The following is a 71199-nucleotide window of genomic DNA, read 5'->3' on the forward strand; positions in this document are numbered from 1 at the left end:
GCTCTGGTTCCTGCGGAGCTAGTGCAAAGTTCGCGCCATATTGCCCACTTTGTAAAGACGTGGTTACTAGCTCTGGTACCTCCAAGAAGTATTATAAGGCATTGCAGATAGGTCAAAGTCAACTTTGGTATACTTTTGTCACTAGAACAGTGTAGAAGCCGCCAAAGACTTACCGAAGACAGTGTCAGGTTGCATCCCTGTTGTCGCCACATATTTTTTATGATTTGTTCTTCCTTATTCTCGCAGCTACTCCTCTAGAGCTGGCTCTGTTTTCTGAAGCTAGTGCAAAATTTGCACGGTATTTTCCGACTTTTGAGAGACGTAGTTGATAGCTCTGTCACCTCCAGGACAAGGCATTGTAGCTTGGACAATATCAACTCTGGTATCCTTATTCGCAACCAGAACAGTGTAGAAACTGTCTAAGACTTGCTGAAGACAGTATCAGGTCGTATCTATGGTGTCGCTACAGTTTTTTTAGCATCTGTTCCTCGTTGTTCTTGCAGCTGCTGCTCTTGCGCTGGCTCTGTTTTCTGAAGCTAGTGGAAAGTTTGCACCGCATATTCCGAGTTCGCAGAAACGTAGTTGCTAGCTTTGGTACCTCCGGGACGTATGACAAGGCATTGTAGATTGGACAATATCAACTCTGGTATCCCTCTTTGTCACCAGAGCAGTGTAGAAGCCGCCGAAGACTTTTAGCGAACAAAGTCAGGTTGTATCCACATTATCGTCATCCATTTCTTTTCAGGTTCGTTTTTCCAGGAGTTCGTGGTTGTTTTTTCAGCTACTCGTCTAGAACTCTGAAGATTGTGTAGATGGTGTAGATGCACATGCTGTATCGTGCTAGGTTGTGGCTGAAGTCTCTGAAACGGTCTTTGGTCTTCCCTCTTCGTAGACGCAGGCATGTATGATATGCTACTGCAGTTGTAGTAGGTATTACTTCAGAAAAACGGCAGTCGTGAATGCAGGATAGCTCGTGTGAGCCAGAGCCTGCAATTAGTCTCCGGAGATGACTTCCTCCGGAGTCCAGGAGCGCCGCGTGGAGGCTGCAGGTTGGACTTTCGCTCCCTGACTACCTTGTGGAAGATGAGGGGGTGATAAGATGAAGTGGTGGGAGGGTGACTACATGATACGACCACAAGGCAGACAATCGGCGAACGACTATCGCATGTAGATGCCGACGACTGCCCTGATTCGGACAGCCGCCGCGTCATCTACCTTAAACAGGAGGCGGCGTGTGTAGTCAACGGCTGCCATGCGATGCCTGATGAAGACGTCAGCCACCAAGCCACGAACTCTTCTTTCGACGGCTTCGTCGGAATGGTCAAGGAGCAGCAGGCAGCGTAGAATCCTCGCTACATCCATTGAGTCCAGGTGCCTGGAGTAGGTCCGAAGAAGCTTGGCGATGAGCTCCAGGCAGCCGTCGCGGATGCCTGGTAGGCGGCTGTTGACGTTCGTCGTTAGGAGGACGACTAGCTCTTGGAGGCAACCCTCCGATCGGGAAAATTGGCGTAGGTTCTTCCGGATTTCCGGAAACACGTCCGGCGCGCCTCTTTCTAAGTTCCATGCAATCGCCTCAAGAATGGCGAGAAGGACGCTCGGGTGGAGCTGGCGGCGACGAAAAATTCGCGAAAAGAATCCCATGTCTGAACAGTACCAGAGTTAGGAGAGAGTAAATTGTTTTTTTAGGGTAAACTGTGCCCATTACTTTCTCATCGTTTCTTGAGTGACTGTATTTCACTGATTTCAACTCCTGGAGTCTCTGCTTGTAGTATCAAATTTATATCAACAAACAGATAGAAAGATAAGTGTTAATGCAGACATAATAAATAAGACGAGAGATTAAAAACAATTGGTACCTCTGCAGTGTAATGGCTATTTTCTTTGAACTCAGAGGGAAGTAAATTATTCAGATAAACGACACGGCTAGCACGGCCATCAGGTGGAGAAAGAGTGAACGATGACAGCGTCCATCCACTGTTTCCACCGTAAAGGACAAGAAACAATGGCATCGTCGCTCCAAGAAAGTAGGTTTTGTTGCGGTAGCTTATATTGGGGGGTCTAGTCCACACACAGGGTATCACAGGGGTTGGCGACCGACAATGGCAAAGCGACGTGCTGCCGTCCATTGTAGCTTGTCACGCTGCTTACACCGTCTCCTTTCCCGCCGTGGTCGACACGCATCCCCCATTGGTCGATGGAGCTTGGAGCTCCGTTAATATGGGCGTACTGGCCATGTCACGTCGAGGCGGGGAAGTACCCGTATGCGTTCGATTTTGGTGCCGGTTGTCCTATCTGGGGTTCTCCCTGGCTTTTCGTCAGACACTTTCAGACATATGTCGGCACAGTTCCCTTAGAAGTCGGCCCAGGACACACATTGCCCAGGGGTGTTAGTCGTGACGTTGCCCACCTCTGTGAGGCCGACAACGGCGAGCCCCTTCAGCACCATCACCGCGACGAGCGTGGGCACGGCAAAGATTGAACACGTCTCAACTTCCTCTTGTCATGCCTCAGAATCCGCAACGGGGTCACAACGGCGAAGAAACGGCGTGATTTGCCGTGCCCGTCCGCGGCCGCCGTGCGCCGTCTGCGAATGCCTGATGTTAGTGGGGAGTGTTTGAAGCTCTAATGTGATCACTGCAGTCTGCCCGTAAGTATTTACGTCATCCGTTTCACCATATCAGCAGGAAGGCTTCAAATTCTTGGGGAGAACACGATGGTAATGTTTGTACTGATATTGCTTGATTAATTTATTGATGCGCAAGTCTGATTATTATTATTTTTTTGACGGCTTCTGACAGGCTCTGGGGTGGTGACGAAAACCGGCTTGCCGTTGTTGGCCTCATCTATGTGGTCAGCGTTACGACTGTAGCCAGGACGAGATGATATAATATCATAAGAGATGTAGAAATGATGGAGACCGAAAGTTGAGATGTGGAGCGGTCACGGCCAGAATTGGTGAGAAGTCCGAGCAAAGAAATTCAGTCAAGAGTCTTTGGGCGAGTGCAATCTCCTGGGGAAATCAGACGAGGACTCGAATTTTTGAGTGTCCTTCCGTAAAGCTGCCTCTGGGATGTGCAGGGTCACTCTGAAAGAGTAAGAAAGGAAGGCAATATCAAATATCAATAGACCAGCTACGGATGAGGAAGCAACTCGGCAAAAGAAACTCGTTACAAATTAATTTACTCCATACAAATATGCAAGTAAATTAGTAACGAAGTTACAGGTCATGAAAGGCAGGACGCAGCTCGCATTATTTGTAGACAGAAGGTCTGAACAAGAGGAACTTGAAACTTAACCCAATAAGTTGCTTTGGCAAAGTTGCCTAACAAAGGAACAAGTCCCCCAAGACTTACTGGAACTCAAAAGCAAGGGGTTAAGTTGAATGTAGCTTAATTACAGTACGGGCTGGCCCTTATACTACTCACGTCCATGGTACGTAAGATGGTGAATGATGACGAATGTTCAGAGTTCACGCAGGAGCCCTGTTGCTGCAAAGAAGGTGATGAGGGCTTGAAGAGCTCGCAGCTTGAAAGTAAAAAACCGGGTATGTTGGTGTTGATCTTACATGATGAACTAGTACTGGGAACGAGACAGAGAGAAGAGACGACAGGACAGGTGTTCAAACATTAGGCTAAGGGAGCATGCTGCTACCCAGAGGGGTACCCCGTCTGGTCACTTGTCTCTGCATTTTAGCACCTGTTCTCGAAGGTGCTCGGAGACGAGGATAAAAGGTCGTTCTTGTGATCAGCATGCCAGAGAAATGCTTCTATCACTTTGATAACGAAGTAAAAATATACTAAAAATGTGGGACAAGGCAAAGGATGATGAGTGCGTGGATGACGTCTTAGCCGTCTGAGTGTGATATTTAATTACAGTATTATGTTGCCAATAAATTATTTTGTTGGAAGTCTAGCACCTATCCCGTTGTCACTCCACTCTGTCCCGTTCCAAGTGGAAGTTCATCATGCAAGAGGTCATAGCTGATACTCTGGGATGGCCGGAGGCCCAAGCGGTTGAGGGAGGGCAAGTGAGGGTGTCTCAGTGGCTTCGTGCGACACAGCTAACATGGACTCCGTTAATATGGGCGTCCGGTAATGTAGACGGTTTTTTTATGGGGAACAAATCTCTGCAGTGTGTTTTGGTTCGCGTTGATACGGAAACTCACTTTTCGGACAATGGAGAGGTGCAATAAGGTTCTACACATATAGAGCGCTATATAATTTCTGTGTTTGTTATTATGGATGACATCCCTATAGCCAAGGAACTTCGCCCATATTTGAGCATACGTTTCTCTGCATGCATCGCAGAAAGCACTTTTTCGAAAAACAAAACGAAAGGAACGTGGCGTCCTACATGGGACGTTCCAACCCATTGGGACGACCGTTTAACTTGTCTCAAGAATTGACGATTTCTAAAATGCATCGAGTGCACGGGCGTTTCAAGATCACCAAGAATGCTGACATGACTCGAGATTTTTAAAATTCCGTTTTAGCGCCGAGAAGCAACTGTGGCTATGGGCGGCGTACAGACGTGGACAGATGGAGAGAGGACAGCAGGAAGAAGTGGAGCGACAGGGCGATTAGTGTGCGTCCAGGGCCGACATCAAGGGGAACTGTGCCGACGTTCGTCTGGAAAATCTACCGGAAAACCCAAGGACAACCCCCCAGACATCACAGCCGATGCGGGGAATCGAACGCACGTCACCTGTCCCCGGTCTCGGCGTGGAAAGCGGCCATCCTAACCACTATACCGCGGGAGTTAGTCCGATATTTTCCCCTGCTTCTTTGATTTGCAAGTAGTTACGCGTGCGAACAAACCGTATTTACTGCTTTACTTTCTCAATAAATTTCTTTTCTTCTTCTCTCGCACCCCGTAATATGGTTGACTCGCTTTATGGACAGTTTTTGTCTGGGATAAAAAGTGTCCATAATAAGTGTCCTCCGCGAAAGAAACCGCAACGTACGCTTTCGTCTCTTCATCTCCTTCTCAAGATGCCTGGCAGTGCGGCGAGGCCTCTGATTCGTCTCTCCATACGGTGTCTAGCGATGATTGGACAAATCTTTTGCGGAAACCAATGAGAGCGCGCTCCGCATTGGTGCTACCATGTATTCACAGCGGAAGATGCGATAAACGTCATAGCGTTCTGCTGTCCCATGATCGCAAGCGCTCAGTGTCGTGTCTTCACGCGTACACTGCCAACCGTGGGGAATATCCTGCGACACAGCCATAAGATATTCCGTAGCACACACACACACATACATTCGATGGTGATGAGGTGGGCGATTCACCGCCGCTGAGGCGGTACACTGCCCTATTTCGCGTTGGGGGAGGATGAAGGGATGATGACGGGGCTTTCAAAGACCCGTCGCCAGACCGGTGGAGCACAAGTACTCCGCCAGAAGACGAAGGCCCTGCGCCTGGTGTGTAGCGTCCGACCACGGACCAAGGATCTTCGCTAGGTTGAACGGCCGCTTGTCAATGCGTTGCATAGAGAGTTCCATTAGGGCACGCTCGTGGTGGTATTGCCCACAAGCCAGGATGACGTGGCTGAGGTCTCCGTGCACTCCACAAGTGGGGCTGAGGGAAGACGAGGTGGAGCCGAGACGGTGTTGAAAGGCAGGTGTAAAGGCAACGTTGAGCCTCATGCGGTGTAAGAGAGCAGTTAAGGGGCGCGGTAGTTGCGGAGGAAGGACGAGAGAAAGCGTGGGGTCTACATCAGAGAGAAGGGAGTGAGCTATGTCGTGTTTCAACTGAGCCTGCATCTTGGGACCGGTGAGAGTCGAGAGGAGATGACTTCGGTCGCCCGACGACATCATTATCGGGGAAAAAGCTGCGTGCTGACGGGCGTTCAATGCGGCTCTGTCTGCTTCTTCGTTGCCGCTGATACCGACATGTCCGGGGATCCACTGCAATACTACAGTGTGCCCTACAATGGTCGCCTTCTTATAAGCTTGCAGGATGTCAAAGACAACAGGACCGAGGAGTCCACGTATCCCCAAGTTGGCCACACACTGGAGCGCGGGTCTTGAGTCTGTAAAGACGACCCAGGACTGAGCTGGACTGGCTGATATTTTTTGCATAGCAAATAGAATGGCGTAAAGCTCGGCACACGTAGACGATGTTCTGTGAGAAAGACGGTGACCACAGGAGACTGACTGAGATGGAATGACAAATGCCGAGGACGATCCACCCCGAGTAGATGACCCGTCAGTGAAAACTGACGTTGACGCCGTGTAGTTGTTGTTCATCATGCCCAGGGTAAGCTGCTTGGCGACACACGGGGCTGTATCCCTTTTCGTTCCAAGCAGGCCAGGAACAGTTAGGCGGGTGACTGGGCTTGACAGAGACCATGGAGGGGCACTGGGAGCCACTGTTTTCACTACGAAACGCGGGACGCTAAGCTTCAGCTGAGTCATCACTGAGCGGACCTTGCAGTGCTTGCGCCTCAAGATCTTCGATACGAGCGGGTGCCGCCGATGATGGGATAAAAGGCGGAGGAAAAGTCGGCAGGTCTCACCGTAGCGAAGAACCTCCAGCGGGGTGTCCCTTGCTTCTGCAATAACTGCTCGGGTCTCTGCTGCTCGGGGGACGCCGAGGCATACGCGGAGGCTTCGCGCCAGGAGGCACTGCAGCTTATGATCTGAAGATGTCGGCAGGCCATTAAGCACCGGCAAACTATACGCGAGGGACTCTCGAGCCAAAGCCCTGTGGACGGCCAACAGAGAGCTCGTGTCACTGCCCCATCTCATGCCTGTCAAGCGACGGATCACTGCAATCCAACGCTGGATCTTGATCTCCAAGCTTGCAATATGACTCCGCCAAGAGAGCCTAGCATCAACAGTGAGACCGAGGAACCTATGGTGAGACACGTGCTTCAACGGTATGCCAGCAACGGAAAGCTGGAAGGGCCTCATGTTCCGCCTTGTAAAAGGAAGTACTACTGTCTTTTCCGTCGATATGTGTAAGCCCGCCAGTGACAGGTACTGCTGGATAGCATCGAGAGCGAGTTGGAGGCGTCGCCGGAGGGCAGGACGGGATTTACCGCTGGTCCAGATACAAATGTCATCAGCATAGATGGAGATAGCCACTTTCCTACCGACGCAACCTCGAAGGCCAGCCATAACAATGTTGAATAAGATGGGGCTCAGAACACTCCCCTGGGGCACCCCATGGGTCAACTCGACAAAGTCTGTATCCCCCTGGCTGGTGCGGACGAACAGTTCCCGTCCATGAAGGAAATCAGTGAGCCATGAGAGAGCTCTGAAAGGCAGGGCGGAATCAACAAGGCCATGAAGGACAGAAGCGTGGCTGACAGTATCGTACGCCCGCCTAACATCGAGAAAGGCAGCCAGCATAGTCTTCTTGCGCACCTTTGCGTCTTCCACAGAAGTGATTAAATCGAGTACCGAATCTATTGCTGCTCTGTGCCGTCGAAAGCCTGACATTTCTTCCGAGAAGACGCGGCGATGTTCGAGCCACAACTCCAGTCTAGCGAGTACCATGCGCTCCATCAACTTCCCAAGGCAGCTAGTCAGACTCACTGGTCGAAAGGAGGAGAGCTGCGATGGTGGTTTGCCTGGCTTCAATAGCGGAATAACACGTGCGCGCTTCCAACTGTCGGGTACTTTCCCTGACCTCCATGATCTATTGAATACCTCCAGCAGATACTTCACACATTTCTGATCAAGGTTGCGGAGAGCCCTATAGGTGACGTTATCCGGCCCAGGAGAGGACCGAACCCGAGACAGCAGCCGCGCGCTTCTGAACTCGGCCAGTGAGAATTCCATATCCATGTCCGGGTCAGTGACTATGGGCGCAGCTTGAATCCGTTCGACTAAGGTTGTCACATGGGAAGAAAACCATGTGGTACTTGCAGCCTTCGAAGGAGCGGCAATGGTGTTGCAGAAGGCCTGAGCCACTTCTGCTTCGGACTTTGAGGAGGACAGCGCAAGCGCACCTAAAGGATGTTGGTTCGTGGGAGGTTCGCTTAAAGTTCTTGCCACTCGCCAGATCTTCGCAGGGCTGTCAAAAGATGACAACGATCCGCAGAACTGCCTCCAGCGCTTACGATCAATCGCAGCCAGCTCCTTAGTGACTGCCTTGCACGCGCGCCGGGCTTCTTGGATGTCTTTGAGGAACCCAGTTCGACTAGCTGTGCGCTCGGCGCGTCGACGGTATGCCCGCAGCTGCTCAACCCTAGGGTTTGAGCCGAGATGTCCAGGAACGACTTTAACATACTTGCTTGATGAACGAAGGGCCTCCTCGATGCATCCTGCCATCTCGTCTGCTGAGAGGTCAGGTCGGGTGCTGGTGGAACACAAGGCGCGAAAGGCTGACCAATCCGTTATCGTTACAACTTTATGCCGTTCTTTCTGAAGAAATTTTTGAAAACCAATGAAAATGGGAAGATGGTCACTTCCCCGACCGTCCAGGCCAACCGCCCACGACAGGTACCTGGATATATCCTTTGAGCACAGAGAGAGGTCTAGAGAGTCTGACCGAAAACACCGGCCGAGGAACGTAGATGACCGATCATTGAGAAGATGCAGTCGCAGATCCTCTATAACGTCCGCCCAGATTTTGCCGCGGGTGTCAACCTTTCTGCTACCCCACAAGGGATGGTGTGCGTTGACATCACCAACAGCAACAAACGGGGCTGGGAGACAGGCAAATATGTCCCTAATACTGCGAGCTGTGGCAGTAGCCGACGGGGGGAATGTACAGGCTCACAACAGTCAATACGGTACGGCCCATACGTACTTTACACTCAATGTAGTCAAATGGGTCACGTCGAGAGCGAATTAGTGTCGAGGTCAGGTCATTTCTTACGCAGATGATGGTTCGAGACGGGGATGTGTTGTCCAATGTGTAAGTGATATATCCACAAAGTCGAAAATCTTGCGGGACATACGCTTCGCAAATAGCAAGTACTGGTCTCTGATGCCGAAGGACGAATGCTTTCAAGTCAGGTAGCTTATTCCGAAGGCCACGCGCGTTCCACTGCAATATGGCAGCAGATTTACACGCTTGCTGCATTGTGTGGCAAAAAGAGATTGTCCACTGCCAGAAGAGCCCTGACTTCAGGCAACTGGGAAGCACCAGGGAAAGCGGCGACGACAGCCTTCAGAGCGACAAAAACCAGCGGCAACAGTGCGCTGAGCATGTCATCCCGGTTCTTAACCATAGAGCTTGAACGTCTCAGCTCGCTCGACACTGCAGGCCGCCGCAGAGACCTTTGCGGTTGATGGCTGGCTGCACCCGCGTAGGAAACTTTTGGAGAAGCCGGCCGCAAATTATCCGTGTCCGCCTTCAAAGGGTGTGTTGAGTCGGTGGCAGACGCCTCTGTGCCGCGGCTGACCATTGGAGGGAATTGCCATGTAGGAAGTGTAACGCCTTGGCTGACGACAGGAGTGGACTTAGTCAAACTTCGTAGAGAATTCCTTAGTGAGCAATCAAGTTCCAAGGGATGCCGGAGTCATCGCCAGGATCACTTAGTCGGTGTGGGGTCACAGATATTCCGTCGTCCCACCCTCGATGTCACAGGCAGCTGAGCAGAGCTGTATCGTTCCAGCACTGCTCAGTGCACTATAACAGTAGTTGGCGTCCTGTTGCCCTGCACATGCTTACGAAGAAATTGAAAGGACTGAGGACCCTTAACGAGCTAGACTCTCGCCCTCTCTCTCTCACTAAATTGCTTGGTCCCTGGCCACATCCAGCCTGCAAACGCGCTACCCTAAAAGCTCTATTCACCTTTCTGGATACCACATAGGACTTCGATCCTTATTGTAAAGGGAATCATTATTTCATTCTCCACATCACCACCAGCAATGGGGTAGAGTATCGCCCCTGGCGATGAAACTCCCCATTCATGATCTTGTAATCAAGTTGTTGTTGTTGTTTATGCGTCAGGGCAACGTAAGGCCATGTCCAGTTGCTGCTTTCGTCCGCTCAAAAGGCCGGAACCGTTCGAAAACGCAATTATTTTGCTGGTATTTTCCCGCAGCGGCCATGGACTGATGGATGACAGGTTGGTACAACAGACGCCTGTAGTCCAGCGTGCCGTCTTTATGGCTCACAGACAAGGCAGATCCCTAACCTGCCGAATGGCGTTGCCTACGCAACCATTTTCGACCAACACGACCAGCCCAGCTGGGCGGAGCCATCTGCAGACCACGCACCGAAACAAGTGGTAACTCACCTAGTGTCAGTAGTATTTCGACGTTCATAAACAAGTATCAAACAATGAAATATAAATACATACGACGTCTGTGGCACTGTAGAGACATGCTTCTTATACTTACCTTTCAGTGATATGTCTAAGCGTCTAGAGAAGAAACCATAGAGGGGTGGAATGAGTACTGAGTGCTGACAAGACATACATGTACTTCATTTTTGTTTCCTGTACCCATTCCTTCCTTGGTGCGCGTCATTTTCGGCAATCCTTTACATTTTCTGTCTCGTTTCCTTTTTGCTTCTTTCTTTTTTTTTTCTTCAGAGGATTTCGCGCTTCAAAGTGGAAAGGTAGCGAGAGTTGCTTCTTTGAACGAAGCTGCTACTATTTTTAAAAATATTGCCGAATCCTTTGCTGGACAGTAGACAGGGTGTCCCAGAAAACGTGTCATTGAATTATAATAAAAAAAACTACACCACCTTGAGTCATGCGGTAAATGGCATTTGTTCTTACTGGGTTTTTGCCACCTCCTCGTGTGAATGTCGTGTAACGTAAATTTAATTTTGTAAATTTTTGCGAGCTTAAGTCGGAAATCTGCCTATAGTAAAGGTTACTTTTTTACCCCACCAATGTGAAGAGCGTGTCTAATTTAGTCAAATTAATGATAATTGACAGGGATATTCAGAAGCTACCCCATCGGAAAAAATAGCCGAACATCACGCTCTACGGAGGTCGCACAGAATAGCGCACGATGAATTTTTCAGCGCAATCTTTGTCAGTCCGACGAAAGGAGGTTGGAAACCCAGCCCTCCCCGACATCGCAGAAAGAGATAAAACAGGCACAGCTTATCACGTCCGACTTTCGCTGGGATAATGCTTTCCCTCTCCCAATTTTAGGAACTGTTACTTTTTCTACTATCACTCTGTGGGCTGGCTTTGGGACCTCCTTTCGTCGCACTGCGAGCGATTGCGCTCAAAAAGTCATCGCGCGCTATGGTCCGGTGCTTCGAAAAGCATGATATTCGGCTATTTTTTCCGATGGGATAGCTCGTGAGTATCACTGTGAATTATCATGCATTTGAGTGAATTCGGCACGCTCTCATATTGATGGGGTAAAAAAGTGACCTTTACTTGGCAAATTTCCGAGTTCAGTTCGCAAATATTTACATGATTAAACTTGGAGTACATGACATTCACATTAGGAGGTGGCAAAAACCTAATAAAAACAAATGCTGTTGACCGCACGATTCTAGGTGGCGTAGTTTTTTTATTATAATTCAATGACACGTTTTCTGGGACACCCTGTATATATATGTAACCATTGTACAGAGCTGTACCTTCTTTGGCTTGATTTCTGAAAATCCGGGGACTTACGCCTTTCTGGTGCAATTAACGTAGCTTCGCAATGTCATAAAAAGGCGCACGAACGGTCTCATGCGGGACGATGGGGACATGGGGGGGGGGGGGGTTGCCGCTTTTGGTTCTCCAGTGTTCTCCAGTGTTCCCGTAAAATAGTACATGCAATCCATCGGGTGTTTGCCACCATGATATTGTGCTCCACATTTGAAAGAATGCGTCGGAAAAACATTGTCAAGCAAGTCCAGGTTTTTTCAAGTTCAAGTTGGGAAAACCAAGGAGGTTTTGGTATGCCGCACATATTTGTAACACGGCTTATTATGGGACTCTTGTTTTATAGGCAGTCTCCGCACACACGCCTTAGACGTCGTCAAGAGAGCTGCCGGTTATCCTTATGCCTGATATACAGGGTGTTTCAAAAAACGTGTCATTCGGACTTTATAAAAAAACGGGGCGACAGAAAAATAAACGGCACTTGTGTGGCAACTAAATTTGCCATCTTTCAAAAATATTTTCGTTTGATTTTAATTAAAATAAATTGAATTTTTTAATTGGACTCCAAAATTTCCCAAGTCAACCTGACGTTTTTTTTTGTTTTTTGTTTTTCAGAATATGAGAGCCCGTAGTGAACTTAGTCAGATCCACCAAGAAATCCGCTCGATATTGCACATTGAACTACCCCCAAAAATTCCCGAAATTGAGGCTTCAAAGTTTCGGGTATTCAACGGCGCACCAAATCAGTCGCAAAGATGCGCAGAGAGCAGCATATGCTCCTGCCCCCATGAAAGATAGGAGGTCGAAAAAAAGAGGGCGGGAAAAAAGAGGCGGAATGATTTTTGTTTGCCGCTTATCAACGTATGGTGCAATGTCAACCGCCTTGTTATCGGCACGTCTTGTGCTGCACGCCGGTTCGGCGATAAATTGTACTAGCTTCGTGGGGGCAGGATCATGTCAGGCTCTCCGCGCGTCTTTGCGACTGATTCTGTGCGCCGATGAATACCCGAAACTCTGAAGCCTCAATTTCGGGACTTTTTTTGGCCAGTTCTATTTGCAATATCGAGCGAATTTCTTGGTGGATCTGACTAAGTTCGCTACGGGCTCTCTAATTCTGTTAAAAAAAAAAAAAAAACACACGTTAGGTTGACTTGGGAAATTTTGAAGTTCAATTAAAGAAATTCAATTTCTTTTAATTAAAATCAAATGAAAATATTTTTGAAAGATGGCAAATTCAGTTGCCACACAAATGCCGTTTACCCCGTATTTTTCCGTCGCCCCGTTTTTTTATAAAGTTCGAATGACACGTTTTTTGAAACACACTGTATGTTGGCTTACTAACAAAGCTTGCAGTTGACGGGGTTTTATAAGGAGGTCGTAGACAGCATCACCTTTCTGAAAGTCAGGTTTACTCTAGAGTACCCTTTTTCGGTTTCAAAGAATATGTTGGCAGCCCATTTGATACATACCTTGTTTACCGTGCCAATTTACAGGCAAATTCCGTCTGAGTGGCCTGGAGCGGGTGTCCTACACAGGGTTAAACGCATGCACATTAAGCCGAATATAAAAACATTCTTTTTCAAGCATCGTCCATCAACACTCCCTGTGAAAGCATGGTTGGAACAGAAGGGAATATATGGCTTTCGCTCCGGTATGTCCACCGTTACTCAACTACTTGACTTCCATTATGACTTGTCATCATCCTTTGATGCTGGTGTACACACATATGAATATTTTTCGATTTCACAAAAGCGTTCGATGTCGTTCCACATAATCTTTTATGGCTTAAACTCTTCGCGCTAAAAACTGCCCCAGAAGTTATAGTGCTATGGATAGAGGCCTACCTCTCCAATCGGAACCAGTGCGTCGTCATTAATGGTTCGAAATCGGCTTCGGCAAAAGTAACCTCTGTTGTTCCGCAGGGATCGGCCCTAGGTCCACTTCTTTTCATAATACCGTCGTGCCTCGTTAATATGGACACTTTCGCTACTCGTGGAAATTGTCCATAAAGTGAATCGTCCATAATAACGAATCGTCCTACACTTAACACCATTTATTACGAAAAAAAAAAAAAAACTCAGTAATCAGTGCTTGCTTGTGCGCATACCTCGTGGGGCTCAAAGTCGACAGCATTTAAGCAATTATGATTGCTTGAGATCCGTCCCCGTTATCTCGGAAAAACTGGAGGGCCGTTTGGAGACCTGCTCGAGCCATGGCTGCTGTGACAACTGGCTTTGCGCTGGCTGAATTGTCAGTGGAAATGCCAGAACGGTTTGACAGCTCCTCGTCCTACTCTGGTAGCTGGGCTGCCGCCGCAATTGCATCATCAGTCAACTCTTCTTCGACGTCCGCTTCATTGTCAATGGCGAGAAATCGCTCCGCTTCGGCATCGGGATCCGCAACACCGGCCTCACGAAGGGATTCCCGGAGCCTTGCTAACGGGATCGTCCAAGGGGTCCTCGTGCAACACGGCAGCGCTGGCATGCGGAAGGATGCCACATGATGCCAGCAGATCACAGTGGTTGTTGGAAACACAGGATCCCACGCCATTCAGAATGTTCTCACAATTGAGAATCCATAGTTTGGGGCTCGTTGTCCTCAGCGCCCTGGATATAGCCCCACACAAGCGCCGCACTTTAATGCCTCCTTGAATGATTCCAGCGTCTGGAGGTTGAACCTTGGCTGTCATGTTCGGCGGAAGACAGAACAGTCTGGCATTGGAAAAACTGTGGCACCCTGGGAGGGTGCCACATTAGTGGTTGCATTCGTTCATTCCCCTGACGCACGACGTGTCTGGGGAAGTACGATACACACTTTGTGCAATGTGGAAAATAAATCATTTCATTTCACACAGATGTTGATCCCTCCAGTCATTCACACAGTACCTCTTCACCAGAAATAAATCTCGTGCTCGGTTCCTCAGATCACGTTGATGAGTACCGAGTGAGGCATTTAACCACTTAATCTTACAAAATAGCTATTTAGCAGAGCGTGGTTTCGATCCACGGACCTCTGGGTTATGGGCCCAGCACGCTTCCACTGCGCCACTCTGCTTTTTTTTTCTTCTTTTCCACCTTTTATTAACAAAACACACAAGTGCACACAACTACAGGTACGTCACACGGTCGCAACGCCGTGGGCCATTACAAAACGTCTAAAGAGGAAACTGAAGACCTTTTGAACTTGTACATACGATTTTACAAGTACGTAAGGGCATCAGACAATGTTTCTAACCAATCTGGCAGCTCTAAACATCGCATAAGGCACAGCTTAAGTTGATATATTCTATCTTAAAGTATTTCATAGGAGGCATTAACGGTTCTTCGTTCCTGTCAGCCATACGAAGTTTCCACAGACAGTACAAGGCTATAAGCATGACAATATCGTACCTGACTGTTTCCCTCGGGTGTAATGGGAGAAACCGTATGGTGTGTGGGTTAAGCCGAAGTCGAGTTTTGAAAACTTTATACTGGAGATCGTCCCAGAAGAACTGGGCTTCTGTGCAGTCTAAGAAAAGGTGATCATGCGTTTCAGGAACTTTGCAGAACCTGCAGTCTGCCGACCAGGGCACGTATATGCCCTTCTGCGCGAGCCATGCCTTGACAGTTAGTGTTGACGTATGAAGTTTGTAAAAGAATGTCTTCATGTTTTGTTTGATTGGCATCCTTTGGACTCGAACCAAAACATCCCTGCCTGGCCAAGTGGGTGGAATATCTCGATAGACAGGCACAGGGAACAATGTATCGATCAAGTGGGCCGCCAGCGTTTTCTTGTTGACAGACAAGAGGTATTCAAGGGCAAACCTGGCTTTCAAAAACAGCATGCACTCAACGACCTCCTTGAAAAAGCCTGTTAGCCACATCGTTCCCTCTGTGAACGTGACGTGTAAATCCGGGATGTAATTATATGTAAGGATGCGTTTTACTCCCTCGAGAACTGGATGCAGCTCCTCACGAATGAACCAGAGTCTCATGACCAGTTGTTTGACAAAGAGGTGCTGTAGGCCGAGGCCTCCATCACGAAGTTTTCGAAAAAGATAGTCGCGACGCATCCTCTCAAATGTAGAGCACCAGATTGTGGTGGCAAAAATCCTGTGACAGGCGTGCACTACTTTGCGCGGGCATTGCAAGACTTCCAAAAGGTAAACCAGTTTAGCAGCTAGAAACACGTTGCATACTGTCGCTCGCTGAAAAATTGAAAGGTCTTTCTTCCTCCAGATGAAAGCGTGTTTCCTTATGTTGTCGAGCCTCTGGGACCACATTCTACTCGGGTTCCTGGTTTCTTGCAACGGGACACCAAGATAACGAGGGTTTTGTTCCTGCCACGGAATTCCGCAAAAAGCTCCAGGTGTTGTCGCCCAGTGGCCGCACCAAACGCCTAAGGACTTATCTTTGTTCACACGCGCTCCAGACGCTTGGCCAAACAAATCAACTTGTTCCATGACATTCACTACGCTAGGTTTGTCCTTGACAAGGAATGCAAGATCATCAGCATATGCGGCCACCGTGATCACAGTACCGGCCAGTTCGAACCCGTGGATATCATTCAGACGGATGACTCGCCGACACAGCGGCTCCAGGTACAACTCAAAGAGCAGTGGTGACAGGGGACAGCCCTGTCGAACCGAGGATCGCAGCATTATCGGTGCGGCAAGAGTGTTGTTCATGATGAGGCTCGTGGCAACTTGCTCGTAACAAAGCTTGATGCGGCCGACAAAGCGAGCTCCCACGTTGACGTATTCCAGCAACGCAAACAAATATGTGTGACATACGCGGTCAAAAGCCTTAGAAAGGTCCAGCTGCAACATGGCCACATGGTCCCCCTCGTACCGACACCAATCCAGAATGGTACGCACCACATGGATATTCGTCAGTATAGTCCTACCCCTTATTCCGCACGTTTGGTGATCACCTATCAATTGAGGTAACACAAGTTGTAGTGGAGCAGCCATAACTTTGGCGTATATTTTGTAATCGACATTGCATAGGGTAACTGGCCTGTAATCTGTAACCTTTGCCGTCGAACCTTCTGCAACTTTTTTAGGAACCAGCACGGTGTGCGATCGCCGGAAACTGCCGGAAAAAATCCCGTTTTCTTCAGCCTCGGCGTATACATCCAGCAAAATAGGCACGAGATAAGCAAAAAACTTCTTGTAGAACTCGGCACATAGACCGTCCGGTCCAGGGGAACGATTTAAGTTCAGTGATGCAATTGCGTCGCTGATTTCTTGTTCTGTGAGCGGCGACGCTAACACTTCTTTATCCGGTTCCCCGAGCTTAGGCATTTCAGAGAGGAAAGCCTGGATACAACCCTGATTGGCAGTGATAGCTGCCGTCCCAAACAAACTTGTGTATGATATTGCACAAAATGGATCTTTATGTCCTCGAGGTCAGTCACCACTTTCCCCTCACTTTCCAAGCACGTGATGAGCCGACCACCCGTGTGCCTACGCTCCTCTGCGATGCTGCTTTTCGTGGGAACTTCACCAGCAAGGAATCGTTTGGTTCTGGACCTAACTCTTGCGCCTTCGTACCTGTTATGGTCGAGGAGTTCTAGACGAAGCTTAATGTCGCTTATCTCCTCTAAATTCGATCCAGGGTTTCCTGCTTCCAACTGCAGTAGAGCTTGGTACGCCTCTTTCAACTTGTTCTCTTCACTTCTGCGCCACTCTGCTTGCTCGTGATTGCTAATGTTGCATTCGTTCACTCCTCTGACGCACGACGTGTCTGGGGAAGTATGATACACACTTTGTGCAATGTGGAAAATAAATCATTTCATTTCACACAGATGCTGATCTCTCCAGTCATTCACACAGTACCTCTTCACCCGAAATAAATCTCGTGCTCGGTTACTCAGATCATGTTGATGAGTACCGAGTGAGGCATTTAACCACTTAATCTTGCAAAATAGCTATTGAGCAGAGCGTGGTTTCGATCCACGGACCTCTGGGTTATGGGCGCAGCACGCTTCCACTGCGCCACTCTGCTTTTTTTTTCTTTTCCACCTTTTATTAACAAAACACACAAGTGCACACAACTACAGGTACGTCACACGGTCGCAACGCCTTGGGCGTGGTTTCGATCCACGGACCTCTGGGTTATGGGCCCAGCACGCCTCCACTGCGCCAAAAATAAATCACTCAAATCATCAAATCATCATCAAATAAATCATTTCATTTCACACAGATGCTGATCTCTCCAGCTAGCTCCTATACTCAAGGCAGTCTTTGATGACATCGCTACCCGAAAGCTGCTGCCACCATCCATGCGTCAATATTACACGGTGCTCATCCCAAAGAAAACACGTAAAGACGCAGAGCCGACAGTGAACGACTATAGGCCAATAAGTCTCCTTTGCACCGATTATAAGATTCTGGCCAAAACCCTGACCTCTCGGTTGGAGGTGTGCATGAGATCGGTTATTGGAGGACATCAAGCATACGGGATCAAAGGAAGAACTATAGGAAGAAATCTACATGCCATGAGGACAGTTTGCGAGGCCGCAGAAGTCCTTCCAACTCAAGTTGGGGTACTCCAGGTAGATCTCCGACAGGCTTTTGATCGAGTGAGCCATCAGTTCCTGTGGGTGGTACTGAACAAGTTGCGCATAGGAGCTTACTTAACCGCATGGATAAAGGTATGCTACAAAGACATCTCCACGAGACTGGTGGTCAATGGCCAGCTAACTCAGCCAATACACATCTATTCATCAGTCAGGCAGGGTTGTCCCCTGTCTCCGCTGCTGTTTTCTGCGTACCTGGAGCCTCTTTGTCAAAGCTTAATCAAGAATGAAGCCATCACAGGACTTCAACTTGAGGCTCAGTCTATCAAATTGCTAGCCTACGCCGATGATGTTGCAGTCATCACAACAACAAAAGAGGGTGTTCGCAAGACGCTAGAGACCATAGAGAAATACTGCAGGCACTCGGGTGCGAAGCTTAACTTCGACAAGTCAATAGGCAGTTGGCTGGGGCCGTGGGACGAAGCGCCAGCCGAGTTCCTGGGCATACAATGGAGCAGGACGGTGGACAAGTACCTCGGTGTCCCCTTTGAGCTGCACAAGCCAACGGATCAGGTGTGGACCTACAAGCTCAACAGACTTCGGGAAGTGCTGTCTCCATGGCATGGGCGCCATCTTTCCCTCTTCAACAAGTCGTACGTGTGCAACGCGTGTCTATACCCTGCAGTACTATACGCAGCACAGTGCACGCGGTACAATAACCGAATGCTCAGCAGGTTCCATAGACTGTGCGCAACCTTCATATGGAGCTCCCCCATGGAAAGGATGCGAAGGACGAACTTATTCTGGAATCTGAAAAGAGGAGGGTTAGGGCTTGTGAACATGGAAATCAAGTTGAGAGTCCAACGATTCCTCTACTTCCGGGATCAGAACGATCCGCTCCTGAGAACTTCCCTTCAAGTACTCAGTGTAGACTACTTGGACAAGTGGACAGTCAGAGTGGGAGGCCATACGAAAGTGAAGAAAGCAAACAGTTTCTACAAGGAAGTCGCAGCTGCCATAACATTCTTTGAGGCCCGATTCTCCTGGGAGTACCTGTGCGCCGTAAAGAAGAAAAAACTCTATTGGGACACGGTGGAGATGTTGCTTCCGGTCCCCTTGTACAGGCAACAGCTCCTATCAACGGACGCTGAGAACGTCTTCAGGCGGGTAAGGAGACTACCTGTGCCAACCGGCTCAAAAGACCTTTTCGTCAGATTTCACTGCGAAGTGCTACAAGTGAAAATGTGGTTGCATCAGAAGGGATTCTTCGTGCCATGGAGCTTGAACTGCGACCTGTGCAGAGCGGAGGAGAGTCTTTTTCATGTGTTCCTGTCCTGCAAAAGGGCCAGGGACTTCTGGGAGGACTTTCAGCTGTACACCAACCTCGATATAAACATAGACTGGATGTCGGTCAAGTTCCTGGTCTTCGAGGGCAGAGAAGAAAACGACACCCCGGCTGCGCTAGTGGTGGCAGGATTAGATGCTCTGTGGCGATACCGGAGGGCTATTGCCGAGTGCGTTCCGAAGGTAAAGACACCTTGGGTTCAATTTCTGGGACAATCCCAAAATTCGCGGTCAACCCCCCCCCCCCCCGCCAGCGCACTCCGTCACTATACTCAGCCGCTATGCGGGAAGCTGCCTTACAGGATGTTAATTCAATGGGAGACAGCGTTTATACCAATTAACAGCAAAACAGAATAAAATTTTTAAGGTGTCATCGCCTAATAGAGAAGAACACCATGTAAAGAACCCCTGGAGACATGAAAGGCACCAGCAGGATATAAGCCTAGTGCACCCTGGCCAAATGCATTTTAATGCATTGCGCCTATGGGGATTCCGTCGATTTTTGCACATCGCCCATGTTTAGACTACGATTTTTCGTCAAAAGCAGTCAAATTCTGCAAATGTCATCGCCTATTTTCGTTCAGTACGTCGTCCAGGCCACATACCAACCACGGCACGATGTGTGAGTGTTAATCCTGATGCACCCAGGGCCCTCAAAGTTGCGACTCAGACAGGGTTCCCCTCCTAGGCGCTCGACGAACTAAGTCCCAGTATTATCGTAATACGCATGCGCTGAGACTGTACGGCCGGTCTGAAGGATTCGAAACGAGAACTGTCATTTTTTCCAGAACTCGAAGTGGCTGACAGAACAGACAACTTTATTTTCAGTGAGTAATATACAAATGATACCGTCTTGTATTTTATATCGCTTTTATATTAAACTATACAACTTGATAAAACTGTCCATTTCGAGTGCCGTTTTGGAAGTGATTTTGTCAAACGCGACCTTTCAGGGTGCAACAGGAGAACAAGGTACGGGGCTCAAACCCCGTGATCGTACTTTCACATATACATACACGTATACATTACATTATATAATCAGCTTAGGATGATGAAATTCGCCATTTGGCCGTTTTGGAAGCGATTTTGTCAAACGCGACCTCTCAGGGAGCAACAGGGGAAGATACGGGGTTCAAACCCCGTGATCTTACTTTCACATATACATATTACGAAATTAGCTTAGGACATCTTTAGTATTATTTTTATATCAAATGATATTAAGTCTCAAAGTTGACGAAATTGGCCACTTGGCCATTTCGAGTGCCGTTTAGGAAGCGATTTTGTCAAACGCGACCTCTCAGGGTGCAACAGGGGAACAAGATACGGGGTTCAAACCCCGTGATCTTACTTTCACATATACATATTACAAAATTAGCTTAGGACATCTCTAATATTATTTTTATATCAAATAATACTAAGCCCCGAAGTTGACGAAATTCGCCACTTGGCCATTTGGAGTGCCGTTTTGGAAGCGATTTTGTCAAACGCGACCTCTCAGGGTGCAACAGGGGAACAAGATACGGGGTTCAAACCCCGTGATCTTACTTTCACATATACATATTACAAAATTAGCTTAGGACATCTCTAATATTATTTTTATATCAAATAATACTAAGCCCCGAAGTTGACGAAATTCGCCACTTGGCCATTTGGAGTGCCGTTTTGGAAGCGATTTTGTCAAACCCGACTTCTCAGGGTGCAACAGGGGAAGAAGATACGGGGTTCAAACCCCGTGATCTTACTTTCACATATACATATTACGAAATTAGCTTAGGACATCTTTAGTATTATTTTTATATCAAATGATATTAAGTCTCAAAGTTGACGAAATTGGCCACTTGGCCATTTCGAGTGCCGTTTAGGAAGCGATTTTGTCAAACGCGACCTCTCAGGGTGCAACAGGGGAACAAGATACCGGGTTCAAACCCCGTGATCTTACTTTCACATATACATATTACAAAATTAGCTTAGGACATCTCTAATATTATTTTTATATCAAATAATACTAAGCTCCGAAGTTGACGAAATTCGCCACTTGGCCATTTCGAGTGCCGTTTTGGAAGCGATTTTGTCAAACCCGACCTCTCAGGGTGCAACAGGGGAACAAGATACGGGGTTCAAACCCCGTGATCTTATGTTCACATATACATACTACAAAATCAGCTTAGGACATATTTAATATTATTTTTATGTCAAATGATATTAAGCCCCGAAGTTGATGAAATTGGCCATTTGGCCATTTCGAGTGCCGGTTTGGAAGCCATTTTGTCAAACCCGACCTCTCAGGGTGCAACAGAGGAAGAAGATACGGGGTTCAAACCCCGTGATCTTATGTTCACATATACATACTACAAAATCAGCTTAGGACATATTTAATATTATTTTTATGTCAAATGATATTAAGCCCCGAAGTTGATGAAATTGGCCACTTGGCCATTTCGAGTGCCGGTTTGGAAGCCATTTTGTCAAACCCGACCTCTCAGGGTGCAACAGAGGAAGAAGATACGGGGTTCAAACCCCGTGATCTTATGTTCACATATACATACTACAAAATCAGCTTAGGACATATTTAATATTATTTTTATGTCAAATGATATTAAGCCCCGAAGTTGATGAAATTGGCCATTTGGCCATTTCGAGTGCCGTTTTGGAAGCGATTTTGTCAAACCCGACCTCTCAGGGTGCAACAGGGGAACAAGATACGGGGTTCAAACCCCGTGATCTTATGTTCACATATACATACTACAAAATCAGCTTAGGACATATTTAATATTATTTTTATGTCAAATGATATTAAGTCTCAAAGTTGACGAAATTGGCCACTTGGCCATTTCGAGTGCCGTTTAGGAAGCGATTTTGTCAAACGCGACCTCTCAGGGTGCAACAGGGGAACAAGATACGGCGTTCGAACCCCGTGATCTTACTTTCACATATACATATTACAAAATTAGCTTAGGACATCTCTAATATTATTTTTATATCAAATAATACTAAGCTCCGAAGTTGACGAAATTCGCCACTTGGCCATTTCGAGTGCCGTTTTGGAAGCGATTTTGTCAAACCCGACCTCTCAGGGTGCAACAGGGGAACAAGATACGGGGTTCAAACCCCGTGATCTTATGTTCACATATACATACTGCAAAATCAGATTAGGACATATTTAATATTCTTTTTATGTCAAATGATATTAAGCCCCGAAGTTGATGAAATTGGCCAGTTGGCCATTTCGAGTGCCGGTTTGGAAGCCATTTTGTCAAACCCGACCTCTCAGTACCGACCCCGTATCTTGTTCCCCTGTTGCACCAACAGGGGAACAAGATACGGGGTTCAAACCCCGTGATCTTACTTTCACATATACATATTACAAAATTAGCTTAGGACATCTCTAATATTATTTTTATATCAAATAATACTAAGCCCCGAAGTTGACGAAATTCGCTACTGGGCCATTTCGAGTGCCGTTTTGGAAGCGATTTTGTCAAACGCGACCTCTCAGGGTGCAACAGGGGAACAAGGTACGGGGTTCAAACACTGTGATCTTCCTCTCCCATATACATATTACAAAATTAGCTTAGGACATCTTTAATATTATTGTTATACCGAATGATATTAAGTCCCGAAGTTGATGAAATTGGCCAATGGCAATTTCGAGCGCCGGTTTGGAAGCGATTTTGTCAAACTCGACCTGTCATGGTGCAACAGGAGAACAAGGTACGTGGTTCAAACTCCATGATCTTAGTTTCAGATATACACATTAGAAAATCAACTTTGGACATCTTTAATATTATTGTTATATAAAAATATATTAAGCCCTGAAGTTGATGAAATAGGCCATTTGGCCATTTCGAGTGCCATTTTGGAAGCGATTTTTAAAACGCGCCCTCTCAGGGTGCAACAGGGGAACAAGATACGGGGTTCAAACCCCGTGATCTTACTTTCTCATATACATACTACAAAATCAGCTTAGGAAGCTTTTTGCTTAGGGAGTGTCGTTTCGGAAGCAGTTTCTTCAAACGCGACTTCTCCATGTACGGCCTGGCACCAGGATTAAAGGGGCTTCGCACGTTTTAAAGAGCTCGATCTGCTGCCGAGCGTTGCGGTATCCTCTGTTACAATCCCAGTACAACCCGTTCGTAGTATCTTTTTGGCACAATGATACAAGTCATTTGAGTCATTGCAAAGGGCCCTGCTGCCGCCTTTTCCAAATTTTGCGGTGGTTTCCGATGCAATCACAGGAGAGGGGCATAACATAAGCCGTCGTGTCTTTATAGGTGTGTAAAATGTCGGCCACCATGATTAAAGGGGTTTTTGTCCGTTTTAAAGGGCTCTGCTGTAGCCTTTTATGGAGTTTGCGGCCGCATCCGTTATAATTCCAGTAGAACGGCAATAGCATGCATAACCCGTTGCGTATACTTATATGACTTTGGAACTATGATACAAGGGGTATCGACCGTTTTAAAGGGCTCTGCTGCCGCATTTTCTGTATTTTGCGGTAGTCTCTGTTACAATCCCAGTAGAACGGCATTGCACAAGCCATTGATGACATGTCATCGGCAGCATGATACAAGAAGTCTCGCCCGTTCTGAAGGGCTATGCTGCATCCTTTTCCCGATATTTGCGGTCGCCTGTGTTATGATCTCGGTAGAATGACATAGTATAAGTTGTTGATAATATGACTGTGACAGCATGACACAAGGGGTTTTGCTCGTTTAAGAGGGCTCTGCTGCCACGTTTGCCGAATTTGGCGATCTCCTGTGTTATAACTCCAGCAGAATAGGATTGCACCCAAGACACTGGTAACTTTCTTTCTTTCGCTCCATGATACAGGGAGTTTCGCCCGTTTTATAAGGCCTTGCTGCTGCCGTATCCAAATTATGCGGTCTTCTCTTGCGCAATTCCGGTAGAAAGGCACAGCGTAAGCCGTCATTAATATGCCTCTGGTACCATGATACAAGGGGTTTCGTACGTTTTAAAGGACCCTGTTGCTGCCTTTTCCGCATGTGGTCGCTTCTGTTGCGATCCCTGTAGAAGAGCATCATAAGCCGTTGATAATATCTGTTTGGAACCATGATTAAAGAGGTTTTGCCCGTTCTAAAGGGCTCTGCTGTGGTCTTTTACGGATTTTGCGGTCGCCTCCGTTACAATCCCAGTGGGAAGGGCAATAGCATAAGCCGTCTCGAATATGCCTTTGACATCATGATACAAAGGGTTTTGCCCGTTTTAGAGGGCTCTGCCGGCGCCTCTTCCAAATTTTGCGGTCACCACTGTCAAAATCCCAGTACAAGGGCCTAGTATAAGTCGTTGATAATGGCTTCGGTATGCAGAATACACCAGTGACTCTTTGTGGTGTATTCCATGGGTGCCCCTGCCATCATCGGGGTTGCAGAAAGGTTACTTTTTACTTTTCTCAAAGAAGTTGGCAAGTGATGCAATGTTTCAGAAGGATACTGTGGTGGTGGTGGTGATGGTGAAAGGGCTTGCCGTTGTCGGCCTCACGTATATGGGCAACGTCACGACTGACGCCCTGGGGAAATGTGCGTCCTGGGCAGACTTCTAGGGTCACTGTGGGTCATTTCTTGCAGGTCGAGGTGTAAGCATACCATGGACTTGTTTATGCGTGCTGTACTTCGAGAAAAATTGGTTGATTACCATGAACAGTGAAATTCAAACGGCTCCGTAACGGATATGTTCTCAAGCGGTGAACCACCCTAGGCCATAGTCATGTTGTTGTTGTAACGGATATGTATTTTCATCTATGATGTCTTTTCCTCAGACTTTAGCACCAGTGCTCGTAGGTGTATGTTGCCGTGTAAATGTTCGGACTGCCGGCGATTTGCTGTGCAAGTTCACTTTTGTGCCCCGTATCTTAACACGTTTTTTTTCCTTGCCGTCGCGGCTCTCTCACGCTGAATTCAAACGGAAGGTATCAGCCTTTGGTCCGTTGCGCAACTCGTATCAGCAGCGAAGAGGAACGACAATTTCTTCTTTGTCATTGTTGTTGCGGCTGGCACTATCATCAATGCGCATAGAAGCCAAGATGCGGTACCCGGCGTGATAAGATGTCTGCGTGATTTCGAGTGGAGAGAACCATAGGGTGGTATATCTATATGGATACATATCTATGTGTATATGCATTGGTGGCCAAGGTGTATCGGGAAATCTCATGAATTACAGGGGAGTGGTTGGAAAAATTCAGGGGGAGTGTACACCTCCCTGGGGGGTGGGGGTAATCACCCTGGAAAGGACCGCAATTATAGCAAAGTACCTTAGCGTAAACAGCTGAGCGGTATAGTTATTAGGCATTCGCATATACAATTCGTCAATGAGAAACTTCACTTGACACACCAGCAGACACAAATGAGCTTCTTTTCCAAATTAGACATTGAAAATTTGAAAGGCGTTGCAAGTTCTTCGTACATAGTTCTTCACGAACGATTATCCCAACGTCCAGGAGCACTGAAATTGTCGGTTTACACACTGTATTGCTGATTTTGCTTGCATTTTCAACATGAAAAAGAAAAAGGAAATCAGGGAAAGAGAAATAATTAAAAATATTCGCACAATGACCCTCGAACATAACTACTCTATCTATTTCTTTTTCTTTCTTTTTTTTCACTGCGCCTCTCTGTGCTCAGTATACAGTTTTTCGCGCATGATATCCGGAGAGGCTGCTGCTATGCTGTAAGCCCACAAACTTAGTGTAATAATTAAGATGATGTCATTCTCTGCACTTGTCTCCACTATAACTTCTCAATTATCATATTACTTACAGTGTAGCTTATCAAAATGCACGTTCAGACCAGATCGCTAATCGCTATAACTACTAGCTGAGGTTCATGAGTCACAAGAACTGCTCGAATGTGAATGTCCTTCCTAACGTCGACAGGAGCAACACTACATCGAGCAAGGGTAAAAAGAATGCCTGAAAACCTGGTTTCATTCCCACTTACTTCTTCATCATTGGTGTGCGTGTGTGTGTGTGGGGGGGGGGGGCAGCTTTATTCTATTTAGTGGTCAAGAGCCCTCGGGACACAGAACAGCTGACTGCAAGCCATGCACATGCGGCCCGCGTGTGTGAGAGCCCTGATTGCCCTGATCTAAGCATTACTTCATCTTGAGCGAGAAATAAATAATGTACTCGACGGCGCGTAGCACTTATTTAGCGTTATCTCCAAATCTGGTATTTAGTTCTGCTCCAAAATATCTGGTCCAAAGAAGTCGCGTTTGATCAAACTATTGCCACTCGCATCGCCACAGCACTCGCAGACGCCAAACTGTCCGTATCTTCCATTTCATTTAGTAATAATTCTGGATATAAACGTGATATCGAAGATGTCATCACTTAATTACGTAGTCTGTGTATCCATGCTTAATAGCTATGAGTCCGCGGCCCATACCTGATTCCCTTGCCAGAGCCCGCGAAGTAGCGTTTGGTCAAATCATTCATTTTCAAGCGACCAAAGAACAAACAGGAGACAAGATCAGACACAAGTCGCTGTGTTGTTGTTTCGTGTTTGTTCTTTGGTCGCTTGTGGGTTTACACCAACCAGCCCAATCTATATACTTCAGACATTTTGCGAAATCGTCGCCCAAGAGGCACTCATTGGCACCAATTTGTCAGTTTCCTCTATTTTAGGTCGTAATAACTCTTGATACCAATTTGATACTGATGGTATCATCATCAAATTACGTAGTCTGTGTATCGTCTGCGGACCGTAGCTGCTGTCCTTGCTGCACTCTTAGAACTCGCATTTAGTGAATGTGTCGTCCAGAAGGCTATCACAGGCGCCAACCTGCCAATTTCATCCGGCAATCTCCCGATATCTGGAAAGTCTCATGCTCGTGTTATACATCAGTTATACATCACGTCTTATTCTTTATCTTATGCGAATGCTCCCGGGCGTGTTATCAGTGTTGTTATCAGGTCGGGGCGCGAAAAGGGAATTGTTCGCCTCAGATATGTCCTCCTCTCCCTGCCCAGATCTGTTCCTCCTCACGTACTCACGCACCACCCTGTAAACTTAGCTTCCTTGCGTAGTCCTCTGCTATCAGGTCAAGCCGGGTTTCAGAGGGGGTGTCCCTTAATGCTGCTCTTGACCCTCGAATGGATCGAAGCAACTGTGAAAGCAACAGAAGATAATGCATTGTGCGACTCGTTGAGGGTGCTCTTGCAAAACATCAAGACAGAGAAAAGGGGGTGCCCGAGAAATAGAGGGGCGTAGCCTGGTAAGCCTACAGAAGGGAGCCGGAGCTCGTTTTGGAGAAGGGGACGAGAAGCAACCTGAACGCATGGGCATGCGTAACGAATTCTCAGGTCGTGAAGTGGGGAAGAGCGGACTGGTTTCAAATATGCGCCTGCTAAAGACCACCCAAGCAAGACCCATGACAGGAAGAAGCCACCACTGAAGCAAAAGGCAAAGGCGCCTTTTGTGGTTTTAGCTGTATTTTAACACCTGAATAATAATAAAAAAAATAAAAATAAACAAGATGCTGATCTCTCCAGTGATTCACACAGTACCTCTTCACCCGAAATAAATCTCGTGCTCGGTTACTCAGATCATGTTGATGAGTACCGAGTGAGGGATTTAACCACTTAATCTTACAAAATAGCTATTTAGCAGAGCGTGGTTTCGATCCACGGACCTCTGGGTTATGGGCCCAGCACGCTTCCACTGCGCCACTCTCTTTTTTTTTTTTCTTTTCCACCTTTATTTTTCAGAGCTTACTACTCTGAGTCACGTCGACTCAATACCTCACAATACCATACACAATACGCCAAAATCACAGAGAGAGAATACGGTGTTTCTCCTCTATACTGGACACGTTAATAACACAATTTCTACAAAACATTCAGCATTTCGCAGACTGTATCTAACCACTCAGGCACTTCTAAGAGCTGAGTACAAGCTAACTTTACCTGCAGTAGTTCGGCTTTGAAATATTTCATAGGAGGACACAAGGGCTCTTCGTTCCTATCGGCCATACGAAGCTTCCACAAACAGTACATGGCAACAAGAAGAACGATATCGTATCTCACATTTTCACCGGGGCGTAATGGGAGGAAGCGGATAGTGTGAGGATTAAGCGAAAGACGGCGCTTAAGGACTTTGAACTGTAAGTCATCCCAAAAGAATAAAGCTTCTGTGCAGTCCAGAAAAAGGTGATCGACAGTCTCGGGCATATTGCAAAATCTACAATTCAGGGACCAGGGAACATAGAATCCCTTCTGTTGAAGCCAAGCTTTCACGGGCAGTGTGGACGTGTGTAATTTAAAGAAAAATGACTTCATGTTGGGCTTGACCGGCATCTTCCCGACTCTGCACAATACATCCGTGCCATGCCATCCGGAGGGGATTTGACGGTAGATGGGCACGGGAAAGAGTACATCGAGAAGATGAGCTACGAACGTTTTCTTGGCGACAGAAAAGAGGTACTCTAAGCTGAATCTAGCCTTCAAGAAGTTTAGGCTCTCGACAACCTCTTTGTAGAAACCGCTTAAGCGTAGACTTTCTTCGTGAAACCCAACATATATATCGGGAACGTAGTTGTACGCAAGGGCCCGCTTGATGGTTTCCAGAATCGGGTGTGAACTCTGCCTATAAAAAAACAGTCTCATGACGAGTTGCTTGATGTAGAGATGCTGTAAGCCTAGTCCGCCGTCCTTGACTTTCTTGAACAGGTTTTGTCTTCGCATCCTTTCGAACGTTGAACACCATATTGTGGTGGCAAATATGCGATGACAACGATGCGCCACTCTGCTTGCTTGTTATTGCTAATGTTGCATTCGTTCACTCCTTTGACGCACGACGTGTCTGGGGAAGTATGATACACACTTTGTGCAATGTGGAAAATAAATCATTTCATTTGACACAGATGCTGATCTCTCCAGTCCTTCACACAGTACCTCCTCACCAGAAATAAATCTCGTGCTCGGTTACTAAGATCATGTTGATGAGTACCGAGTGAGACATTTAACCACTTAATCTTACAAAATAGCTATTTAGCAGAGCGTGGTTTCGATCCACGGACCTCTGGGTTATGGGCCCAGCACACTTCCACTGCGCCACTCTGCTTGCTTGTGGTTGCAAATGTTGCATTCGTTCACTCCCCTGACGCACGACGTGTCAGGGGAAGTATGATACACACTTTGTGCAATGTGGAAAATAAATCATTTCATTTGACACAGATGCTGATCTCTCCAGTCATTCACACAGTACCTCTTCACCAGAAATAAATCTCGTGCTCGGTTACTAAGATCATGTTGATGAGTACCGAGTGAGACATTTAACCACTTAATCTTACAAAATAGCTATTTAGCAGAGCGTGGTTTCGATCCACGGACCTCTGGGTTATGGGCCCAGCACGCTTCCACTGCTTGCTTGTGATTGCTAATGTTGCATTCGTTCACTCCTGTGACGCACCACGTGTCTGGGGAAGTATGATACACACTTTGTGCAATGTGGAAAATAAATCATTTCATTTGACACAGATGCTGATCTCTCCAGTCATTCACACAGTACCTCTTCACCAGAAATAAATCTCGTGCTCGGTTACTCAGATCATGTTGATGAGTACCGAGTGAGACATTTAACCACTTAATCTTACAAAATAGCTATTTAGCAGAGCGTGGTTTCGATCCACGGACCTCTGGGTTATGGGCCCAGCACGCTTCCACTGCTTGCTTGTGATTGCTAATGTTGCATTCGTTCACTCCTGTGACGCACCACGTGTCTGGGGAAGTATGATACACACTTTGTGCAATGTGGAAAATAAATCATTTCATTTGACACAGATGCTGATCTCTCCAGTCATTCACACAGTACCTCTTCACCAGAAATAAATCTCGTGCTCGGTTACTCAGATCATGTTGATGAGTACCGAGTGAGACATTTAACCACTTAATCTTACAAAATAGCTATTTAGCAGAGCGTGGTTTCGATCCACGGACCTCTGGGTTATGGGCCCAGCACGCTTCCACTGCTTGCTTGTGATTGCTAATGTTGCATTCGTTCACTCCTCTGACGCACCACGTGTCTGGGGAAGTATGATACACACTTTGTGCAATGTGGAAAATAAATCATTTCATTTGACACAGATGCTGATCTCTCCAGTCATTCACACAGTACCTCTTCACCAGAAATAAATCTCGTGCTCGGTTACTCAGATCATGTTGATGAGTACCGAGTGAGACATTTAACCACTTAATCTTACAAAATAGCTATTTAGCAGAGCGTGGTTTCGATCCACGGACCTCTGGGTTATGGGCCCAGCACGCTTCCACTGCTTGCTTGTGATTGCTAATGTTGCATTCGTTCACTCCTCTGACGCACCACGTGTCTGGGGAAGTATGATACACACTTTGTGCAATGTGGAAAATAAATCATTTCATTTGACACAGATGCTGATCTCTCCAGTCATTCACACAGTACCTCTTCACCAGAAATAAATCTCGTGCTCGGTTACTCAGATCATGTTGATGAGTACCGAGTGAGACATTTAACCACTTAATCTTACAAAATAGCTATTTAGCAGAGCGTGGTTTCGATCCACGGACCTCTGGGTTATGGGCCCAGCACGCTTCCACTGCTTGCTTGTGATTGCTAATGTTGCATTCGTTCACTCCTCTGACGCACCACGTGTCTGGGGAAGTATGATACACACTTTGTGCAATGTGGAAAATAAATCATTTCATTTGACACAGATGCTGATCTCTCCAGTCATTCACACAGTACCTCTTCACCAGAAATAAATCTCGTGCTCGGTTACTCAGATCATGTTGATGAGTACCGAGTGAGACATTTAACCACTTAATCTTACAAAATAGCTATTTAGCAGAGCGTGGTTTCGATCCACGGACCTCTGGGTTATGGGCCCAGCACGCTTCCACTGCTTGCTTGTGATTGCTAATGTTGCATTCGTTCACTCCTGTGACGCACCACGTGTCTGGGGAAGTATGATACACACTTTGTGCAATGTGGAAAATAAATCATTTCATTTGACACAGATGCTGATCTCTCCAGTCATTCACACAGTACCTCTTCACCAGAAATAAATCTCGTGCTCGGTTACTCAGATCATGTTGATGAGTACCGAGTGAGGCATTTAACGACTTAATCTTACAAAATAGCTATTTAGCAGAGCGTGGTTTCGATCCACGGACCTCTGGGTTATGGGCCCAGCACGCTTCCACTGCTTGCTTGTGATTGCTAATGTTGCATTCGTTCACTCCTCTGACGCACCACGTGTCTGGGGAAGTATGATACACACTTTGTGCAATGTGGAAAATAAATCATTTCATTTGACACAGATGCTGATCTCTCCAGTCATTCACACAGTACCTCTTCACCAGAAATAAATCTCGTGCTCGGTTACTCAGATCATGTTGATGAGTACCGAGTGAGGCATTTAACGACTTAATCTTACAAAATAGCTATTTAGCAGAGCGTGGTTTCGATCCACGGACCTCTGGGTTATGGGCCCAGCACGCTTCCACTGCGCCACTCTGCTTGCTTGTGATTGCTAATGTTGCATTCGTTCACTCCTGTGACGCACCACGTGTCTGGGGAAGTATGATACACACTTTGTGCAATGTGGAAAATAAATCATTTCATTTGACACAGATGCTGATCTCTCCAGTCATTCACACAGTACCTCTTCACCAGAAATAAATCTCGTGCTCGGTTACTCAGATCATGTTGATGAGTACCGAGTGAGACATTTAACCACTTAATCTTACAAAATAGCTATTTAGCAGAGCGTGGTTTCGATCCACGGACCTCTGGGTTATGGGCCCAGCACGCTTCCACTGCTTGCTTGTGATTGCTAATGTTGCATTCGTTCACTCCTCTGACGCACCACGTGTCTGGGGAAGTATGATACACACTTTGTGCAATGTGGAAAATAAATCATTTCATTTGACACAGATGCTGATCTCTCCAGTCATTCACACAGTACCTCTTCACCAGAAATAAATCTCGTGCTCGGTTACTCAGATCATGTTGATGAGTACCGAGTGAGGCATTTAACGACTTAATCTTACAAAATAGCTATTTAGCAGAGCGTGGTTTCGATCCACGGACCTCTGGGTTATGGGCCCAGCACGCTTCCACTGCGCCACTCTGCTTGCTTGTGATTGCTAATGTTGCATTCGTTCACTCCTCTGACGCACGACGTGTCTGGGGAAGTATGATACACACTTTGTGCAATGTGGAAAATAAATCATTTCATTTGACACAGATGCTGATCTCTCCAGTCATTCACACAGTACCTCTTCACCAGAAATAAATCTCGTGCTCGGTTACTCAGATCATGTTGATGAGTACCGAGTGAGGCATTTAACGACTTAATCTTACAAAATAGCTATTTAGCAGAGCGTGGTTTCGATCCACGGACCTCTGGGTTATGGGCCCAGCACGCTTCCACTGCGCCACTCTGCTTGCTTGTGATTGCTAATGTTGCATTCGTTCACTCCTCTGACGCACGACGTGTCTGGGGAAGTATGATACACACTTTGTGCAATGTGGAAAATAAATCATTTCATTTGACACAGATGCTGATCTCTCCAGTCATTCACACAGTACCTCTTCACCAGAAATAAATCTCGTGCTCGGTTACTCAGATCATGTTGATGAGTACCGAGTGAGGCATTTAACCACTTAATCTTACAAAATAGCTATTTAGCAGAGCGTGGTTTCGATCCACGGACCTCCTGGGTTATGGGCCCAGCACGCTTCCACTGCGGTGACCGATTATCGGCCTATCACACTCTGTAATGTGGACTATAAGGTGTATGCCAAAGTACTTGCTGCCAGGCTCCAGCTTGTGGTGACACAACCTGTTGGCGATCATCAGACATGCGCAATCAGGAACAGGACCATACAAACAAACATCCATGTTGTCCGCTCAGTTCTAGACTGGTGTGGACTTGAAGGAAGTCGTGTAGCCCTGCTGCAAGTGGACCTCTCTAAGGCTTTTGATCGGGTGTGTCACGATTATTTGTTTTCGCTCTTGCATTACGTCAACATGGGAGACAAGTTCGTAAGCCGAATCAAGTTGTGCTATGAACAGGTTGCAACGAGCCTGGTAATTAACGGCACTCTTACCGCGCCAGTGCCCCTTCGAGCTTCAGTACGACAAGGCTGTCCCATGTCGTCCCTACTATTTGATCTATACCTTGAGCCGTTATGCCAGCGTATCATCTCTCGTGATGACATACGTGGTTTCGAGCTTCGCGATGCTGTGGTGAAGGTCGTGGCGTACGCGGATGACCTTGCGTTTCTCGTGACAGACAAGCCAAGTGTCGTCAAAGTTATTCACGAACTTCATGTGTTTGGTCAAGTCTCTGGGGCACGTCTAAACAAGGACAAATCTCTGGGGATATGGTGCGGTCAATGGGGAACAGCCCCGGAATTCTTTTGTGGCGTTCAGTGGCAAACCCGTGGTCCTTGCTACCTTGGGGTCCCGTTAGATATAAGTTGTAACACGACCTCCTTGTGGTCGGAGCGATTACAAAACATTAGGACACGTGCTTCGACCTGGAAAAAACAAGATATCTCAATGTTTCAACGAGCTTCTGTGTGCAATGTTTTTCTGGCCGCTAAGCTGATTTACCTCTTGCAAGTTCTGCAATGCTCCCGCAAAATTATACATCGTTGTCATCGCATATTTGCCACCACAATATGGTGTTCAACGTTCGAAAGGATGCGAAGACAAAACCTGTTCAAGAAAGTCAAGGACGGCGGACTAGGCTTACAGCATCTCTACATCAAGCAACTCGTCGTGAGACTGTTTTTTTATAGGCAGAGTTCACACCCGATTCTGGAAACCATCAAGCGGGCCCTTGCGTACAACTACATTCCCGATATATATGTTGGGTTTCACGAAGAAAGTCTACGCTTAAGCGGGTTCTACAAAGAGGTTGTCGAGAGCCTAAACTTCTTGAAGGCTAGATTCAGCTTAGAGTACCTCTTTTCTGTCGCCAAGAAAACGTTGGTAGCTCATCTTCTCGATGTACTCTTTCCTGTGCCCATCTACCGTCAAATCCCCTCCGGATGGCACGGCACGGATGTATTGTGCAGAGTCAGGAAGATGCCGGTCAAGCCCAACATGAAGTCATTTTTCTTTAAATTACACACGTTCACACTGCCCGTGAAAGCTTGGCTTCAACAAAAGGGATTCTATGTTCCGTGGTCCGTGAATTGCAGATTTTGCAACACGCCCGAGACTGTCGATCACCTTTTTCTGGACTGCACAGAAGCTTTATTCTTTTGGGATGACTTACAGTTCAAAGTCCTTAAGCGCCGTCTTTCGCTTAATCCTCACACTATCCGCTTCCTCCCATTACGCCCCGGTGAAAATGTGAGATACGATATCGTTCTTCTTGTTGCCATGTACTGTTTGTGGAAGCTTCGTATGGCCGATAGGAACGAAGAGCCCTTGTGTCCTCCTATGAAATATTTCAAAGCCGAACTACTGCAGGTAAAGTTAGCTTGTACTCAGCTCTTAGAAGTGCCTGAGTGGTTAGATACAGTCTGCGAAAGGCTGAATGTTTTGTAGAAATTGTGTTATTAACGTGTCCGGTATAGAGGAGAAACATCATATTCTCTCTCTGTGATTTTGTCGTATTGTGTATGGTATTGTGAGGTATTGAGTCGACGTGATTCAGAGTAGTAAGCTCTGAAAAATAAAGGTGCGCCACTCTGCTTGCTTGTGATTGCTAATGTTGCATTCGTTCACTCCTCTGACGCACGACGTGTCAGGGGAAGTATGATACACACTTTGTGCAATGTGGAAAATAAATCATCTCATTCGACACAGATGCTGATCTCTCTAGTCCTTCACACAGTACCTCCTCACCAGAAATAAATCTCGTGCTCGGTTACTCAGATCATGTTGATGAGTACCGAGTGAGACATTTAACCACTTAATCTTACAAAATAGCTATTTAGCAGAGCGTGGTTTCGATCCACGGACCTCTGGGTTATGGGCCCAGCACGCTTTCACTGCGCCACTCTGCTTGCTTGTGATTGCAAATGTTGCATTCGTTCACTCCCCTGACGCACGACGTGTCAGGGGAAGTATGATACACACTTTGTGCAATGTGGAAAATAAATCATCTCATTCGACACAGATGCTGATCTCTCTAGTCCTTCACACAGTACCTCCTCACCAGAAATAAATCTCGTGCTCGGCTACTCAGATCATGTTGATGAGTACCGAGTGAGACATTTAACCACTTAATCTTACAAAATAGCTATTTAGCAGAGCGTGGTTTCGATCCACGGACCTCTGGGTTATGGGCCCAGCACACTTCCACTGCGCCACTCTGCTTGCTTGTGGTTGCAAATGTTGCATTCGTTCACTCCCCTGACGCACGACGTGTCAGGGGAAGTATGATACACACTTTGTGCAATGTGGAAAATAAATCATCTCATTCGACACAGATGCTGATCTCTCTAGTCCTTCACACAGTACCTCCTCACCAGAAATAAATCTCGTGCTCGGTTACTCAGATCATGTTGATGAGTACCGAGTGAGACATTTAACCACTTAATCTTACAAAATAGCTATTTAGCAGAGCGTGGTTTCGATCCACGGACCTCTGGGTTATGGGCCCAGCACACTTCCACTGCGCCACTCTGCTTGCTTGTGGTTGCAAATGTTGCATTCGTTCACTCCCCTGACGCACGACGTGTCAGGGGAAGTATGATACACACTTTGTGCAATGTGGAAAATAAATCATCTCATTCGACACAGATGCTGATCTCTCTAGTCCTTCACACAGTACCTCCTCACCAGAAATAAATCTCGTGCTCGGTTACACAGATCATGTTGATGAGTACCGAGTGAGACATTTAACCACTTAATCTTACAAAATAGCTATTTAGCAGAGCGTGGTTTCGATCCACGGACCTCTGGGTTATGGGCCCAGCACGCTTCCACTGCTTGCTTGTGATTGCTAATGTTGCATTCGTTCACTCCTGTGACGCACCACGTGTCTGGGGAAGTATGATACACACTTTGTGCAATGTGGAAAATAAATCATTTCATTTGACACAGATGCTGATCTCTCCAGTCATTCACACAGTACCTCTTCACCAGAAATAAATCTCGTGCTCGGTTACTCAGATCATGTTGATGAGTACCGAGTGAGACATTTAACCACTTAATCTTACAAAATAGCTATTTAGCAGAGCGTGGTTTCGATCCACGGACCTCTGGGTTATGGGCCCAGCACGCTTCCACTGCTTGCTTGTGATTGCTAATGTTGCATTCGTTCACTCCTCTGACGCACCACGTGTCTGGGGAAGTATGATACACACTTTGTGCAATGTGGAAAATAAATCATTTCATTTGACACAGATGCTGATCTCTCCAGTCATTCACACAGTACCTCTTCACCAGAAATAAATCTCGTGCTCGGTTACTCAGATCATGTTGATGAGTACCGAGTGAGGCATTTAACGACTTAATCTTACAAAATAGCTATTTAGCAGAGCGTGGTTTCGATCCACGGACCTCTGGGTTATGGGCCCAGCACGCTTCCACTGCGCCACTCTGCTTGCTTGTGATTGCTAATGTTGCATTCGTTCACTCCTCTGACGCACGACGTGTCTGGGGAAGTATGATACACACTTTGTGCAATGTGGAAAATAAATCATTTCATTTGACACAGATGCTGATCTCTCCAGTCATTCACACAGTACCTCTTCACCAGAAATAAATCTCGTGCTCGGTTACTCAGATCATGTTGATGAGTACCGAGTGAGGCATTTAACGACTTAATCTTACAAAATAGCTATTTAGCAGAGCGTGGTTTCGATCCACGGACCTCTGGGTTATGGGCCCAGCACGCTTCCACTGCGCCACTCTGCTTGCTTGTGATTGCTAATGTTGCATTCGTTCACTCCTCTGACGCACGACGTGTCTGGGGAAGTATGATACACACTTTGTGCAATGTGGAAAATAAATCATTTCATTTGACACAGATGCTGATCTCTCCAGTCATTCACACAGTACCTCTTCACCAGAAATAAATCTCGTGCTCGGTTACTCAGATCATGTTGATGAGTACCGAGTGAGGCATTTAACCACTTAATCTTACAAAATAGCTATTTAGCAGAGCGTGGTTTCGATCCACGGACCTCCTGGGTTATGGGCCCAGCACGCTTCCACTGCGGTGACCGATTATCGGCCTATCACACTCTGTAATGTGGACTATAAGGTGTATGCCAAAGTACTTGCTGCCAGGCTCCAGCTTGTGGTGACACAACCTGTTGGCGATCATCAGACATGCGCAATCAGGAACAGGACCATACAAACAAACATCCATGTTGTCCGCTCAGTTCTAGACTGGTGTGGACTTGAAGGAAGTCGTGTAGCCCTGCTGCAAGTGGACCTCTCTAAGGCTTTTGATCGGGTGTGTCACGATTATTTGTTTTCGCTCTTGCATTACGTCAACATGGGAGACAAGTTCGTAAGCCGAATCAAGTTGTGCTATGAACAGGTTGCAACGAGCCTGGTAATTAACGGCACTCTTACCGCGCCAGTGCCCCTTCGAGCTTCAGTACGACAAGGCTGTCCCATGTCGTCCCTACTATTTGATCTATACCTTGAGCCGTTATGCCAGCGTATCATCTCTCGTGATGACATACGTGGTTTCGAGCTTCGCGATGCTGTGGTGAAGGTCGTGGCGTACGCGGATGACCTTGCGTTTCTCGTGACAGACAAGCCAAGTGTCGTCAAAGTTATTCACGAACTTCATGTGTTTGGTCAAGTCTCTGGGGCACGTCTAAACAAGGACAAATCTCTGGGGATATGGTGCGGTCAATGGGGAACAGCCCCGGAATTCTTTTGTGGCGTTCAGTGGCAAACCCGTGGTCCTTGCTACCTTGGGGTCCCGTTAGATATAAGTTGTAACACGACCTCCTTGTGGTCGGAGCGATTACAAAACATTAGGACACGTGCTTCGACCTGGAAAAAACAAGATATCTCAATGTTTCAACGAGCTTCTGTGTGCAATGTTTTTCTGGCCGCTAAGCTGATTTACCTCTTGCAAGTTCTGCAATGCTCCCGCAAAATTATACATCGTTGTCATCGCATATTTGCCACCACAATATGGTGTTCAACGTTCGAAAGGATGCGAAGACAAAACCTGTTCAAGAAAGTCAAGGACGGCGGACTAGGCTTACAGCATCTCTACATCAAGCAACTCGTCGTGAGACTGTTTTTTTATAGGCAGAGTTCACACCCGATTCTGGAAACCATCAAGCGGGCCCTTGCGTACAACTACATTCCCGATATATATGTTGGGTTTCACGAAGAAAGTCTACGCTTAAGCGGGTTCTACAAAGAGGTTGTCGAGAGCCTAAACTTCTTGAAGGCTAGATTCAGCTTAGAGTACCTCTTTTCTGTCGCCAAGAAAACGTTGGTAGCTCATCTTCTCGATGTACTCTTTCCTGTGCCCATCTACCGTCAAATCCCCTCCGGATGGCACGGCACGGATGTATTGTGCAGAGTCAGGAAGATGCCGGTCAAGCCCAACATGAAGTCATTTTTCTTTAAATTACACACGTTCACACTGCCCGTGAAAGCTTGGCTTCAACAAAAGGGATTCTATGTTCCGTGGTCCGTGAATTGCAGATTTTGCAACACGCCCGAGACTGTCGATCACCTTTTTCTGGACTGCACAGAAGCTTTATTCTTTTGGGATGACTTACAGTTCAAAGTCCTTAAGCGCCGTCTTTCGCTTAATCCTCACACTATCCGCTTCCTCCCATTACGCCCCGGTGAAAATGTGAGATACGATATCGTTCTTCTTGTTGCCATGTACTGTTTGTGGAAGCTTCGTATGGCCGATAGGAACGAAGAGCCCTTGTGTCCTCCTATGAAATATTTCAAAGCCGAACTACTGCAGGTAAAGTTAGCTTGTACTCAGCTCTTAGAAGTGCCTGAGTGGTTAGATACAGTCTGCGAAAGGCTGAATGTTTTGTAGAAATTGTGTTATTAACGTGTCCGGTATAGAGGAGAAACATCATATTCTCTCTCTGTGATTTTGTCGTATTGTGTATGGTATTGTGAGGTATTGAGTCGACGTGATTCAGAGTAGTAAGCTCTGAAAAATAAAGGTGCGCCACTCTGCTTGCTTGTGATTGCTAATGTTGCATTCGTTCACTCCTCTGACGCACGACGTGTCAGGGGAAGTATGATACACACTTTGTGCAATGTGGAAAATAAATCATCTCATTCGACACAGATGCTGATCTCTCTAGTCCTTCACACAGTACCTCCTCACCAGAAATAAATCTCGTGCTCGGTTACTCAGATCATGTTGATGAGTACCGAGTGAGACATTTAACCACTTAATCTTACAAAATAGCTATTTAGCAGAGCGTGGTTTCGATCCACGGACCTCTGGGTTATGGGCCCAGCACGCTTTCACTGCGCCACTCTGCTTGCTTGTGATTGCAAATGTTGCATTCGTTCACTCCCCTGACGCACGACGTGTCAGGGGAAGTATGATACACACTTTGTGCAATGTGGAAAATAAATCATCTCATTCGACACAGATGCTGATCTCTCTAGTCCTTCACACAGTACCTCCTCACCAGAAATAAATCTCGTGCTCGGCTACTCAGATCATGTTGATGAGTACCGAGTGAGACATTTAACCACTTAATCTTACAAAATAGCTATTTAGCAGAGCGTGGTTTCGATCCACGGACCTCTGGGTTATGGGCCCAGCACACTTCCACTGCGCCACTCTGCTTGCTTGTGGTTGCAAATGTTGCATTCGTTCACTCCCCTGACGCACGACGTGTCAGGGGAAGTATGATACACACTTTGTGCAATGTGGAAAATAAATCATCTCATTCGACACAGATGCTGATCTCTCTAGTCCTTCACACAGTACCTCCTCACCAGAAATAAATCTCGTGCTCGGTTACACAGATCATGTTGATGAGTACCGAGTGAGACATTTAACCACTTAATCTTACAAAATAGCTATTTAGCAGAGCGTGGTTTCGATCCACGGACCTCTGGGTTATGGGCCCAGCACACTTCCACAGCGCCACTCTGCTTGCTTGTGATTGCAAATGTTGCATTCGTTCACTCCCCTGACGCACGACGTGTCAGGGGAAGTATGATACACACTTTGTGCAATGTGGAAAATAAATCATCTCATTCGACACAGATGCTGATCTCTCTAGTCCTTCACACAGTACCTCCTCACCAGAAAAAAATCTCCTGCTCGGTTACTCAGATCATGTTGATGAGTACCGAGTGAGACATTTAACCACTTAATCTTACAAAATAGCTATTTAGCAGAGCGTGGTTTCGATCCACGGACCTCTGGGTTATGGGCCCAGCACGCTTCCACTGCGCCACTCTGCTTGCTTGTGATTGCAAATGTTGCATTCGTTCACTCCCCTGACGCACGACGTGTCAGGGGAAGTATGATACACACTTTGTGCAATGTGGAAAATAAATCATCTCATTCGACACAGATGCTGATCTCTCTAGTCCTTCACACAGTACCTCCTCACCAGAAATAAATCTCGTGCTCGGTTACTCAGATCATGTTGATGAGTACCGAGTGAGACATTTAACCACTTAATCTTACAAAATAGCTATTTAGCAGAGCGTGGTTTCGATCCACGGACCTCTGGGTTATGGGCCCAGCACGCTTCCACTGCGCCACTCTGCTTGCTTGTGATTGCAAATGTTGCATTCGTTCACTCCCCTGACGCACGACGTGTCAGGGGAAGTATGATACACACTTTGTGCAATGTGGAAAATAAATCATCTCATTCGACACAGATGCTGATCTCTCTAGTCCTTCACACAGTACCTCCTCACCAGAAAAAAATCTCCTGCTCGGTTACTCAGATCATGTTGATGAGTACCGAGTGAGACATTTAACCACTTAATCTTACGAAATAGCTATTTAGCAGAGCGTGGTTTCGATCCACGGACCTCTGGGTTATGGGCCCAGCACGCTTCCACTGCGCCACTCTGCTTGCTTGTGATTGCAAATGTTGTATTCGTTCACTCCCCTGACGCACGACGTGTCAGGGGAAGTATGATACACACTTTGTGCAATGTGGAAAATAAATCATCTCATTCGACACAGATGCTGATCTCTCTAGTCCTTCACACAGTACCTCCTCACCAGAAAAAAATCTCCTGCTCGGTTACTCAGATCATGTTGATGAGTACCGAGTGAGACATTTAACCACTTAATCTTACAAAATAGCTATTTAGCAGAGCGTGGTTTCGATCCACGGACCTCTGGGTTATGGGCCCAGCACGCTTCCACTGCGCCACTCTGCTTGCTTGTGATTGCAAATGTTGCATTCGTTCACTCCCCTGACGCACGACGTGTCAGGGGAAGTATGATACACACTTTGTGCAATGTGGAAAATAAATCATCTCATTCGACACAGATGCTGATCTCTCTAGTCCTTCACACAGTACCTCCCCACCAGAAATAAATCTCGTGCTCGGCTACTCAGATCATGTTGATGAGTACCGAGTGAGACATTTAACCACTTAATCTTACAAAATAGCTATTTAGCAGAGCGTGGTTTCGATCCACGGACCTCTGGGTTATGGGCCCAGCACGCTTCCACTGCGCCACTCTGCTTGCTTGTGATTGCAAATGTTGCATTCGTTCACTCCCCTGACGCACGACGTGTCAGGGGAAGTATGATACACACTTTGTGCAATGTGGAAAATAAATCATCTCATTCGACACAGATGCTGATCTCTCTAGTCCTTCACACAGTACCTCCCCACCAGAAATAAATCTCGTGCTCGGCTACTCAGATCATGTTGATGAGTACCGAGTGAGACATTTAACCACTTAATCTTACAAAATAGCTATTTAGCAGAGCGTGGTTTCGATCCACGGACCTCTGGGTTATGGGCCCAGCACGCTTCCACTGCGCCACTCTGCTTGCTTGTGATTGCAAATGTTGCATTCGTTCACTCCCCTGACGCACGACGTGTCAGGGGAAGTATGATACACACTTTGTGCAATGTGGAAAATAAATCATCTCATTCGACACAGATGCTGATCTCTCTAGTCCTTCACACAGTACCTCCTCACCAGAAAAAAATCTCCTGCTCGGTTACTCAGATCATGTTGATGAGTACCGAGTGAGACATTTAACCACTTAATCTTACAAAATAGCTATTTAGCAGAGCGTGGTTTCGATCCACGGACCTCTGGGTTATGGGCCCAGCACGCTTCCACTGCGCCACTCTGCTTGCTTGTGATTGCAAATGTTGCATTCGTTCACTCCGCTGACGCACGACGTGTCAGGGGAAGTATGATACACACGTTGTGCAATGTGGAAAATAAATCATCTCATTCGACACAGATGCTGATCTCTCTAGTCCTTCACACAGTACCTCCTCACCAGAAATAAATCTCGTGCTCGGTTACTCAGATCATGTTGATGAGTACCGAGTGAGACATTTAACCACTTAATCTTACAAAATAGCTATTTAGCAGAGCGTGGTTTCGATCCACGGACCTCTGGGTTATGGGCCCAGCACGCTTCCACTGCGCCATTGTGCTTTTTTTTTCTTTTCCACCTTTTATTAACAAAACACACAAGTGCACACAACTACAGGTACGTCACACGGTCGCAACGCCGTGGGCCACTACAAAACGTCTAAAGAGGAAACTGAAGACCTTTTGAATTTGTACATACGATTTTACAAGTACGTAAGGGCATCAGACAACGTTTCTAACCAATCTGGCAGCTCTAAACATCGCATAAGGCACAGCTTAAGTTGAGATATTTCTATCTTAAAGTATTTCATAGGAGGCATTAACGGTTCTTCATTCCTGTCAGCCATACGAACTTTCCACAGACAGTACAAGGCTATAAGCATGACAATATCGTACCTGACTGTTTCCCTCGGGTGTAATGGGAGAAACCGTATGGTGTGTGGGTTAAGCCGAAGTCGAGTTTTGAAAACTTTATACTGGAGATCGTCCCAGAAGAACTGCGCCACTGTGCTTTTTTTTTCACCTTTATTTTTCAGAGGTTACTACTCTGAGTCCCGTACGACTCAATAACTCACAATACCGCACACAATACGACACAATCACAGGGAGAGAATACGGTGTTTCTCTTCTATACCGGACACGTCAATAACACAACTTCTACAAAACATTCAGCCTTTCGCAGACTGTATCTAACCACTCAGGCACTTCTAAGAGCTGAGTACAAGCTAACTTTACCTGCAGTAGTTCGGCTTTGAAATATTTCATAGGAGGACACAAGGGCTCTTCGTTCCCATCGGCCATACGAAGCTTCCACAAACAGTACATGGCAACAAGAAGAACGATATCGTATCTCACATTTTCACCGGGGCGTAATGGGAGGAAGCGGATAGTGTGAGGATTAAGCGAAAGACGGCGCTTAAGGACTTTGAACTGTAAGTCATCCCAAAAGAATAAAGCTTCTGTGCAGTCCAGAAAAAGGTGATCGACAGTCTCGGGCGTGTTGCAAAATCTGCAATTCACGGACCACGGAACATAGAATCCCTTTTGTTGAAGCCAAGCTTTCACGGGCAGTGTGGACGTGTGTAATTTAAAGAAAAATGGCTTCATGTTGGGCTTGACCGGCATCTTCCTGACTCTGCACAATATATCCGTGCCGTGCCATCCGGAGGGGATTTGACGGTAGATGGGCACAGGAAAGAGTACATCGAGAAGATGAGCTACCAACGTTTTCTTGGCGACAGAAAAGAGGTACTCTAAGCTGAATCTAGCCTTCAAGAAGTTTAGGCTCTCGACAACCTCTTTGTAGAACCCGCTTAGGCGTAGACTTTCTTCGTGAAACCCAACATATATATCGGGAATGTAGTTGTACGCAAGGGCCCGCTTGATGGTTTCCAGAATCGGGTGTGAACTCTGCCTATAAAAAAACAGTCTCACGACGAGTTGCTTGATGTAGAGATGCTGTAAGCCTAGTCCGCCGTCCGTGACTTTCTTGAACAGGTTTTGTCTTCGCGTCCTTTCGAACGTTGAACACCATATTGTGGTGGCAAATATGCGATGACAACGATGTATAATTTTGCGGGAGCATTGCAGAACTTGCAAGAGGTAAATCAGCTTAGCGGCCAGAAAAACATTGCACACAGAAGCTCGTTGAAACATTGAGATATCTTGTTTTTTCCAGGTCGAAGCACGTGTCCTAATGTTTTGTAATCGCTCCGACCACAAGGAGGTCGTGTTACAACTTATATCTAACGGGACCCCAAGGTAGCAAGGACCACGGGTTTGCCACTGAACGCCACAAAAGAATTCCGGGGCTGTTCCCCATTGACCGCACCATATCCCAAGAGATTTGTCCTTGTTTAGACGTGCCCCAGAGACTTGACCAAACACATGAAGTTCGTGAATAACTTTGACGACACTTGGCTTGTCTGTCACGAGAAACGCAAGGTCATCCGCGTACGCCACGACCTTCACCACAGCATCGCGAAGCTCGAAACCACGTATGTCATCACGAGAGATGATACGCTGGCATAACGGCTCAAGGTATAGATTAGGGACGACCTGAGGCAGCCTTGTCGTACTGAAGCTCAAAGGGGCAATGGCGCGGTAAGAGTGCTCTTAATTACCAGGCTCGTTGCAACCTGTTCATGGCACAACTTGATTCGGCTTACGAACTTGTCTCCCATGTTGACGTAATGCAAGAGCGAAAACAAATAATCGTGACACACCCGATCAAAGCCTTAGATAGGTCCACTTGCAGCATAGCTACATGATTTCCTTCAGGTCGACACCAGTCTAGAACTGAGCGGACAACATGGATGTTTGTTTGTACGGTCCTGTTCCTGATTGCGCTTTGATTCTATCCTTGTCCATCTTTTAATAATCTGATCCCATGATCACAACACCAGCTTCCTTCACTATTCGAATGTTGCATTCCGACACTAGGGTAACACAGAATGTCTCGTGGAAAGTATGAAAGTATGATACACACAGCAGTTCATCTCTCCAGTCCTTTCACGCAGCGCCTCCTTCTTCACAAATAAATCTCATGCTCAGTTACTCATGTCATCTTGGCGAGTACGAAGAGAAGTAATTTCGCGCCTTTGCTTTTCAGAAAAAGCTAGTTAGCAGAGCGTGGTTTCGACCCACAGACCTGTGGGTTATGGGCCCAGCACGCTTTCACTGCGCCACTATGCTTCTTTTCATTCCATTCTTGTCCACTTTTTAATAATCTGATCACATCATCACAACACCCGCTTCCTTCATTATTCGAATGTTGCATTCCGAAACTCTGGTGACACAGGATGTCTCGTGGAAAGTATGATACACACAGCAGCTCATTTCTCCAGTCCTTTCACACAGCGTGTCCTTTGCCTTTTAGAAAAAAAGCTAGTTAGCAGAGCGTGGTTTCGATCCACGGACCTCTGGGTTATCGGCCCAGAACGCTTCCACTGCGCCACTCTGCTGCTTCTTCTTCTTTTCTTTTCCGCCAGGTGATAAACACTCTCGTTCTTCTTCTCTTTTTTTTTTCCCCTGCCTTGTCAATCTTTTAATAACGTGAACACCAGACCACATCACAGGCTTCCCTCACTATTCGAATGTTGCATTCCGACACTTTGGCGACACGCGATGTCTACTGGAAAGTACGATACACACAGTAGCTCATCTCTCCAGTCCTTCGCACGGTACCTCTTCTCCACAAATAAATCTCTTGCTCGGTTTCTCAGGTCACCTTGACGAGCACAGGAGAGACATTTCGCCGCTTAGCCTTTATAAAAAATCTAGATAGCAGCATTCGGTTTCGACTCACGGACCTCTGGGTGACGGGCCCAGCACGCTTCGACTGCGTCACTCGTACTCGTTTTTTTTCACCGGGTGATAGCATTTATTTACAGATATTAAAATTAACGATGGCTGTACAAGGCTAATGAGTGATAGATGATGAATGATGCACACTGTAGCATCCAAATACACACGATACAAAAATTACTGGGCACACAACACACAGGCTACACAGGTCACACTTAGAGAGTAATAATTTACAAAAGGACAGCGATTCACACGGACTTTCCAACTATGGTGGTGCATCCAACTGCTGCGTGCAACATAGCTTCAACTGCGTTATTTCCACTTTAAAATACTGCATGGACGCCACCAATGGCTCTTCATTTCTGTCTGCCGTACGCAGCTTCCGCAATCAATACATAGCCATAAACGGGATAATATTCTAACGAACCTCTTCATCCGAATGTAAGGGTAGAAATCCGTTAAGTTATAGGCCCCGCGTGTGCCAACATCCTGGCACTCTGCGTGACAAGTCTCTGTGTGCTCAACTATCATCGTGTGGCGCCGAGATTTATCTGCAGTGGATCCCCTCGCATGTCGAGTTCGGCGGCAAGGAACGTGCTGACCGCCTGGCATTTGGAGCACATGTCTGCCGCAACCCATATCTGTCGACACCCGATGACAGCGACCGACATATGCTCGTCGCAGACCTACACCAACCGGAGCCGCCTGGAATCCGTGATATTATGGTAAATCGTCGGCCCACACAACCAATGACAGGGATCCCACGGAAACTCCTGACAACGATCTATAGGCTCCGAAGTGGGTCAGGGCTTACTAACTCGTTGCTTCTCAAAATTGACGCCGTTGATGATGCGAATTGTAGGTACTGCGTGAAACCATCGAGCACATCCTAGAGGACTGCTGCGCGTATGAAGGGGCTCGCCAAAAAAAAAATTATTGCAGAATGCAAGAACTATACCCTGCTGTGCATTTCGCAGCTCAACGACACTGTCACCGTGAGACGCATGAGGGCCCCGAGTTTAAGGCGCTTCCTTTGGATTACGAAGATGCTTTGGGGGCCTCTAATGATGACTCAGGCCCCAACTGGGGTTTCTCGTCGGAAAACGGATAAAACCACAGAGCCTACCTAGTTCACGCTCTCATCTTCTTGTCATCATCGTCTCACCATCACCTTCAGCTACAGTCGTGGCAATGTCCACAGCAGTTAGGCCAACGAACACAATCTGTTACCATCGCCATCACCATCACCACCTGATGTCCGTACTAGAGATGCGGAAATTTTGAATCGCTCGAAAAAAAAACGTTATTTTTTATTTTATTCTAAAAAATTTGAGAAAATGGAAACAAATGTGGTTACTGCTGAGTCGAAGCATTGCCGGTCGAACCACAGCATACGATGAGCTAGAAGCTTTAGTAGTGTTCACCCTCTAGGTATAAATGCAGAGCAAAGCATCCCATGAGACTGCTGTCTTTTCAGCGATAGGAAATTAGGACAACCTGTCCACTCTGACCAGAACTCCGACATTATGTGAACGCCTGGGAACGAATGGGAATCGGCCTGGAGCGGCCAGACGGAGCACTAAGTTGGTAGTTGCTGGCGGATTAGAGGCACCTAAGGCACTGTTGGCGGGTTGGAACGCGTCAAAGGCACGAAAATTTACGTTTTTGAATTTTGTTGCCTGGAAAGTTTCGGCTGTTTTTCCGGAGACGAGGAAAAACAAAAACAAAAAATTCACGAAATTTCCGGGTTTTTCCGGGGCTTCGCATCTCTAGCGCAGAGTTTAGGGAGAGCTCTTTGCGCAACGAAGCTGCTTTGAGGCCTCTATATGAGGACGCAGGTACAACTCGGGTTTCTAATCGGAAGACGGATAAAACCAGAGAGCCTGCATAGATAAAGCCCTCATCTTCTTGTCATCATCTCATCATCATCTTCAGCTACAGTCGTGACAATGTCCACAGCAGTGGGGCCAACGAACGCGATCTGTTACCATCGCCACTTGATGTCCGTACATATCGTTTGCTCCTATTTTGCGGAGCTGGGTCTACCGCGAAGGGCTTGGATATTCTCAGCAACACCACCTTCGGTGATGAATGACGTTGCATTTCTCTATCTGTTGTTCCGTACTAGTCATCTGAACAATAAAAAAAAAAAAGAACACGAACTACTCTCAAGCACCAGTAAGATTTATTTCCTCTTTCTCTAGTGAACAGTCTAGTCTAGTCTTCTTTAGTGAACTTCAGACTTTTCCTACCACTATACATGCATTAGGGGTGTGAGGGAAGCAAAAAGCGGTTTACATTAATGTCAATATAGCAAAAAATGTATACATATATATACGTATACAGGGCGTCCCTGAAAACGTGTCATTGAATTATAACAAAAGACTACACCACTGAGAATCATGCAGTCAACGGAGTTTGTTCTTACTAGGTTTTTGCCACCTCCTGATGTGAATGCCATGTAACGTAAGTTTAATTATGCAAATTTTTGAGAACTAAACTGCGAAATTTGCCAAGCAAAGGTCACTTTTTACCTCGCCAATGTGAAGGGCGTGCCGCATTTACTCAAATTAGTGAATTGACAGGTATATTGAGGAGCTGTAGAGGAGGTGGAGTTCCTCTACATGAGTCCTGACCGGCGATGATAGAATGTCCCAGCGGGCAGATGGTCGTGGCTTCACGCTAGGACGGTGCCGGTAGAACTGCCGGGCCAGCGCCGTAGCGCGTGGCAGCACAGGCATGTCTTCGTCATCACACACAGGCCGCCACATCACCCCCCCCCCCCTCAGACGGGGAGCGGTGTAGAGCTAGCGGTTCAGGTTCGCGTCGATACATGAAAAGGAGGAAGACGGGCGACACGTGGAACAGGGACGGCTGGTCTTGCGTCTTGTGCTGAGTGGGCAGAAGTGACAGGATGAACGGTGCGGACAAGAGCTGGCCAGGAGGGTTCCAGGGGCGGGCCGGAGTAGAGTAGGCAGGTAGGCAGAACGTAATGCAGGATGGGGCGACAGGAGCGCGACGGGTTCGTGAGCGGTGAGCTCGTAGTGTTGTCGCCAAGGAGACTGCGGGGAGGACCATCGTGAAGCACGGGGGGACCGGGAGTAAAACTCACTGTGGCCTCCGTGCGTGTCCCCGGTGGAACGTTGGTCCCGGAGCCTCTTGACCGCATCTGGACGAGCTGCCAGTGTCTTGTATGGAAGCCTGGTGGGAAGGCGAGGCGGTCAGGGTTCTTTGAGCGCAAGCGTTGCAGATGCGGGTGGGGCGGTCGACAGCGGCGTACCGCGACCGATATAGGAGCGTGATGCTCGGGAAAGTGTCGCTGGTGGAAGCCCGAGGAGTCATCACGAAGCATGTGGCGACGACGTGGAGTGTGCGACCATTGCGACGTGAGCTGGGTAGATGAGTACAACAACGGTGTTGCGTTGCCGGGCGTTGCTATGAGTGGAGCCGCGGTGGATTGGCGTCGTCGCCTAGCGGTTCCTCGGTTGAACGATGCACCGTACCTTCGGAGGTGGCTTCGGAGGTGCATGGGCTTGCAGAAATTTGGGATGGTATTGGGCCGAATTGCGCCGAACATGGTGTTCTACGTTCGGGTCACCAAATGTAGAGGAGGTGGAGTTCCTCTACATGAGTCCTGACCGGCGATGATGGAATGTCCCAGCGGGCAGATGGTCGTGGCCTCACGCTAGGTAGAACTGCCGGTAGAACTGCCGTGCCAGCGCCGTAGCGCGTGGCAGCAGAGGCACGTCTTCGTCATCACACACGGACCGCCACAGAGCTATCCCATCAGAAAAAAATAGCCGAACATCATGCTTTACGGAGCTCCCATAGGATAGCGCGCGACGAATTTTTCAGCGCAATCGTTGTCAGTCCGATGAAAGGAGGCTGAACGGCCATCCCACACCGGCATCGTAGAAAGAGATAACACAGGCATGGCTTATCGGTCGCATCCGGTTGCCGCTGGGATCATGCCTTTCCTCTCACTCAGAAACTGTCACTTGTCCCTTCGTCAGGCTGACAGCGATTGAGGTCAAAAAGTAGTCGCCCGTTACGCTCGGGTGCTCAGAAAAGCATGACATTCGACTACTTTTTCCGATGGGATAGCTCTTGAATATCACTGTCAATTATCACGAATTTGAGTAAATTCGGCACGGTCTTGGTGGCAAAAGTGACCCTGAATTGGCAACTTTCCTAATCCAGTTCGCAAATATTTACATAATTAAACTTAAATTAGATGTCATTCAGATCAGGAGGTGGCAAAAACCTAGCAAGAACAAATGCCGTTGACCTCATGGTTCTAGGCTGCGTAGATTTTTTTTTTATTATAATTCAATGACACGGTCTCTGGGGACACCTTGTATTCATAAGCACAACCAATATGACGCACCTAACTTATGCGGCCACTGTTTGACGTGGCGTTTCAATTTGACGAAAGTAATAGAAAGAAGGAAAGAAGAAAGGAATCATAACGATAGTATCACAAGACCAGGATAGTAAGTTATGCATAGTGCTTAACCAAAACATACAACACTATCACCAATGCATTCCTCCAAAAAATTATGACGCAGTAAATGTTTCACTACTGAAAGGAATGCTTGATAGTGCGTGGACTGATTATATCTAGGCCATCGTCTAGCTGTAATGGATGATGTAATAATGGTAGCAGGGCGTACGAAATTAGTTGAGTGCCGTAATTGGTTCTGTGACATGGGATGTAATATGCGAGATGATGCTTAGCGAATACTGTGGATCTCGAGCGGACAACTCGATGAATGTTCCAGTATTGGATTTCACTACATTCGTGTAGGCTATTGCGAAGCGATATATGTACAGATTGGTTGCGCGTATAATGCTAAATTTATTAAAGAGTTCCTGGGTACTGTGGTAGTACCGAAGATTTAAAGATTCAAGATAAATTTAATTCGAGGAAAGTTTTTCTTTTCACAGTTACATCGGGACTGAAAATGGAAATTGCCACGAATCTGACAGTCCTTTTTCCTTTATCTTTTCTCTTTCTTTCTTTTTCTTTTTTTGCGGATAGGGCACATTTGCCACAAATCTAACGGCTTTTTTTGTGTGTGTGCCAGTGGAAGTTCGCTTAAGTTAGTTTGAGTCGTAGTGCTCCAGACTAGTTGAGCGTATAAGAGGTGAGAATGAATGAGTGAATTATATTTGCAGGCTTTTGCTCTAAACGGCAGTAGATATTTAAAGCGTCCCAGGACCCCAATCGCTTGGTACGTTCTAGCAGCTTTATCACTGACGCGTTCATCCCACATCATCTCACTATTATAACATACACCCAGTGTTTTGACCTTATCTACGATATCTATTTCCGTGCCGGACACGATTAACTTATCATTGCGCGACACGGATATCTTAAAGGACATCGTAAAGGAAATTCATCTCAATGACCTCTCTTTCTCGCTTTTTCAGTTCTCGCTTTTTTGTTGGCTGCCACCCAACCAAGCACTCGACAACAATTTTTGTATGGTACTCGAGAAAAACGAAAATACGTAACCGCAGGTATCCCATTTCCGAGCACCTGAGCACCCACGCTTTCGTATATTTTCATATCTATGTCAGTTTGTGGACTGTTGGGCTGAGTCATCGTGCTCAAGTTGTCCGATGAGGTCAGGGCAGCAAAGCAACTTCCGTGGAGTCATATATTTATCTTCCGTCCTCTGTAGGTTATTCATTCCGATTGAGGGGCGAAGGGTACAACTGATACCGTGCAGCCTACTTGAACACATTTCTTATTGATTCCGAGCACGCATTTCACTGGGCGGCTGCCGCTATTTGTGGGCAACCCTTCTGGGAATAGCAATAACGGTGCTTCGTGGCACCGTATGGAATTTCAAGCACTTTGGTGCCGGTGGGTTGCGTTATACTACCTCCTGTATTTTTTTGTGATCCGTCCTTGAGACTAAAGAAAATTGACTACTCGAGACTGTTTCTTATTGACAGTGGTGGGGTTTACATCAAGTAATAAGCATTCAAGCACTACTTTAAGTACACGTTTGGGTACTTGTAGTTGAAGTACATTTAAAGCTGTGTTTACTTTGGACCAGGGTTGCGGAATGGGGTCACCCATTCAATTCCAGTTCTATTCCGAGGAATGGACATTTGTGATAATTCAATTCCTTTCGTTCCTCGGAATGAAAAGGTATGGTCAGTTCCCACTCCTTTAACGGCTTGGCAACCCATTCCATTCATTTAATTCCATCAATAAAAGAATTAGGACCGGTAACCGTACTAGCTGGCCCAGCAATAACGATAGCAGCTCTAGAAGAGATTGACATTACGCCCTCCTCCTCTCCTCCTCCTCTTCATTGGCATCATCATTACAGGAGTCTTCCACTAAAGTACCTGGTGCATGCGAAGGGGGGGGGGGGGGTTGCTGGCCTCACACTAGTGAAGCCAAAATCTCCCTTTTATTTTTTCTTAAAATCAAACCAAACCATCGCCCTTGACCGTGTGCCACCCAGGCCATTACATTTCAATTCCATTCCTCCTAAAAAAAAAAAATGCCTAATTCCATTCACATTCCATTTCCAGGACAGTCTCCACCATTAAATTCCAATTCCATTCCGGGCTCTGATAAATCTCGAATGATTCTGGAACCATTCCAACCCCGGAGTGGCAGCTTCGCAACCCTGCTTTGGACTGCGTTGTAGTCACCTTGTATGGTCTCAAGGATGCAAATGGTAATCCCAGGATGAAATTGGAAAATAAGGATGAACTATTTTTGTGACCGGAAATGGCACATTTGAAAATGAAACTTCTTTGGCGATAGGTTTAAAATGTTGAGGTAATTCTTTTATATTGTTCAATCGTAAAAAGTTAGGACCACGAAAATACGCGCGCAATGCTGTGCATCGTGACAGGTAGCGGGTTTGTGTGTAGATATCTTTAGTGTTCCCAAGACCTGATTTTATAGTAGCTTGTACATGTTCCTTCTATTAGTAGTTGTTATATGCAACGACAACTTTATTTCGATATTATTACATTGATAGTCATTCTATTTCACAAGGCCTCTGGAGTCAAGTCCAATTGTCATGTGAGTAAAAAAAAATGATGAGGCTAAAGGCACAATGTTTCGTTTCATATTTTTTCGGAAATGCAGGAAAAGGAAGTATTTCTGTTTTAGTTCATATTCACGAATAACCAGCAATGTAATCATCCCTGTAAGCCATTCAAATCTATAGGACATCCCTACAAGGTCGCGAACGTCCTGAATACCTGGTCAACCATGCGATATCTATGGAATGTCCGAGAAGGACATTCACGTTTCGATTTTATTCAGTAATAACAGATGTCCTAGGTATGTCTGCAGGACATCGCGCTCTGGATATTTGAATGGAGGAAAGGCCCGGAGATCCCTGGGACACCTATGAGAGATCCAGTACACGATATTTTGAGCACTGGTTGAACGTCACAGGAACGTCGCCAGGACGTCGCCTCACGATGTGCGAATAAATGTGAAGTTTATGACATCTTGTCCTGACAGCCACATTTTTGTTGTGCTGAGAGCAAGGAAAAACTTCTGTAAGCGTTAACTGGGTATGGAGGAACAAGTAAAATCGTTATGTATTCTAGCGTTCGCGTGCTGCTAGCCGTCAAAGTATTTATCTATATGCGTAACGTTGTCAAACAACAGTGGAATTCGATCACTTTTATAGCTCCACTCAGCAGCTAACCATGTTATAGACAATAGGTTGAACAATAGGAAGGAATGTGAGAAACGTTGTCTGTTATACCGCGGCTCTGCAGATACACAGGTTAATTGCAAAGAAGCACCCCATCACCGTTACAGGTGTATCACGGCCCAATATACGTAACATGTAGCCAACAGCCAACAGTAACCCACAGCCTGTATTTCAGTATATGCTCTGACCATTTTGTCAATAGAGACCATTGTGAATGCTCTGGTCTTCCTTCAAATCCGCGTACGCGGTGGAGGGGCAAAAAATGGGAACCTGCTCTTCTTTTGAGGGTGAAAGCATATGTGGTAACATGGTCAGCCTTGGTGGACCGTGCGTCAGTGTGTAGCTGAAACCTGGCGGGGCACACTACATTTCCGGAATTTTCGCCCTGTTGTTGATGTTCGAGGCATTTATTTCAACACACACACATGATGACAAACATGTAAAAATTAACGTGGTACATAACACATATGTAAATATGTATGTACTTTACATAATATCAGAGTGGTGGTGTCATCTCAGATATGTATAAACTAAAAGTAAGTAAGCGCAAGTCTGGACCCGCTTGCATGATGTCCCACATACGTCCATATATCCTAAAAAGACGTTCCCGGGATATTCAGGGGATCTACAAACGACTAAGAACCGTTAGTCCGCAGAACGTCTTGTGGATGTAAATGGGCTCTGTGGCAAAGTTCGTGGGATATCCTGACAACCAAAATGGGATATCTTGTAGACGCTTTCTGGGTATATATGGCTTGCTCGGATGCTCTAACACTAACACATGTCAAAAATGCTTCCCCGAAATTTTCTGTAAACGTAAATCAAAACACGATTATTACATCACTTTTCTCTCAGAACGGTGAAACGTGAACAAATCTGCAGTGTACTTGCCGGGTACTTTATTTACGTATTTAGCTAGCTTACCTTCGAGCGGTCTTAGGCCATACAAAGGGGGTGGGGCACTCATAACACACACACAAAACAAAGAAGAAAACACACCTATACTAACACTACATACGGTCCAAATGAAACAAATGAATAAAGCACACTTCTATTACGTAATAAATATTGATACCGCTACTACATAGAGTCAAGATGATACATATAATAAACACAAGTCTACTGCGTAGTAAATGTTGAGAACTATATGGTTATGCTTGTGTGTTGGGGACAGAATATGATGTAATAGCGGTGACAATCTGGCCGTGATCAGTGATTGTCGCAATGTTCAACGCAGCTTGTTCCATTACAATGCTGATGGCGGGAAGAATGAATTAGAAAACGATGTTGTACGGGGACGAGGTATATGGACCTTATGCGTGTGATCGACACGACGTGAAATAAAATGTGCAGGAGTAATGTGCGGTTCACGAAGAGTGGGGTGAATGATAAAACTTGTGGAACAATGATAGCCGATGGAGTTTCCGCCGGATCGCCAAGTCGGGAAGCTCTGCGCGACGTTTCAAGGACGTGACGCTCATCCTTAACGAATAATCGCGGAAAATGAAGCGGGCTGTTTTGTTTTGGAGACTCCCGATACCGGTCGAGAGGTAATGTTGATGGGGGTCCCATACAGCGCAGGCGTACTCGAGCTTTGGGCGAGTATAAGACAGGAAAGCAGTGCGCCTCAGATGAGAGGGGGGTATGAGGCATGTGACGTCGGATGTAACCAACGGTAGGACTAGCATCGGAAAGGATATTGATAATATGGGTGTTCCAGGACAAGTCAGCGGTGAAGGGACCCTTAAATATTTATACGATACGGTGTGTTCGATTTGCGCACCACAAACTGTGTAATTGACGGAGGACGATGTTGGCCTTCTAGTAAATCGAATCAGTTCGCATTTTGACGTGTTCGGGAGCATACTCAATGTGCTACACCATTCACCTATCATGTCGAGATCACTCTGCAAGATCCGGTTATCGTCGTCAGAAAGATGGGTGCAGTAAACGACGCAGTCGTCCGCAAAAAGACGCACTTTCGATGAGATTCCACGAGGTAGATCTTTGACATAGATTAGGAATAATAGTGGACCCAAGACTGTGCCCTGTGGCACGCCAGAAGTAATTAACAGGAGTGAAGGAGGAACAAGGAGGGACAGCGCTTTTTCTCGTCTATCGGTGAAGAAGGAAGATGTGTTCAGGGTTGTTAAGTAACGTAGTAAAAGTATATAAGTACGTGTACTTAGATACTCTTTGTGTATCTTGAGGAAATATTAGATACATATTCAAACACGCACTTCCAACTGTAACTTAATTACTTTTTTCAGTAACTTGTATCTATCTTTCTGAGTATTTTTTGAGTAAAAACGATGAAACACCGTCGCCGAGCAAGAGGTGGCGCGAAGGGCGCGCCGACACTAGGGATCCTTCATGTGCGTGAGGAGCTGCAGCAACCCGTCGAGGCTCCCTAGCCGACATCAGGCACGAGCTCCACTCCTCCTCGCCCTTGCAACACGTGCTCACGCCCTCGCACTCGCACGTGACATTCCTTCTTCCTCGTCACTCTCTTGGCGGCCTTGGCGGTAGTGACGGTAGTGAAGAGAATGGCCGAGTTTGAAGGCGTCGACGCCACCTCGGGCACGGACGCCGTCCGTGTGGCTGTAACTACGAGAAGCCCGAGCAAAGTTGCCTCCGTCCTGTCAGAGGTACCGTGGCCACAAGAGGCCACGAGAGCACTTTAAATTCATCGGAACGAAGGAGAACAGGAACCCTGAGCCGAAATGTCTTCGCTGTTAGCCGAAGACGAAGTTTTTTAAACGTCTCACCTGTCCCTGTCTCGGTTACCCCCAGTTTAGGCGTTCCTTTCCATGTTTTGCCTGCAATTACGTACGATTACCCAAGAAGGGATGTCTCTGTGACTCTAGAGTGACACCTATTATGACCCAAAGGCGAAAGATATGGCCTGCGTACAGTATTGCAAAAAGTAACTCCACCCGTACTCGGATGCTTTTCCAAGGTATTTGTAACTGTATCTTAGATTTTTTTCGATTTTTTCCCTGTCAGTAACTCTAACTGTAACATAATTACTTTTGTAGCTGAATATCTGTAACTGTAACTTGGTTACTTTTGAAAGGTAACTTTAACAACCCTGGATGTGTTATTCACGAAAACCCGCTGATGGCGGTCTGTTAGAGAGCTATTAATCCACCTGATGACGCAGGGGTCAAAAGTAAGCGACGAGAGCTTCGCAAGAAGATGAGCGTGAGGTATCTTATCAAACGCCTTTCCTTGTTTTTGTTTTTCTCAATAAACATATCCCCCCCTTTGAAAAATCTAGAAATATCGCATCCGTTATTATCCAATGCAGAAGCGATATCATGTGTGAACGAGACAAATTGTGTTTCGCAAGACAATCCTTTTCAAAACCCGTGTTGATTTGGAAAGAAAAAGTTATTTCCCAGAAAGCGCGCAATGTCAGCATAGACAACGTGTTCGAGTAGTTTGGAGGGAATACACGTCAGGAATATTGGCCAATAATTAGCCGGAAGATGTCTATTACCAGGCCTAAGAATAGGGATTACCCTACCTAACTTCCAGTCCCGTGGGACGATTCCGGTGTCCAGGGACTGTTGGAAAATGTGGCATAGAAAGCGGGATGATATTCCCTTGATCTGTATCAAGACATTTGCGTTGATAGAGTCGGAACCAGTTGACGTTTCCAGCCTAAGCGACTGAATAAAATTCGGAATTCCAGGTGCACTAATTGATAGCGTGGGTATTTGCTGGTCGATTTGCACCGGGTCTGGTTGTACCTGGGACCCACCATTGGCCGAGAAAACGGACGAGGAAAACGTATTGAAAGCGCTGGAACATTCTTCTTTAGGTACATCACCGCCCCTATCATTGACCAAGTGAACACTTGTAGTTGATCTAGGGTTAATAATTCTCCAGAATTTCTTGGGATTAGACGCCATGATTTGAGGAAGCTCATTGTGTTGTAGAACTTGCGCTTGGAAGTGAGAACTGCCTCGTTATATTCAACAGAGGTAGTTTCGTACCTAGACCAAGCATCTGGATTTCCAGAGCGTCGCGCCACTCTGTTGTACCTCCGCTTCCTGTTACGTAAGAGCCTTAGAGCGGACGTGAACCATGGGGGCTCACGCTGCTCACGTATGAGCATGGTTAGAATGTGCATCTCGGCAAGCGCCAGTTCCATTGTGTTGAAGCAAGACCAGCTCTCTTCGACCGTGCGTGACGGAAAATGCAGTGCTGCTTTGTCATCGGTTGTCATCGTCGTATGACGACTTCCTGCTCAGGAAGTCGTCATACGACGATGACAACCCCTCGCGAATTGCTTCAAAGTTGGCTGTGTTGTAAAAATGGATGCGTTTCCTACTCGTAGCTATCTAGGAGGATGGGACAGATATGGTGGCAGATATCAAACTATGGTCACTTAACTCATCTTCTACAGCTACATCTTGGACCAAAGAAGGCTCAGAGGAAAAGATAAGATGAAGTATATGCGATGATTGTAAGGTGGATCGTGTGGGAAGACGAACCATTTGCGTGAAATTGAAGTCTAGACAGAGGTGGTCAATGGAAGGAACGGCATTCAGCGACAGAACTAGTTGGGGGTTGTGCGGCCCAGTCTACAGTCGGACCTCGTTTTATGAACCCTCGATATACGCATTCCCTCAACTTACGAACGAGCCGTTCGTAAGTTGAGGGAATTCGTATATTCGTATATTCGTCTCCCACAGGGAACCAAACTTTTTCCGTGTATTTTGACCTCGTTTTACGAACCCTCGATATCCGAACTGTGAACGGATTATTAGGGGACGGACCCGAAGTAGCCAATCCATTCTGACCTCGATATACGAACGGGCGTTATGAACGTACAGAGGACAAGCCAATGGACCGGAGGATAATAAAAGTTGCTCAGTACATGCTGCCAAGGTCAAACATACAATGTCCCAACGTCGCTACGTTCCACAAACATGATTCACCATTTCCTGAAAGAATAATTCGGGCGTTTACAGCCGAGCGGTTGTGAGTTTGGACCAGGTCTCCGTAATGGAAACATCTTGCCGTTCCAAGAGAAGGCGTTCAGTCCTGACAGCTGGTGACAAGCGTGATATTTGCCGTTGGAAACAGTCTCATCCGCGCGCGATACGGTACTTTGAGGACTGGATGGATGAGCCAAGTGAGAGACTTCTGTCATCTCTTCTAAACAGGATAGACCCTGCAGAAAGTATGATGCAAAGTACAGTTACGCAGTATTTTCAATAATAAAACTTATTCAAATCAATTTCCCGTGTTTTTGTGAGGTATTTGTGCCCTGCACTCCTCGGACCTCGATTTACGAACGATTTTCTGAGAAACGAAGGGTGTTCGTAAAGCGAGGTTTGACTGTATAGACCTGTTGCGCTAAAGTTCGAGGAGGGCAGAGCCATTTGTAGGGAGAGTTTGGCCATTCTCTGATCTTTTGCCGCCTCGTGGGTGGAGCCTATTTTGACGTCAGAGTCGTCGTTGCGCAGCCCAAAAAGCCTGAATCCAAGCAGAATCCGCTTATCAGCCATCTGGTGCTCGCCATATTGATGCTGTCCGTCAGCTTTGTTGTCGCAATGAATGCAATCTACAGAAATAACCGGCGCATGACCCACAGCCGCCTGTGATAAGGGAGGCTTTGTTGCCAAACTGAAAGAGTTCAAGGACGAAGGGCTTTCGAAGGACAATGTAAGCACGTGTCTTCCCTCCTTGAATCGTAAACAACGATCAGCATCAATATGGCGTCAGCGACCGGCTGACAACGGGACAACAATAGAGCATGGCGAGGGAGGTGGCTTAGCCGTGACGTCACATGACGCGCTTCAAGTTAGGCTCCTCCTAATGGCCAAACTCTCCCTATAAACGGCTCTGGAGGAGGGTGACTGGGAGCGCCACTTTGACCCCTACCGTCGGAATGCTACAACACGCGGCCGCTCACGCCATGTACCAGCTCCGGTGGCGCAGCGGTAACGCGTGCGCTTGGAGACTGGGAGGTCCGCGGTTCGAATCCGCGGGCCGGCTGTGCCGTCTGGGGTTTTTCCTGGGTTTCCCTCAGATGTGTAATAGGCGTATGCCGGCACAGTTCCCCTGAAGTCGGCCCATGGACGCAGCTATCCTCCCCCCGAGCGGATTCCGCTCGGTCTTCCACTTCACCCTTTCCTCTCCTCCTCTCCACCACCTTTCCCTTCCCTAGAAACATGCCGCCTAATCAGGCAGGCAGACCTCTCGGGTTCCTCCCAACGACACTCCTCCTCCTCCTCCTCACGCCATGTACGCATAACTGATAGCAACGTGTAGGACGCGTCAAAGAGTTCGCGTTTTTTTTTGTTTTGTTTTTTCCCCGAAATCGAGCTCTACTCTACTTGAATCGAACTCTATTACAAATTGCAAACTACTACGCGCCGTACGGTGCCATAGCAGCAAGAAGGTGGCTCTTGCCCGCCCAAGAAATGTCCCCGACTGGCAGCGCTATTCCGGCTGCTGGCAATATGCAGGCGGCGGTATTTTTGTTGTACTCAAGGGCTAGCTAATTCCTTAAATATGAAGCCCTGAAATAATTATTCCTCACTACTGCCGTCGTTTACCATTTTCAGTCATAGACTTGCATTGCGGCTGTGTAATATCCAAGTATAATTATTGCAGTAGACAAATATCGGCATCCGTTCCAATGAAATAGAACACAAAATCTTTGACCATATATACATTTCGTTTTCTTGTATTTGCTTTGCATTTTTCTGTTTTTTATACTAAAAGTCGACTGTGCAGCCGATGCCTCGGATAATTGTCGCTGTGTGACAGTAACATCCCGAGTCTAGGGACGACGAAAACAGACACACACAGACAGAGTTTGGACACATCTGTATGTGTCTGTTTTCGTCGTCCCTAGCCTCCGGGTCTTACAGTCATGAATTGCATTCACCAGCTCACTTGTTTTAAGCAATTATTTCATTGGGTCACCGTCGCCAGAAACCCCATATATATAACTTTTTGTTGTCTATAACTTTTTGTTAAATATGCGTACGGAACCATAGCTTGTGCACATATACACGAGGCTATATTGTATATGTATATATATAATAGCTGATTCCAAATTTAAATAGTCGGGAAGTTTGCTCAAGCTGCATGGCTGTGCCCGAAAACGCTTCGAAATCATCGGTGCTGCGTTGCCCAATGGCTGTTTATTCTGTGTTCATGGTAGAGTCGTGAACATTCCGCACGCGGAGAACATAACCAGAGGTCCCAGAAAAGAGCAACTATTTGGGTGTTGAACCATAAAACAGTTCACGTTTCATTTAGATGTCGTGTTATTATTGTTCAACTATTTTCAATTAATAACGGCGAACGTTTTGTTAAGTCCCCATTGAATTCGATAAGCACCCTGCGGATTAATCTTTGCCTTGTTCTTGTTAAGCCTGATTTTTCTCAGAATGAAATTTATACTTTGGCACCCCCAATGCACCAGAGAAGCACACTAAACACTCTAACAAACAGCGTCATTCGTGACATACACGCGTTCTGCATATGTACATCGTGCTGCACATTGTACACGTGTTTCAGCAACTTTCTTTTAAAGAATTTGTCGATCCTTTTGACTTTTTCTATCCGTAAAGCAGATGATAAATGAAAATGCCACACCAACTTAGCCAGCGTAGACTGAGTGTCGTCTGCTAGGGAGCGGCCGTGTGTTGAAAAGGTCGCCACGAGCGGCGCTAACACACAAGGTTTGCAGCGCCACCTGGCCCAGCGCAACAGGTCTACAATATGTGGAAGGTTGAAATCTCCGAGGAGAAGTATACTGTGCCGCGAGAAACGGTCTCTGATACCAGCCAGCGGGGAGGAGGAAAAGACTGTACAGAGAGGGAGAGAACTGAAACCCGATACACGTATGTACAATACACGGCGTTACAGTGAGGAGCGAGCGTGTGGGGGATCGTCCCGAAAACGGTCGTCATAAATTGTCCACTGTCACTGTCCGCTCCTCCGTTCGCGTTAAGTCCGTGTTCTGTTACATCATCCCGGCCGGCAAAATGGGTGTTGAAGCTAAGAACCCCTGCATTCCAATGGATACAAATGTACTGCACGGCGCAACAGGGTTCCACTTGGCAAACGCAGGGTACACGAACGAATATGCCCGTCCCTTCCAGCATGTGTTTGCAATATTCGTGCGATCTTCCACAAGTGGCGTGGCGATCTGTCGTCGTGCACAATAACCAGGTCATTCTCTCGTAAAATATTTGTTGTTGCTGAGCCCTGGTGAGCCGACCGAAGTTGCAGAAGATATTCTTTCCGCCAGCGATCCCAAAACATATCAACAAGTCGCTGACGATGTTTTCATCTTCTCGTTAGATCGGTGCGGGACGAATGTGGCGTTGTCTCCAGTTGTGACTTCGGTAGCGCGGTGATTCTTCTCCCAATGAGGAAATGCGCAGGAGTCATCCTGAGGCTCATCCGGACTTGACGGAACGACCGTTAGTGGGCGAGAGTTTATTACTCCCTCCAGCTCAGTCAGAACAGAGTTGACATTTCTTCAAAATTTAACGACTGACGTCCAAGTACTTTTCGCAAACATATTTTTACGCATTTTACCATGCGTTCCCACCAGCCGCTCCCACCAGCCGCCCCACCAAGGGGCTCGTTCCACGATAAATTTCCAGTGGATTTTTTTAGTCGAGCAGAAATCGTAAACCTCTGAAGCTCTCATAGCCTTCCACATTGTTCTCACTTCTTTGGAACCTCTCTGGAATGTCTTGGCGTTGTCAGAGTAGATGGAGATTGGCATGCCTCTTCGGGATATGAATCTTCGAAATGACATTAGAAATGACTTCGTTGTGACGTTGGGTACAAGTTCCAGGTGTATAGCGCGGGTGACAGCACATGTAAACAATGCTATGTACGCCTTTTCGAGGTCCAGCAAAGTCGACACCGACGACCTCAAAAGGCTCACTTCGTTGAATACGCTCTTTGGAAGCGGTGCGGTGGGTGCTTGTGCCGCTTTCAGTTTCGCTTTTGCACACACTGTGCAGTGACCAATGATTTTACGAGCCAGTTGCCGTACCTGCGGTACTCAAAATGTCTCTCTGATTTCAGTTAGCGTGTCCTGCACACCTCCGTGAAGCACTCTATGATGAGCAGCTCGAACAATTAGCTTCGTCAAAGGATGTTCTTTTGGAAGCAGAATAGGATGTTTTGTACCTTCTGCCTCTGACGCAAAGTGCAGCCTTCCTTCGAGTCGCAGGAAACCCTTCGCATCCAGTCGCAATCGAAGTACGTGGGTTTTGGACTGGTTCGACGGTTTCTTATTTTCACGGAGTTGATCAATCTCTTCAAAATACGCATCATGCTGTGCTTGTTTTATCCAGTACTCCTCGGCCTCGTGTAGCTCAGATGTGTCCAAAGGGCCTCCTTTCCTGTCGCTGGCTGCGTTGCGGCAGATCCATGTAAATCTTCGAATCCATGCGATAATACAGAGGAGCCTTTGTAGCCAGCTGATTCGTTCGATTTCCAGAAGGGGTGACGCCTTCTCAGGAACTAGGTGCACAGCCACTGATTTGGTGCAACGTTGCTCCTCCTCTCCTGTTTCATAAATCGCATCTGACTCTTCATCGTACGCTTGGTGAGTGTCAGGCGAACATTGGAGTTGCGTTGACGCTAGCCATTCCGGACCCTTGTGCCATAGATCACTGTGAGATATGTTGTTGACCATTGTCCTGCGAGTTAGCAAGTCGGCGGGATTCTGTGTGCCAGGGCAATGTGACCATTTCTTGGATCCATGAGAGACTGTATCTCCCGCACTCTGTTGCAGACAAAAGGCTTCCATTTGCTCGGTGAACTGTTGATCCAGGCCAGCGTTATAGTAGAATCGCACCAAAACCATGTTTCTGGTTTTAGATTCGTTAAGGCATCTGACGTAAACTTCGTGAGGCGTGCTCGGACGAGCGCCGCCATTAGCTCCAACCTCGGCAGTGACAGTTTCTTGATTGGGGCTACTCGGGCTTTGGCGACAAGTAAGGATACACTGACGTTGCCGAAGTAGTCTTCTGCATGTAAATATATGCATGCTCCGTAAGCGAAGGGACTGGCGTCGGTGAACGTGTGTACTGTAGCCGCCTTGGTTGGCCCTCAATTCCACGCATTGCATAGCGGTCGACAGATACATGCTTGAGCTGTAGCAGCTCACTACACCAGCTGTTCCATTCTTCAGCGATTGCTTCTGGTAGTGGCGATTCCACGGTAGCTTATCTTCGCATAGCTTTTGAAACAAAATCTTGTTATTTTGCGGAAAGTGGAATTCGCATCAGTGGTATGGAACATTTGCAATTCAGCAATGATATCTAATCTTGAGACTGTGTAGAAACGTTTCACACGCATCTTGTATGATCGCTTTTTTTTGTCCTTTGTGTATGACCAATATGACCATATACTCAATAAGTTGAACTTACTGTCACTATCAAATCTCCGTACTGTATATCATATTTCCTGCTCTTGTGAACAGACATGTAGACTGTACAGTCTTGTATCGTGTTCCAGTATTTTTTATTGGGTCGTTTACTCTTTTTTATGTACCTTGCCTCTCTGATCTTTACCCCCCCCCCCTTACCGAATCCTAAGTACGTTCAATGCAATGTCTGTATCTTCAGATTTGTCCTTATTTGGAGTTAGCTGGAGGGTTCTCAGGACGTCTGTTTAAACACTTGTTATCGGCTTCCTAATGTTTTGCAGTTGCAATTCCATTTTAAAAACGACGATAAAACCAGAGACACTGAACAGAAAAAAGACAACACGACACGTTCTCACGACACGTTTTTGAGAACGTGTCGTGTTGTCTTTTTTCTGTTCCGTGTCTCTGGTTTTATCGTCGCTTTTACAATGTACCAGCTCGCCTGCACCCTTGCACTTCTACCATTGCAATTCCATTTGTTTGCAGGTAATTTTCCCTATTCCCTTCTTGTTCGTTCACTATTATGTAGACGTTCGCGTCTTTCATGGGCACTAATAAATAAACGTGTAAAATAAAAAAAATCATGCTGATATTCCTCCTACATGTTCAAAGCTTATCTCTTTTCCTCTTGGTACAGTGCACTGTTCAAAAGAAAACTGAACAAGACAAGCAACTAAACAAACTGAACAAGGCAAACTGAACAAGAGGGGTATAATGCCAAATAACAGGGTAGCGACTTAGTTTGACGAGAGGGTATAGAGTATATACCCCTTTCAAAGAGCCCGTAGATTACCTCAGGGAGAGACCAAGGTCCCAAAAAGATGGACCCGCCCTGGGCTTTTTAGCACAAATGCGTGCTAAGATTAAGAAAATCAAGAATACATTTTTGTCCGACTTCTCATGGAAAACACTATCCAATTTTCCAGATGGGAAGGCGTCCGACGTATAGGTACCCCGTGCGTTCCGATAGGAGCGTACCGGTGCAACGACGTTGACTTATATAGGGAGTAGTCCGACGAAGGGAGATGTCTCACTGAGAGGAAGGGACACATGGGAGGAGGAGGAGGAGTGTCGTTGGAAGGAACCCGAGAGGTCTGCCTGCCTGATTAGGCAGCATGTTTCTCGGGAAGGGAAAGGTGGTGGAGAGGAGGAGAGGAAGGGTGAAGTGGAAGACCGAGCGGAATCCGCTCGGGGGGAGGATAGCTGCTTGGACACATGGGAGGAGGGGAGGAGGAGGAGTGTCGTTGGGAGGAACCCGAGAGGTCTGCCTGCCTGATTAGGCGGCATGTTTCTCGGGAAGGAAAGGTGGTGGAGAGGAGGAGAGGAAAGGGTGAAGTGGAAGACCGAGCGGAATCCGCTCGGGGGGGAGGATAGCTACGTCCATGGGCCGACTTCAGGGGAACTGTGCCGGCATACGCCTATTACACATCTGAGGGAAACCCAGGAAAAACCCCAGACGGCACAGCCGGCCCGCGGATTCGAACCGCGGACTTCCCAGTCTCCAAGCGCACGCGTTACCGCTGCGCCACCGGAGCTGGTGGACACATGGGACGTATACGCTGCATCTGCATTAGAGCTGCTTGGGAGATACGCGCATGCAAAATTTAGCACATTGGGAAGACAAAGTCCCCTGCAGCTCCACTACGGGACAAGCAGGTACAAAGTGGCCAAGCCAATACTACTACCATCCGCTGCACGAGCGCGCCTGAGGAAGAGTCGCTTCGAATCCCACCTTCTGCTGCTTTATTCCGAAGAGTCCGTCAGGGACTTTTGCCCGTTCCAGTACACGGTATATCTTCGGACTATCTTCACGGACTATCTTCGTCTCTGATTCTTGGACAAGTTCGTGCCTTTCCTTGACTTCGTGCAGGAGTCTCATCCAAGCTTCAGCTAACAGCCATATCAAGAAAAGAATATTACATATTGCGCAGTGGACTTCCTTACGCGTTCCCTTGACGTATATCCATTCTAAGCTCTGCTCGTGAGCCTTTTTCGAACAGCTATTGCGATCGCCTGAGTGCCTGCTCAAACGACCGGTAACGTCTCCTCAGCCAGCACGATGACTTCATCAAGTGCAATTGTCATGCACAAGTAAAACAAATGGAGGTTCCTGTCGCTATACGTCCCTCCGCAAGCTCCTCATCGATGTCGTTGGTCAGCGAGGGGGACATATATGTTTAATGGAATGAAAAGAAAGAAAAAAGGGAAATGCCAGCCAGGCTGATGCCGGCTTACTATTCCAAAAAAGAAAGAAACTCAAAATAAACAAACAAGAAAATAAATAAATAAAGTAATGGAAAAGGATGAAAAAATAAAGCAAAACAGCTTGTGCAGCACAGGCACGACATGGCACAAGAAAGTCCAGAGGCCAGACGCAAGGCCCGAGTCTTTCAGGAAGCGGAGCGGGGCTGTGGTCACGGCCCACTGGGTAGGCCGAGTGACGGGACAAAGGAGGGTAGCCATGGACACTGTGTTGCACACAAGCTGCATTAGACGGCGACGGAGGGCTTTCCGTTGAGGAATATGCTACTGGCAGTGCAGAGGATAGGGGAATGTCGGCCACCTCGCCACAGCTGGAATACAAGGGAGAGCTGGATTGGCCATTTTGTAAAGAAGCAATGGGGTGGGCAAGTTTGAGACAGAGGCTGGTGCAGCAGTGATTCCTCCTGAATACTGCAGAGACACGTAATGAAGAGAGCAACCGAGGGGTCGATGGACTGCATGTGACTGCTGTATAGTCGTCGGCCTGAGAACTAAATGCTTGGGGACGGGCAGCACACCGGCAGCGAATAGCTAAATGGCAAGCCGAAAGTGTAAAGGGCAGTGGCAGGTATAGCAGCTCTGGCTGTTCGTCTTGGAGCCGCGTCTGCGCGTGTGTTACCGGCCAGGCCCGCGTGACCGAGCATCCATTGAGGGAAAAAACGTGGCATTGGCACGGGTCTGTTGTACGTTTGTATGATCAGGCTAGGTATATCCTGTATGAGGTGGGGGCGGGACAAAATCAAGCGGACACCTTGCTGTCGGCGAAGACGACCCATATCCCAGGTGGCAAGTCAGAAATATCCAGAAATATGCCGAAGAGTTCAGTCTCGGTGGACGACATGGTTTATGACAGTTTGTAGGTCAGTTCATGGTCTGTACCAGTGACGTAAAAGCCGCGCCCCATGCGTCAGACATTACGGAGACATCGGTGAAGATTTGTCGGCAATGGGGATGAGTAGAGGTGAGGTGGGCCAAACCGAGTTGTTGGGCAACCACAGGGCTGATTGCCTGTTTTCGGCCAAGGTCCGGTATAGTAACGTGAATGCCAGTCCGTTATAAGGTCCCCATTGCTGACACAAAGAAGGGGGCAGGTGTCGAGAACGGGAGATAGTCCGTAAGCGGGCAACTGCATCAGCAAAATCGGACGCAGGGCAGCTCACAGCAATGCGGCGAAGGGGATGAGAAGGTTGCGTCAGACAGCGGGCGTGGACACGGAGGGCAACTGAATCCTGCAGAATGAGGATAGGCTGTTCCTGAGCTTCGGCGAGTGTGGAATATGTCTCCGTTGTTCGAGGGACCCCAAGGCAGACAAGGCGACTGCGGGCTTGGAGGTTCAGAAGCTCCGTTTTCTGGTGTAGCTGAGGGCATGAAGCGTAGGAGGCTGTATCGCAGTGCGCCCAAAAGAAGAGCCGTATGAATCCGGTGGAGGTCCTGGTAGCAGTGGTCCACACGTGTGAGGACATGACCTGGCTGGAGCTTCTTAACAAGCGTCTTCACGTGAGAGGACCATGTGACGCCTCGGTCAATTGTAAAGCCCAGGTAACGGCAGGTTTTGACAAGGTTAGGGGCGAATCGTCGATGAAGAGTGGGTACTCCCTGTGGAATAATATCCGTGAAAAGGCCATGGCCACAGTCTCTTGGCGTGTGAGACGGTTATGCCGCGGTCGCAAGATTAGTGAGCGATTGTGTCAAGGAGGCGTTGTAACGACGTTGGAACGCAGTCCACGACGAAGAGCAGAGGTCCCAATAAGAAATGTCATCTGCACAGATTGTGATGTGGGTGTGGCTTGCAGCTGTGCCGGGAGGGAGGCCATAATGATGTTGAACAAGAGGGGCTGAGTACGCTCCATGCAGCGTAGCGCCCTCGTGAACGGAACACAATGCGGTGTATACCGTGAGCCAGCGCAGACAAAAGGAACTAATCTGCGAGGATGTCTCGGATCCATGATAGGGAGCGTACCCCTACGTTGGCGTTTTGGAGGGTGTCATAGGCTCTCTTGATATCCAGGAAAACAGCGGCGGTCAAGAAGCCGTCCGCGCGGGCCTGCTGCGTCTCACTGACCAGAACAATGATACTATCGAGTAACGAACGGCCTGAGCGAAAGCCCGTCATTTTTTCCGGGAAGAAACAATCACTCGCAAGATGCCAGATGAAACGGATGAAAATCAATTGTTCCAGAGTTTTAGGCACGTAGCTGGTAAGGACTATCGGGTGAAAGGAGTCGAGGTGATGTGGCGATTGGCCGGGTTTGAGCAAAGGGACAACCATCGCCAAGTTCCATTCCTCGGGGATTCGCCCAGGCTGCCAACTGTTATTGAAGCGGCGTAAGAGATGCTGCCTCCCCACATGCGGAAGATGCTGGAGTGCCTTGTATGAGACCTGGTCCGCACCGTGGGAGATATGTTAGGGCGATGCACATAGGACACAGTCCTCCTCGAGAGGGCTGTGCTGCTGGTGAATGGCATCGGAGTAGTAGCAGTTTGAGTTGAAGAAGGCAAGGTGGTGATGCGGGCACAAAAGTCCTCTGCAATGTGAGTTTCGTGTGCGCGATGTGGCCAGAGGAAGGGAGCGGAACGGGTGAGTTTGCTTTACAGGTGTCCAAAGGCCCTTAAGCACACCCCCAAATCCGAGACAGAGGTGCGCGGCTGGGATAGGGAATATGCCAAAGCTGCGCGACGGTCTTGTGTGAGTGTCCGAATGCGTCGCTGAAGAGCCCTTTCAAGCGTTTCGCCTGCCTGCCGGGTATGCCGCCGGGTATATGGGTGTAGGAGTGACGCCGTGCTCGCGTTCGGCGCGTCGTCAGAGTGCACGAAGTCGCCCGTATTCCACGCCTCTGCAGCGAAAAACAGCTGCAGCTCAAGTAGGACACAGTGCCAGTGTGGTTCTTCCTGGGTTGAGCGGTGGCCACAGCGCGATAGAAGTCAGCGTGCCCATGTGTTGAGCCTAGGTAAAAGGATCCCTCTGCCTTACCATCGTTCGCATTTTGGACGAGTCTAACATCAAGTCTAAGTCTAACATCAAGTCTAAGTCTAACATCAAGTCACAAATTCTGCTAACGAATCAAGTCACAAATTCCACGAAAACAACAACAAAAATAAATCATGACTATGGCCTGAGGTAGATTCATCGCTTTGAAAGCAGTACACTACCCCCTTTACACGAGAAACTGAGATGTATGAAAATGAAGTTATGTGCAAGTACAGCTCTTGAACTCCCCCTCCTTCTGGTTGCGCAACGCTACGTCACACAAAGGAACACATGAAAGAAGCGCCAATGGTCCTCTGAGATGCAGGGGAGGACGTACAGCGTCTGGAGAAAACCGGTAGTCAAGAGGAACTCCAAGAACATCAGAAGACCTCGACGGTGTTGCACATGGCTCTGACATGCGCCAAGAATTGCAGCCACGGGTTGAACGTCTGTCGGCTAGCACCATTCAGCTATGCACAGAGTTGCCGCCTCTGCGTTTCGTAGAGCTTACATTCTATTAGGACGTGCTCAATGTTCGCTACGACGCCACATTTGGAGCATAGGCTGCTGTCACAGTATCCGATTCGGCACTTGAATTGGGGAGTGAAGGCTACGTTGAGACGAAGTCCGCTCAGGAGGGACGTAAAATAGCGTGGTAAACGGTCAGGAACTGAGAAGGACATAGTTAAATACACCGAATACATGAGAGACCTGTCAGTGATGTCCTGACTCCACTGCTTGGGAGCTAGTGGCTGAATGAGCTCATTCAGAAATGATCTCCTGTCTCCTCTTGGTAACACCATTGGTACGACAGTCCGAGACTGTTGGGCAGCCCTTGCCGCCCTGTCGGCTTCTTCGATTCCGCTCAAACCACAGTGACCGGGGACCCACTGCAGAGATATATGATGACCGTGATCGCTTAGACGCTGAACCTGATGGAGTATATCAGTGACAACTGAGGCGAGCGATCCACGTATTCCCATGTTGGCTATACATTTAAGAGCAGCCTTTGAATCTGAGTAGATGACCCAGGCCCGCGGATCGTCACAGGACGTCTTACGTAGAAACAACAGGATAGCATATAGCTCAGCCGACATTGATGATGTGCGGTGTGAGAGACTGTATCTATGTGACACACCGGCAGTTCGAATAACAAATGCAGACGATGAACATTCATGACTGGAGGATCCGTCAGTGAAAACTGCAGTGTGGTCAGAACAGCGACTGTACATCATATATGCTGCAAGCTGTTTCAGAACTGATGTAGGCACTTGGTTTCGTTTGACATTAAGACCAGAAATTGAGAATGCGATCGATGGTACTGGAAGCGACCACGGAGGCGTCGTGGACACCACTGATCTTGCAGAAAACGGGAAGTTTACACAAGAAGCCGAGCACATCTCTACCGGGGTGCTACGCCAACTTTATGTGCAGCTGGAGAACCTTAGCTTTCACTTCCATGAAACAGTTGTATGCGTTATATTGCCTCCGGCGACAAACTTTTGCTATCAGTGGATGGCGGCGGTGGTGCGCTCTGAGCCGCAAGTAATGGCGAATGGTCTCCCTCTGCCGTAAGACTTCGATGGGTAATTCGCGGGCTTCTGCTATCACCATCCGCGTTTACGCAGCTCTCGGGACGCG

At 47.2% G+C, this 71199-nt stretch overlaps 20 non-coding genes across 20 annotated transcripts; all 20 read right to left on the bottom strand.

Annotated features, from left to right (window-relative positions):
• Positions 1-14503: 14503 nt before the first annotated feature.
• Trnam-cau (transfer RNA methionine (anticodon CAU)) lies at positions 14504-14575 on the bottom strand. The gene has a single exon. It is a non-coding gene; the product is annotated as a tRNA-Met (tRNA).
• Positions 14576-29367: 14792 nt separating this feature from the next.
• Trnam-cau (transfer RNA methionine (anticodon CAU)) lies at positions 29368-29439 on the bottom strand. Its single transcript has one exon. It is a non-coding gene; the product is annotated as a tRNA-Met (tRNA).
• Positions 29440-31801: 2362 nt separating this feature from the next.
• Trnam-cau (transfer RNA methionine (anticodon CAU)) lies at positions 31802-31873 on the bottom strand. The gene has a single exon. It is a non-coding gene; the product is annotated as a tRNA-Met (tRNA).
• A 544-nt stretch (positions 31874-32417) lies between these two features.
• Trnam-cau (transfer RNA methionine (anticodon CAU)) lies at positions 32418-32489 on the bottom strand. The gene has a single exon. It is a non-coding gene; the product is annotated as a tRNA-Met (tRNA).
• Positions 32490-32730: 241 nt separating this feature from the next.
• On the bottom strand, positions 32731-32802 carry Trnam-cau (transfer RNA methionine (anticodon CAU)). Its single transcript has one exon. It is a non-coding gene; the product is annotated as a tRNA-Met (tRNA).
• Positions 32803-35310: 2508 nt separating this feature from the next.
• On the bottom strand, positions 35311-35382 carry Trnam-cau (transfer RNA methionine (anticodon CAU)). Its single transcript has one exon. It is a non-coding gene; the product is annotated as a tRNA-Met (tRNA).
• A 241-nt stretch (positions 35383-35623) lies between these two features.
• Positions 35624-35695, bottom strand: Trnam-cau (transfer RNA methionine (anticodon CAU)). The gene has a single exon. It is a non-coding gene; the product is annotated as a tRNA-Met (tRNA).
• A 241-nt stretch (positions 35696-35936) lies between these two features.
• On the bottom strand, positions 35937-36008 carry Trnam-cau (transfer RNA methionine (anticodon CAU)). Its single transcript has one exon. It is a non-coding gene; the product is annotated as a tRNA-Met (tRNA).
• Positions 36009-36855: 847 nt separating this feature from the next.
• On the bottom strand, positions 36856-36927 carry Trnam-cau (transfer RNA methionine (anticodon CAU)). The gene has a single exon. It is a non-coding gene; the product is annotated as a tRNA-Met (tRNA).
• A 241-nt stretch (positions 36928-37168) lies between these two features.
• Positions 37169-37240, bottom strand: Trnam-cau (transfer RNA methionine (anticodon CAU)). Its single transcript has one exon. It is a non-coding gene; the product is annotated as a tRNA-Met (tRNA).
• A 2508-nt stretch (positions 37241-39748) lies between these two features.
• Positions 39749-39820, bottom strand: Trnam-cau (transfer RNA methionine (anticodon CAU)). Its single transcript has one exon. It is a non-coding gene; the product is annotated as a tRNA-Met (tRNA).
• Positions 39821-40061: 241 nt separating this feature from the next.
• Positions 40062-40133, bottom strand: Trnam-cau (transfer RNA methionine (anticodon CAU)). The gene has a single exon. It is a non-coding gene; the product is annotated as a tRNA-Met (tRNA).
• A 554-nt stretch (positions 40134-40687) lies between these two features.
• Trnam-cau (transfer RNA methionine (anticodon CAU)) lies at positions 40688-40759 on the bottom strand. Its single transcript has one exon. It is a non-coding gene; the product is annotated as a tRNA-Met (tRNA).
• Positions 40760-41000: 241 nt separating this feature from the next.
• Trnam-cau (transfer RNA methionine (anticodon CAU)) lies at positions 41001-41072 on the bottom strand. Its single transcript has one exon. It is a non-coding gene; the product is annotated as a tRNA-Met (tRNA).
• Positions 41073-41313: 241 nt separating this feature from the next.
• Positions 41314-41385, bottom strand: Trnam-cau (transfer RNA methionine (anticodon CAU)). The gene has a single exon. It is a non-coding gene; the product is annotated as a tRNA-Met (tRNA).
• A 241-nt stretch (positions 41386-41626) lies between these two features.
• On the bottom strand, positions 41627-41698 carry Trnam-cau (transfer RNA methionine (anticodon CAU)). The gene has a single exon. It is a non-coding gene; the product is annotated as a tRNA-Met (tRNA).
• A 241-nt stretch (positions 41699-41939) lies between these two features.
• On the bottom strand, positions 41940-42011 carry Trnam-cau (transfer RNA methionine (anticodon CAU)). Its single transcript has one exon. It is a non-coding gene; the product is annotated as a tRNA-Met (tRNA).
• Positions 42012-42252: 241 nt separating this feature from the next.
• On the bottom strand, positions 42253-42324 carry Trnam-cau (transfer RNA methionine (anticodon CAU)). Its single transcript has one exon. It is a non-coding gene; the product is annotated as a tRNA-Met (tRNA).
• Positions 42325-42565: 241 nt separating this feature from the next.
• On the bottom strand, positions 42566-42637 carry Trnam-cau (transfer RNA methionine (anticodon CAU)). Its single transcript has one exon. It is a non-coding gene; the product is annotated as a tRNA-Met (tRNA).
• Positions 42638-45778: 3141 nt separating this feature from the next.
• Trnai-gau (transfer RNA isoleucine (anticodon GAU)) lies at positions 45779-45850 on the bottom strand. The gene has a single exon. It is a non-coding gene; the product is annotated as a tRNA-Ile (tRNA).
• Between the last annotated feature and the right edge of the window lie 25349 nt (positions 45851-71199).

This window comes from Ornithodoros turicata, chromosome 8 (assembly GCF_037126465.1).
Source record: "Ornithodoros turicata isolate Travis chromosome 8, ASM3712646v1, whole genome shotgun sequence".
NCBI lineage: Eukaryota > Metazoa > Arthropoda > Arachnida > Ixodida > Argasidae > Ornithodoros > Ornithodoros turicata.